This window comes from Furipterus horrens, unplaced genomic scaffold (assembly GCF_987537825.1).
Source record: "Furipterus horrens unplaced genomic scaffold, mFurHor1.1.pri manual_scaffold_6, whole genome shotgun sequence".
Taxonomy (NCBI): Eukaryota; Metazoa; Chordata; class Mammalia; order Chiroptera; family Furipteridae; genus Furipterus; species Furipterus horrens.
In genome coordinates this window covers 125,170,727-125,239,423 of record NW_028327176.1, presented here as the reverse complement: position 1 = coordinate 125,239,423, position 68,697 = coordinate 125,170,727, and the positions used below count along the sequence as shown (strand labels likewise).

The 68,697-nt window shown below is 37.5% G+C and overlaps 3 pseudogenes; 2 read left to right on the top strand and 1 right to left on the bottom strand.

The window, feature by feature from the left end:
• Positions 1 to 33,581: 33,581 nt before the first annotated feature.
• Positions 33,582 to 57,575, top strand: LOC150007367 (lebercilin-like; annotated as a pseudogene).
• A 1,662-nt stretch (positions 57,576 to 59,237) lies between these two features.
• Positions 59,238 to 60,210, bottom strand: LOC150007366 (serine/threonine-protein kinase pim-2 pseudogene; annotated as a pseudogene).
• Positions 60,211 to 66,190: 5,980 nt separating this feature from the next.
• LOC150007365 (large ribosomal subunit protein eL39-like) lies at positions 66,191 to 66,339 on the top strand (annotated as a pseudogene).
• The last annotated feature ends 2,358 nt before the right edge of the window (positions 66,340 to 68,697 follow it).

The window sequence follows — 68,697 nt, the reverse complement described above, 5'->3', positions numbered from 1 at the left end:
AATGGATTAAAGTTCAAATCACTGCAAAGCTGCTTATTTTTCATCCATCACCATGGATACAAAAGGACAGCTGAAGTGCAAGCATCTGACCTCACAAGCATGCCCACGCAGGCCTGGGAGAGAGCACAGCAGCACCACAGAGGACAAGAAGAAAAGCGGTGAAGGGAGGGGAGGGAGAGGCAGAGGAAAAGGGTCATTGTTAAGATGATGAATCAGAAGTTCAGTTGGGAGGATTAAATAGGAGGAGGCACGAGGCCAACCTAGAAGCTTAGAGACCGGCAGTTGTTTACACCGACCTTTTAATACCTTCTTAAACAGAAATAGAACCAGAGGGAGACTGAGAGAGAAGATATATCATCAGATCATTCGCTACTCTTAAAGCACTTTCGATAGTTTCTTTTATGTTCTCCTTATTTTATGTTTAGGTTTTTTTATAGGTTTTTAATTTTTTTTATTTTTAGAGAGAGGGGAAGGGAGAGAGGAAGAGAGGGAGATAAACATCAATTGGTTACCTCACATGCCCCCCAACCGAGGACCTGGCTCGTACCCAGGCATGGGCAGGAATTGAACCAGCGACCTTTTGATTTGCAAGCTGGCACTCAATCCACTGGGCCACACCCGCCAGGGCTAGGTTTTAATTTTAACTAACATCCAAAGCTTTGACCTAACACTAAAAGTCAATCACCAAAGTAGCTAACACCTCCAAGTGACAGCTTGAAAGAGTCAAAGGAACCCAGTGCCCACAAGACAATAGAAAGTGATAAATATTGAGAAGAATTACTATTTTATACATTAAGTTCTTGAACACACACAGTTTTTACTTCATCTTACATTTTCTATTAACTTAATATTGTGCTTCCTATCAAAGGGCGTGCATGTATTCTCCGGCTGCCATGTAGTGCATAAAGACGCAGACTCAGTAGCCCTGGGTTCAGAGGTGGCCTTGTAAAGGATTAACAACCAGCTCTCAAGGGAAAGCCCTGATTTGTATGTAGCGTTTGCTCATTTCTGTGGTGTAAAGTTTCACCACGCTGATTTCCAGCTACCAACATGATGTCAACTGCCTTGCAGAAATTTTCAAAAGGTAACAGTTGGTGCTTGTGAGGCAGTACCAGCGAGCCTTTCAATACCAGTGACTGAGTGACTGGGTTCTACGCCAGTTATGATATCAACTCATGGTGGGACCTTGAGCACATCACTGGGCCTCAGTTCCCTCATCGGAGCAAAGGGATGGAGCTGGACTTAAACTTTGGTCATTAAAATTGTGCTTTGGTTTGTCTTGGTGGTTTGAGAGAGGATTATTGGAGGGCCGCTCTGAAAGGGGATGTTTGGGAGATTCTCAGCTCTACTTCCTCACATCCATTTCAACTTTGCAGTGCCTCATGACTCCTTCAAGGAGTATTTTAAGATTTCTGTGTAGGAGTATTTTAGATTTCTGTGTAAGGTACTGTTTGGAGAGAAGCTTCTGTGATGAAGGGAAAAAAGTCAGAAAACCACTTGAATAATTGATCTTAGAGTTCCCCTTTCATTTATAAAAATTGATGATTTATGAAACTAAAAATATGAGTTGAACACCTATATTCTGATCTCAGTGGACAGTACTGGACTTACAATGGTATCTTATCTGTCTTCGTTAAAGTTTAAACTAAATGCTAGTTGAGAGAGTGGAATTGTATCCAAAGAATCAAAGACGTTTTTAAAGTAAGAAGGGTCTCAAGTACAGACATTTTCCTTTAGGGTTTTCAGCTCTGTCCAAAGTGTTCATCAGAGCCCCTCAGAATATGCCTCTGTAAGAGTGTATGTGTATGTGCATCAACATGTGTGTACACCGAACAGATTGTGATCCACTCGTGCCCCCTCCCTTCCCACTACCATGCCCTCTTCAGCAGAGAAGCAGCTTTTGTTTTAAATATGCTTCCTATGTTTTAAACACAGAGCTTCCGTATATGATTTCTTTTTTTTATTGTATTTTTCCATTACCATTTATATCCCTTTTACCTCCCCCGACCCCGGTAATCACCACATTGTCCATGTACGTGAGTCCTTTTCCTTTCTCCTCAAATGCTCCACCCTGTCACCGCCCCACCCCCCCATAGCTGTCATCCTGCTTTCTATCTATGAGTCTGTTTCTGTTTTGCTCAGTTAGTCCAGTTTTTTTCATTAGATTCCACATATGAGTGAAATCATATGCTATTTTTCTTTCTCTGACTGGCTTATTTCACTTAGCATAATGTTCTCCAGGTCCATCCATGCTGTTGCAAAGGGTAAAATTTTCTTCTTTTTTAGAGTCAGGTAGTATTCTGTTGTATTAATGTCCCACAGTTGTTTTATCCACTCATCTACTAATGGGCACTTGGGTTGCTTCCATATGTTGGCAATTGTAAATAACACTGCAATGAACATAGGAGTGCTTATGTTCTTTCGAATTAGTGTTTCAGGTTTCCTTAGACATATTCCCAGAAATGGGATCACTGGGTCAAAAGGCATTTCCATTTTTAATTTTTTGAGGTATCTCCACACTGCTTTCCACAGTGGCTGCACCTGTCTGCATTCCCACCAACAGTGCAAAACAAGTCAGCAAAGTAGCAGGATACAAAATTAATTTATAGAAATCAGTTGTATTTTTATATGCCAGTGATGAACTATCAGAAAGGGAAATTGAGAAAACAATCCCATTCAAAATTGCATCAAAAAGAATAAAATACCTAGGAATAAATCTAACCAAGGATGTAAAAGAAACTGAAGAAGATACAACTAAGTGGAGGCACATATTGTGTTCATGGATAGGAAGAATTAACACCTATAAGATTCCATTTGTGGAAAGGCTTCACTGGGGTGGGGTACGGTGGAACTGGAAAGCGTACCTTAGCCCAGTGTGGCGATGTCATTGCAGACTCACCAACCCATAAACACAACAGAATGATCTAAACTGAAAGCATTTTCACACCCACCACACTGCTTGAAAGCCACTTGATCCTCAGCATATACTATTATTGCAAAGGAAACACGAGGCCATCTTCCCTTGTTCACTATTTAAGACAAATGAATTCTATCGTGGTTGCCATAAATGGAAGATCTAGGTATTTACAGTAGATGCCTCTTGTCACTATGGCTTTCTTAAAACTATAATCCTAGCAGAGGACATCAAATATTGTGTAGTCGTTAGCAAGATCATCTTAGACAAACATATATCCATTCCAAGGCTAAAAGTGACCTTAACTGTATTTATTCTCAAAAGGAAAGGAAATACCATGTTTATTTGGTTATAGAATGCTTTTTAAAAAACATTTCCTGCTGTGTTGAGTATTTTGCTTCAACAGTATTTCCAGGTTCCTAAAATTGTCTAAAACATGATTTGGCTCCCTCGACAAATCTACAGGCTTCCATTTTTCACAGCAGCCCTGTATCATGCACCTGGTTTCTATATAGTAACAGTGTGCAACTTCTAATGATTGAACTGTGCCCTGTTTTTAGTTTTCAAAGCAGTTGCTAATTCTGGTGATTGTGATGTAGAGGTGCTATGATGGTCATGCAATTAATACTTACTATTGAATCAATACACAGAATGTTATTGGAAGAAAAAAAAAGTAGGCAAAGACATCTGATTAGTGCCACTAGCTTTGTTAACAAACCAGAAACCAAGCTTTAACCAAGTAGAATGTCTTGTCCTACAACCAGTAAGTCATAGCTGGAATCCAGGTCTCTAGGTTTCCAGACTGTTATTTTGCTTTTCAGAAGCTTGGCTACCTGGACCACTACTTCCTATTATATGCCTCTGGGTAAATAACCCTATATTGTCAGAGAGGGTAGCCACAACCCGCATGTGACTATTGAGTACTGGAAATGTGGCTGGTTGGAACTGAGATGTGTTGGAACTATAAAATATACATCGATTTCAAAGTCTTAGTACAAAAAACATGAACTATCTAATTGATTTTGAAATATTGATTACATGTTGAAATGATAATACTTCAGATATATTATGTTAAACAAAATATATTGTAAAAATTTATTTCACATTTTAAACCTTTTTTAATGTGACTACTGGACAATTTAAAATTAAGTATGTGGTTGATATTATATTCCCATTAGACAAATCTGATTTAACTTCAGGGTCAGTTTCCTCTCCCATTAAAAGTGGCAGATATAGATATCTGCCCTTCCTATTTCTCAGGGTTGTGAAAGTGCTCTGGAAAGTGCTACACAAATGTAAGATCATACTCCAGGGAATTTTAATACTTGTTTGGTCACCTATTGTGTTACTTGCTCCCTGAAAGGTGCTAAAACTGTTGAGTTTTTCTTTTGCTGATGTTTATATGGTTTGTGTGTATGTGTGTGGGGGAGAGGGACTCAGGTAATAATATAAGCTACAAACCTAATAATGAGCATATTTATTCAGTGTTCTCATTTATATTTTCTGTGTGCCCTGAGTCCATCAACTCATTAGCCTCAGTACTGAGCCACATAGATTATAGATGCTACTTACATACAGTGAGAATCTCAGCTTGAGTCATAGACCTCAGAATCCTCCGAGGGAAGAACTTTTCGAAGCAGAAAGGAGACAAGCACAGCTATCTCAATGGAAAGCTGTCAGAGAAGATAGCATCTGGTTATAGCACGGTGACCACTACTCAAGTCCATCCCAGGCCAGCTCCTTCAGAGAACTGAAGGCACTGTTTTTACTGAATTAAATAAAACAGTGCCTTTGTCACAGCAAGTATCTTCATCAGTTCAGGCTGCTATATAACAAAAATGCTATAGACTGGGTGATTTAAACAACAGACATTTATTTCTCAGAGCTCTGGAAGTTGGTGGAGTTCAAGATCAAGATGCTGGAAGATCTGCTGTCTTGTAAGAGGACCCACTTCAGGTTTGTAGATGGTCCTCTTCTAATTGTATCCTCACATAGCAGAGAGCAGAGAGCAGAGAACTAGCTTTCTGGTCTCTTCTTTTTGTTTTTGTTTTTATCCTCACCCGAGGGTATGTTCATTGATTTGAGAGAGGTGAGCAGAGGAGGAGAGAGGGAGGGAGGGGGAGAGAGAGAGAGAAAGAGAGAAACATCCATCAGCTGCCTCCTGCATGCACTCCAACCAGAGATTGAACCCTCAACCTAGGTATGTGCCCTGACTGGGGATGGAGCCCACAACCTTTTTTGTGTGTTTATAGGACAATGCTTCAACCAACTGAGTCACCTGGCCAGGGCTCCAGCCTCTTCTTATGAGGACACTAACCCCATGACCTAATTACCCCCCCCCAAAGGCCCACCTCTTAATGCCAACATATTAGGGATTAGATTTCAGCATATGAATTTTGGGAGATACAAACATTTAGTCTGTAACAGCAAGTAACAATTCACTGGGACTCATCTAAGAGTAATATACAGGGTGGGGCCAAATGGGTTTACTGTACAGTTGTATGTGAAACAGTTTATTCTTGTAATATTATTTATTAATTATTGTATTGCTTTCCATATGAATAACTGTAAACCCACTTTTGTCCCACCCTGTATAAGGAAGAGGGCATTTCATCTTCACCTCCAAAATTTGGCTCTAAGATATTAGTTCAGTCAGGATACTGTTGGGAAAGCAAAAACAAAATTAGGTTTGGGCAGAGGGTACTCAATACAGAGAATTGGTACCTACGAGTTGAAAGGCTGAAAAATCACAATGGGAACACTGCGATAACCCAGGTATTTGTAACTGCAGCAAGAGGTTAGTCTGCATGGTTAAGGGAACAAAAGAATACAGGTGGGGTCACAGGAACCTAGGAACTCAGAGAAAAGGCCCCACAGGGCTGGTGTCTACACCCTTAGCTGATAGTGTTAGGAATCTAGTCCTCGGAGCAGCAAAAGACATGTTAGACTAGAGCCAACTGCTGCTGCTGGAGTAATACGGATGGAACAGGGACACAGAAGGAACTTCTTTCTTCCCAACTCCCACCTTCCCCTAATAATGCCTCCTTTGGCAGAACCAAACAGTGAGTTAACCATCAAGGGAGTTTGGAAAATATAATTTGCCAAGTACTAGCTCCAATATCACATAATAGAGACAAGCAGGCTGGGATCTGAGAAGCAATAGGCATATAACTGGCAGTATTCCGGTTCAGTTTTGGCACTGATGTAAGTGGTGGCACTGAGTGAACTGGTGACAGCCACCAATGGGAACTGCTGAAGGAAATGGGACGGACTGTTGTGTGAACAAACAGAGCAGCCTTTCCCAGCAGGGATTATCAGTGAAGGCAGATGTGTTTATAAGTATCACACATTCTCTGGGAAATCCCAGAAATTATTGGTGGGGAAGTCTTTTGATAGTAGAGGTACTATAAAGTAGAGGAAGTCAGATAACAACAAAATTTGGTTGACCTTATCTGTATTTACAGACTGGGAAACTTAGAATTACATGTGTTTTTCTTAAATGAATTTAAAAAATATATTAGACCAGTCTATGAACCTATTTGAAAAAAATTACCATTATCATCTATTGGTTTTGCCCAGCATTTCTTCTTTTAGTGACATGATTCCAGTTTTCTGTTGGAGAACCACCTCGCAGCTCTTCTGGAAGAACATAAAAATTCAGGTGACTTGTTCATATCCTTTCCCCCTCCCTCAGCCCAGGCAACCACTTGGCCACAGTAATTAGTTCATATTCAGGTATGAGCAATCAGAGTTAATTCCAGAATTTCTGCCGGACTAATCAGCAAAGAGGTGTTCCTTTTCTAATGGAGTTGCTAGGTGAAAAGAATGTGAATGGAGCTTTGGTGGTCATACCTGGCAGGAAAAGTTTGCATGATATAAAATCAACACACAGGAAAATACATGCAAGAGAAAAGGAAAAACCAATATTTTAATACCATTGAGCACTTGGATCCAACCATATTTGGAGCCAGACCTACTTCTAGTTTTTCTATTATATTGGACAATGAGTGTGGTTTTTTAAAAAATAAACTAACCCATTTTTAAAAATTGAGGCAAAGTTTACATACAGAGAAAAATGACTATCAATTATAATTTCTTAGTTTTGATAAAAGAAACACTCTTTTTTAACTACCAGCTCAGTGAAGATATAGTATATTTATATCATTCTAAAAATCTCTTTGATTCCCTTCCAGTCAATCCCTTCTCCTATCCTCATAATAGACAGTTCTGATTTTCACCAATAGGTTAAGTTTGCCTGTTTTTAAACTGATTATTAATGGAAATATACAGAATATATTGTCTTGACTTCTTTTTTGCCCAACATGTCTTTGAAATTTATCCATGTTGATCAGCAGTTAACTTTACTGATAACCAGCATTACGATTTAAAGATATACAGCAATCCCTCCTTATTCCTGGGGGATACATTCCAAGACCCCAACCCCAGTGGTGGATAGTATAACACTCTCTATATAGTATGTTTTTTCCTATTCATACTATGATAAAGTTTAATTTATATATTTGACACAGTAGGATATTAACTTACTGTTAATTGTTTTAATAACTAATAATAAAATAGAACAATTTTAATATAATGTAATAAAAATGTGAATGAAGTCTCTCTCAAAATATCTTACTGTACTCACCTTCTTGTGATGTGAGATGATACAATGCTTCCTTGACGAGATGAAGTGAGGTGAATGATGTAAGCATTGTGACGTAGCGTAAGGCTACTACGAGGGTTACTTGAACATAAGCTCTGTGATATGGCCAATAGTTGATTTGATAACCTAGATGGCTACTCAGTGACTTAGTGGGTGGGTAAAGTATGCAGTGCTGATATGCTGGACCAAGGGAGATTCATATCCTGGGTGGAATGGCTTGAAATTTCTTCATGCTGCTCAGAACACAACTTAAAAGTTATGAGTTGTTTATTTCTGGAACTTTTCATTTAATATTTTTTGACTGTGGACAGCAAATCTGCAGATAAAGGGAAACTACTATAGTTTTAAATTTTTATTTTCATGTTTATGGATATTTGGGTTGTTTCCTGCTGTGCCTAATATGAATAAAGCTGCTATAAATACTGTCAATAAAATATTTTTAAATATATATACTTTAATTTCTCCAGTGTAAATACTTTTCTGGGAAAATACTTTTCAGATCACACCCTGACTGGTGTGGCTCATTATATTGGGCATCATCCTGTAGGCAGAAGAGTCACTGGTTTGATTCCCAGTGACCTGGGAATCATGCCTGGGTTGCCAGCCAGGTCCCCAGTTGGGGGCGTGCAAGAGGCAACCAATCAATGTTTCTCTTGCACATTGATATTCCTCCTTACCCCCCTCTAAAAATAAATAAATAAAATCTTTAAAAAAAGAAATTACTAGGTCATGTATGAAATGTATATTTAATTTCCTCAAGAACGCCAACTGCATTTTCACCTGAATGTCCCATAGGTATCTCAAACATAGTCCTCAAACTACTCATTTCTGTCCTTTACTGCACACTTGGCATTTCTGTACTTACTGTCTTGGTGAAGGGTGGCAGGTGTCTTAGCTAGGACTTTGGAGTCAAGCTAGCCTCCTTCTTCCCCCTATTACTCACCAACATACAATCCAATTACAGTCAACCAACCCACTCTTGTAACACAGGTAGGGCATATCTATATTTTTTCTCTCCTCACTGACTGCAGTATAACACAGTAGTGTTTTTACTTTGAGCCAGAGTAAAAAATAAACATATTACATGTATATAAAGATAACACAAATGTTTTATAAAATGATACTTGTACTTTCTGTATACAATGTACTATGATATTTTCTGTTCTACTCTATATCTGTTTTAAAAGTGTCCTCATAAACCATAAATTGATTGGATGATTCGTGAATGAGTTACAACCACAGTTTGAAAAACAGGTGGTTGAAAGCTCAAGTCCTGGGGTTGGACAAGGGTTCAAATCCCTACTCTTCTATTTCCTAACTGTAACCGTGGGCAAAGCCCTTAGCCTCTTTCAGCTGCAGGCTTCGCTTGTGACAAAGAAATTATAATAAAATTAATATTATATCATCGAGTTGTAGTAAGGATGAAAATGGGTTATAGCAAGGATTAAAATGAGCACTGTAAATCTAAAACCTCAGGCCAGGAATACAAGGTGCTCAGTTGATGTTAGTTGATGCAGGCCTTCCTCCTTTCTTGCTTAAGTTACCAGTCCCCTTCCTGAAAAGGTCTTAGCTGACCTTCCCACTTCTAGCCTCACCCTGCATGATGCCACTAGGATAATCTTTCTAAAACGCAGATCAAAGTATATTAGTCCTCAGTTCAATTTATTAGTTACTACCTTCGACTTTGGGGATTAAATATAAGCTTCTTAAAAATGCATTTAAACACCCAGCCTTTAGCCATATCTCTGGCCACTCCCTCTCCTAGTGCACCCCCCAACCGTGCCCCTTCATTTCATCTCTTAAGTTTTACTAAACCTTTGGCCCTGCCTTGCTAATGCCTGGGTATATACTGACTTGTTTCTATCTTTATATCTTCCTACTTCCAGTTACCTTTCATGTAACATGAACTCTAATTCAAGAGTTACTTCTTCTGAGAAGCATGTCTGGGCCACAGAGCTGACTGAGTTGAGTCCCTTCTCCAAGTCCCCTTTGCACTTTTGGCATACCTTTATAATCACCCTTTTTACACAGTACCTGCAATCAGAGAAAGTCATCTTTCTTGTTCATGAGACAATGAGCAGCTGGAAGACACAACTTCATTTTTTAATCTCTGTATTCCCTGAGGGCACCTAATAAGTACTCAATATGTATTTAATGAATGAACAGAGGTTTCTAACTTAGAAATATTCCATTGCAATTCTGCTATGCTTTCTTTCTGTTTTCACTGGAGAAATAGATGGCTATTTCATTATGCTAGAACTCTAGAGTAGTAAAAACACTTTCTTCTTTACCTAGCTTATTTATTGTCAATTAAAAATTAGTCACTAATCTTAACAGAATCTTCTGTGGATTATTTTCAGTTGAGAACAGGCAATTGTCTACTAAGAAAATTGTGTTGCATTCTCCCTTTCAAATCTAACAATGTGAGTACAAATAGCATTTGTACTATTTGAGATAGCATTAACAAAACATGAAAACATGTATTAAAAACTTGCTCAAACCAACTTTTGGTTTGGTTCTTTTTTATGCAAAACTAAAGCAAAAGCCCTGAAAATTCAATAAGCTCCATGAAATTGAGATACTATTAATGACTTACTCCCTAATTATGAAAGAAGAAAAATACTAGTATACATCTCAATAGTTTTCTTTCTCCACTAACAAAACAATTAACTTGTAAATTTCATCAAATGATCAAAACAGAACAATAATCAAAAGATATCAGCTTTCTGTACTGCAAAGCCAAATAATAACAATTGGACTAAATTTCTTTTTATAAGAGTAGAGGACTTTCTGTGTCTCCAATTTTATTGTTCTCTAAATGTAACTCAAGTTTTCCTAAGCTATTCAATTTCTTTTAAACATCTCACATGTTAAAAGTTATTGTATGCTCACAACCTACTGTTTTTCTGGAATTTATTATTAAATTTAAAATTTTCTAGCAATATTGATACCAAGACATTAATTTTAAATTTTTGAATTTTGTATTACCAAATACCTAGGTAAAATACATAAAATTATGACAGTACTGTTCTTTGTTCATTTTTTTATTGTTAAGAGTGGTATTAAATGAACATCTGAAAGTCAGCTAAGGATAATTATACTGGTGTGCTTTTCAAGACATGCTTCTTTATTGTGTGTTTCTTTTAAATTATAATCATTGTAATTTCAGGATTTTCTACAGTTGGAAAGTCTACTTATGACTTTGCCTATTAATTTTATGTAACTTCTAACAAATTGTCCAAACGCTTTAGTTTCCCTCTATGGAAAATAGGAATAATTCTATTGGAAAGCATTTCTAGGAAAATTTTAGCATTATTTGTCTCATTCACACATAGCAGAAAACAAGACAATGAGAGTTCTGTAGAAAGTAAACATTTAGTTAGCAATATAACAAATCTGGTGATATTACTGTATCAATGTAAGCCCAGGAATATTGAAATAAAACTCCAAAGTGTTTAATGATTATTAGTATATTTCATAAATATAATCTTTACAAACAATAAGAAACCTGATTCCTGCTGAATATAATTTTACGTAATAGTAATATAAAAATGTAGGTTTATTGGCTTTCCATTTAAAAAAAAAAACTAAGTCCTATGTAGTACATATAGTAAAATGAAATGGCAAATGCAATAATCTTAGACAATTCTAATTCTGTGAAAATGATTATATTAAAACCACGTAGAACAATATAAAAACTTGAAACATAATTTTATATAACCTTTTACAAGTAGTTCAATAAACTGGTTTTTACTTCTGTAGGTTTATAATTCTTTTTGTCTTTTTTTAATGTCAAATAAGTTGATAGTCACTGTTATTCCAAATATGATAGAGTGAATAAAACTGCACATTGAAAAGATCTTGAAAATGTGTTACATACAATTAGACAATGTTTTGGAGACTTTCTTGCTTTCCAGTAACTCTGTTAACCTATAAGTGAAACTCATTAAAGGCATTAAATTTGAAACCTGGAATTAAGCAGAGGTAGGCTTGAATCTTGGCCTTACCACTTACTACTTTAGTTACCTTGTGGTACATTGTTTAACCTCTAAGTCTGTTTACTCAGGTATAATGATGAATAACAATATCTGTCTACTGTCACGATTGAAGATGGAATGAGATTATACTGCCTAGCACATTGTGAGTGAATAAATTAGTTTCATTCTCAGCTGTTCTTGAGTGTTAACAACGCCCATTTCACTCTGGGAGAGACGTTTGTTTTTTCACCTAAATACAGCGTGTTTCTTGACTCTTTATCGCAATTCTTTAAAAGTAATCCACTGATGCGTTTATTAAACTACTTCTCATGGAGTCAGTAATCAGTGAGCTATTTCAACGAAGAGCATTAGCAGATTTAAACAGACTGATGAAAACTTATTTCAGTGCAGTTTTAGGGATGACTCATTTATTTTTCACGGACAGATAATTATCTTCTACCAAAAATTACATTTAATTGTGGTATTGTTTAGGGGGGTTAGTCTGAAACTTGAAATAAAATATATTGACAGGATAAAATAAAAGCTCTGAAATAGTGCAAAGTTGGGAAAACGAGGTCAAGCAAGAAACAGAATTCCCATAATTCATGGTCAGAAGACTGATTAGAATGCATTTACCTTGATGAATCAGATTCTCTGCAGATGGAGGTAAAACATAGCTCTCAAGAAATTAACAATGGCCAGAAAGGGAAACACTGTTAAGCCATCCTGATCATCATAAGGTTCAGAAAGGCTTAACATAACCTTCACCGAAGAGATGATTTTTTTCACCTTCTCTACTTCCTGCAATCAATTAATGCTGTTTAATGCACTGCCATTTTTAAAAGGGGAAAATATGCCATACAACAGCTCTCAGTAGCTTGCTGACGTCCACCACAGACGTTTCCTTTTAAAAATATGGGCAAGGGTTTCGAATGTCATTCCACCTCATAACCGGACCAAAACCTAAAAATCACTTTGAAGTCAAATTCATGGCGCGTTTGTTATTTACGAAAGTCATTGTCTCAAAGCAGGGACATTAATGCATTAACTCCATATCCTCCTGACAATGAGCGATTTTAGGGCTAAGCCCGAGAAGTAACTAGCTAGCTACAGATTTATTTATTTCTAATTAAAAACCAGCCGTTTTCCAAAAGGAATTCGCGATCATTGTTAATATTTTCAACTGCTCAGTCTCCAGTTTCTACGATTCGGGAATCCCCTGTCCCCTCTGCGCCCATCATCCTGTTCCCACCACCCGAGCCTCAGGACGCCCTGCCGTAGCACCGCCCTCCGCACAATTTAAAGAGCCGCAGGCGCGCTTTGCCGAGCTTTGGTGCTGAAGAAGACTTCCCGGTTCTAGGTAGCCGGTACAGCTCAGCGGTCAACCAATGGCGGCCTTCTTCTGTACTCATAGTCCCGCCTTCCAATTCCACCTAAGCCAATAGACGGGGCCATATGGCGACAGAGCCCAATGGGAGACCGGAGCGGGTACCATTGGCTGCGGCCCTCCTGCAGTGGAGTCTGGGTCTCCGCCTCCGTTACCCTGGAGCCGAAGCGCCACGCTGCTATTACCCGTAGAGCTGCTGTCCCCGCCCCTACTCCAGCCCTGTATTCAAACTTCCGCACCCCGGCAACCTCTGCCCCCACCCCTCAGACTCTGCAGCTTCCGCAGGAGTCAGGAGCCCACGCTTTGGCGGGGAGACGCCGAGGCCCGGCGGAGACTGGTCCACAGAAGGCAAGGAGGTGGGACACCTGGTAGCCTCTGCAGAGGGGAGGGGGAGGGTTGAAGGTGGGGTTTGGGGTGGGTACTATGACGTCGGACTGGAACGTGGGGGAGCTGGCGATGCAGCGTTCCGTAGTGGGAACGTGTGAGTAGAGTTGTTGAAGCGGGAAGGGTGAGAGGATTAGAGACGTCGGAGGATTTGCGGACTCGGGGAGAAGAAAGTCCTAGGAAAGTAAGTGAAGTGGCTGCAGCTGGGAGAGGGCCGGGAGGAGGGGAGGTTGGCGGACAGGTGCGGGATTGGGGAAGGAGCTGGGGGCGGGTTTTATTGGTTAGGATCTAGAAGAGACGGAAGGTAGCGAATTGCTGGAGGATGTAGAGAAGGGCTTGGGCGGTACTTTAAAACCTCAGAGGCCCTTGAAGACAAGACCTAGAAGGGCAAGGAGGGTGTGAGGCTTTTGGTAGCTTTGGGAGAGCAAATAAGAGATTCAGACTACGGTTAATGTAGAAAGATTCTTAAAATTTTACACGTTTTTCAGGGATAGGGTGAGAGGAGGAAAGAGGATTGGCATGAAGTGTGCCTTCTTGGCTTATGGGCGTTGGCATGGGTGCTTAGATAGTTTGTGTTTTACGTTGAGAGGGCCAAGGTGAGTGTTTAAACGTTGTGAAGACAACGGGTCCAATTTACCTGCGTTTAAATCCCTCTCATTCACTTTGTAGCCTTGGGCAAATTGCTAACGTCAACCAGTGACAGATGACTGGGTAGTAACACATTGGTAGCATAATATTTTTTTTTTCCATTTGGGAGTGGAAATAGTAGATATTGTTGTGAAGATTAATTTTTCAAGATGTTCGTACCTGTAATTGGCCTCAAGAAAGAAACGGGTGGTTTTGTTAAAGTGGATTTGTTACTGGAATTTGGTTTGTGTGAGCTATTTGATGGGGCTGCACTGACTGGCTATTTTCATAATCTTTTCATTATGAACCTCTCCTCCCCCCAAAAGCCTGAAGAAAGTTTTGGTTATTATCCCTAGGGAAATACAGTTGGGCACAAACATATTTATTGCTATTGTTTACCTTCAGGAGCAGGTTAAAAACGGGTTACATATCTCTTTGGAATCAAAATTTATAATTTAAATGATTTTTTTCTTTCTTTTTTTCTATTTTTTTTGCAGTACTGGACTTACATATATTTGAAAAGCAGTAAAACTGAAAAAAAGGTATGGTTCAAAGATTTCTCTCAGCGTGATTGTTATTTTAATCTGCATTTTTTTGAGGTCGTAATCTCAAATTTGAATTTTATGTTAGTTTTCTAAATATTTCACTTTGGGATTTTGTGGCACATTGATTTCACTTGCTGTTAGCCAGAATGCCAAGAAGCAATAACATGTTTACTTGTATATTTATCCAAATACGTAATAAGAAATAATAGTTTGTTTTGATTTTCTAAGTTGGGAAAGTATTATTTCAAATATGAAAAAGTGTTGGGTTGGCCAAAAAGTTTCTTTGGTTTTTTCTGTAAGACGGCTCTAGTAGCACTTAGTTGCCTTAACATTATTCAGAACAATTTTGTTAGATTGTATTGTGACAGCTGTCATATCAGTGTGCATTTTTTTAAAAAATTTAATCAAAATTGGTGAATTTTTGTGTAGCCATGTTAATGTTGAAGATGGAAGAAAATAAGCAGTATTTTCAACATATTATGTTTTATAATTTCAAGAAAGGTAAAAATGCAGCTGAAATGAAAAATAAAGATTTGTGCAGTGTAGGGAGAAGGTGCTGTGACTGATCGAATTGTCAAAAGTGGTTTTGTGCTGGAGAGTTCTCCATGGTCAGGTAGACCAGTTGAAGTTGACAGTGATCAAATAGAGACATTAACTGAGACATTAACTGAGAACAATCAACCTTATACCATGTGGGAGATAGCTAACATACTCAAAATATACAAACCAATAAAGTTATTGGTGAAAATTAAAAATATGTCTCTTTATGGGAAAAACTAAATGGACTTTTGGCCAGCCCAACAATTGGTGGCTTTGGAAGACAGATTTTTTTTTTTTTTTTTTTGGCGGAGGTGGGGGGTCAAGAGTTACATCTCTTTTAAACAATCATGGAACTATAATTTTATAAGACACAGTAAAAGTCCAGTATGAGAAAGATGCTTCCTTTTATACTGGTTCTTCTCCTGCCTATCATTTTTCATCTCCTTAATGAGATCCTCCTCCTCTACCCACCTTTTAATTATTCTGTTTCCTTATAATTCAGTCTTCTGCTTTCTCTTCACTCTGTGTTCTTTTCTTAGCTGAGTCACCCAATTTTGGAAGCCCCAAACTTTGGAACTCGTTTAGGTTCTGCTCTTTTCTTATATTCCACATATAAATCCATCACCAATGGTCCAATTTATTTTACTTGATAAACACTTCTGGATCAATTCTGCATTCTGTCTCTAGTTAGCCTAACATTTCAGACCACTATTACTTGGCACTTAATTTCAAGACCAGCTGGTCTTCGTCTTTCAGCCTTTTGCCTTCCAATTCTTGGGTTAGAGATGAAGCAAGACCCTTTGTTTTGAACCAACTTGTTATTATAACATAAAGAACTTCCTTGTAATGATTTCTTCCACTTATTATTACTTTACCACTACCTCTCAGCCGGAGCACTCATTCTAAACCCGCATTGTTCAATAGAAATATAATATGAGCCATAGACATGATTTAACATATTTTCAATTGCCATTAAAGGAAATACAGATAAAATTAATTTCAATATATTTTATTTAACCCAGAATATCCGAAATGCTCTTTCAACATATGACACATGTAAAAAAGATTATTAAAGAGATATTTTGTGTTTATTTTTTATGTAGAGTTTTCAAAATCCCACGTCTATTTCACACAGCATATCTCACTTCTGACAAACTACATTTCAAGTGCTCAGTAGCCACTATAATGGACAGTACAGTTGTAAAATATCCGTACTTGGATTATATGCCCATCGTGTGTGTCGGGGAGCAAACCAGTGCTTGTTCTCAGCAGACTTGGCAAACAGCAAGCCATCTACCATCTGCAGGTACTGGCAAAAGGGCTCCCGCACCTGTGGGACTCACTGCAGATACAATCACACGAGCCCCTCTGCTGCAGGTGGTGGTACTGTGGGCTATGTGCCCAACACTGCCCTCCAGGGCTTCCACAGTCCTCACTCTCCTCCAAACCTCACTGCACGTATTGTGGAAACTAACTTACATGAGCCTGGGAAACATGAAAAGAGAACATTGGTATTTAGAGACCGAAATTCCTCTAGCATGGCTGAAGAAAAGGCTTGCCCAAGTGTAGTGAATAATCCAGGAGGCAACGACTCCCAGAGCAGCCTGGAGATGAAGCTGCATTCCTACCTGGATGCAGTCAGGAGTGGCATTGATTACTTAGAAGCCAACAGTTTCATGCCTTTTACTTTTGTACATTTTGCTTCCTCTTACTGAAATAGGGTCTTCCCTCACCACCTGCCTTCTTTTACTAACCTCATCTGTCCCACCCCCCTAAAACACAAACATACAACTCAAATCATACTTGTGCTTAATCTGCTAGTATATAAAGATTCATATTAGGCATTACTTCCTCTGGAAACCTTTCCAAATTCCCTTCTGTCCTCTAATCTTAGTTTTGAATTTACTTAGCCTCCTTCACTTTGTCATTAGTACCTATACTCTTGTGTTACCTTTTCCTCTTGGCTGGGAGTTTCTTAATAGTAGGGGATCACTGTGTCTTACTCATTTTTGTATCTCCAGCTCTCCAGTTCAGTAGGTGTTCAGTAAATACTTTACGAATGAACGCTCTCTAATGTTTTTATTTGACTGCCTAAAGTTGAGGAATATGTACTGTAATTAAGATGCCTTAATGTGGAAATAGGCGGTGGCAGCAAACTGGGCTTATTAAGAAATACATTGGGGATGTATTGGAGGTGTAGGTAGACATGCTTTGCCTCCTTGCATAACCATAAGAAGGATTACAACTGACCTCAAAACAAAAACCAGAACTGCCAGAAAATTGAACTGCATAAAAGTCTGATACCACGTATTTAGAGAAGAAGTATCTAGACAGGTAGGAGAGGCAGAGACGGGGAGCTGGGGTAGAGAGGACACACAGTGATGGTGGTGAGGTTATGGCAAGGCAGTAGCGGCAGGTGGCAGAATGGGCAGTCCCACATTCACGTGTGGCAGACAGCCTGGAGGAACACATGGGGAGAGATCCGAGCCCCAGGTCAGATTGTACAGTCCAGGGTTCCAGCACAGAGAAAATAAAGCCTCATAGGTTCTGGCTGTGAAACCCAGTGGAGTTTTGGGTAGCAGAAGAAACTGCCCATCTCTCAGGAGAGTTCATTTAGAGGGCCTGCAAGTCATAGAGTGTGCACAAAACCCACCGCTTCAGGAACCACTGCCACAGCAACAGCTAGAGGAACAAGTGTCACATACAAGAAGTGGGTGAAGTGACCTGGAAGCGGGGTGAGTGCTGAGCAAGTGGCATTGTTCTCTCTGACCTCTCCCGAAATACAGAGCCACAAAGCAATGAAACAGGTTGCCCCACCCTAGCGAATACCTAAGGCTCCGCCTCTTACAACGTAAGAGTTGCGCCAAGATTGGGAGGCAAAGCAGCTTTACCTAATACACAGAAACAAACACATGGAGGCTGCCAAATTGAGACAAAGAAATATGATGTAAATGAAAGAACAGATCAAAACTCCAGAAAAAGAACTAAGTGAAATGGAGGTAGCCAACCTATCAGATGCGGAGCTCAAAACACTGGTGATAAAGATACTCAGAGAACTCATTGAGTATTTAACACATAAGGGAAGAGGTGAAGGCTACCTAAGTGAAATAAAGAAAAACCCACAGGGAACCAATAGTGAAGGGAAGGAAGCCAGGGTTCAAATCATTATTTGGAACATAAGGAAGAAATAAATAGTCAATGAGTACAGAATGAAGAAACAAGAATTTTTTTTTTAAATGAGAGAATAAGAAGACTCTGGGATATCTCCAAAAGTGCCAACGTCCAAATCATAGGGATGCCAGAAGGAGAAGAGGAAGAACAAGAAATTGAAAATTCATTTGGAAAAATTATGAAAGAAGACTTCCCTAATTTGGTGACAAAAATAGACATACAAGTCCAGGAAGCACGTAGTCCCAAACAAATTCGACCCAGAGAGCACCACATCAAGACAAAGAGATAAAGAGAGAATCTTAAAAGCAGCAGGAGAAAAGTTACCTCCAAAGGAGTTCCCATAAGACTATCAGCTGATTTTTCAAAAGAAATTTTGCAAGCATGGAGGGGCTGGCAAGAAGTATTCAAAGTGGTGAAAAGCAAGGACCTACAGCCAAGACTACTGTATCCAACAAAACTATCATTTAGAACATTTAGAATAGAATAGCAGATAAAGTGCTTCCCAGACAAGGTAAAGCTAAAGGAGTTCATCATCACCAAGCCCGTATTATATGAAATGTTAAAAGGACTTAAGAAAAAGAAGATCAAAGCTATGAACATTAAAATGACAACAAACTCACAACTATCAACTGAATCTAAGAAACAAAAACTAAGCAAACAGGAACAGAATCATAGATACGGAAATCATATGGTGAGTTATCAGCAGGGAGGGGGAAGGGAGAGAATGTGAGGAGAGATGCAGGAATTAAATAGCATAATTGATAGGTACAAATAGACAGGGGGATGTTTAGAATAGTATAGGAAATAGGGAAGCCAAAGAACTCATATGCACGACCCATGGACTGAACTGGAGGGAAGGGGGATACCAGGCAGTGGGGGGCAAGGCGGGAAAAATCAAGACAACTAATAGCATAATCAATAAAATATACTTAAAAAAAAAAAGATGCCTTAATTTGACCCATTGATTCAAAATGCTGTTTAAGAGAAGCTTGATTATGCCTTAAATTTTAAGTCTAGCATTTACTGTGATCTGACCAAGAGTCTATGAAACCACACTTAAAATCTAAGCATAGTTTGATTTTTTTTTTTTTTTAAGCAAGAGTAGGTGTCATAAATAAATGTACGATGAGGAAATGTTTTAGGAATATCCTGGAACAAATAAGTACAGGAATGGAAAATGTTATTTCTAACCATTATCTCCTCTGTAGGAGAAAAGCAGTTGCAGTTTTATGACAGCAATATTGTTTTTACCTTTATCTATCTTCAGTTATTTTTCTTTTGAGGAGAGAGAACTCCTTATTTATATTTTTCTTTCTTAGTTTACTTTTATAATACTCACCTAGTTGCCCATTGTGTGAGTTCTTTTGTTGGCAGCAGAGGTAGCCAGGCAGCAATGTTTTATATGAAGAAGCTGAACATAGGGAAATAACAGGAACAGTTATTTGGTTTTATACAGTTATTTTTTTAAAACTAACAACCTTTTAAAGTCACATAAACCAGAAGATCATTATGATATTCCGTATACACGGACTCTATATTTTAGCTTTACATTCTGAGTTATTTGAAATTGTATAAAGGAGGCATTCTGGTTCTAAAGGAGCTTAATCTTTTTTTCTTTTTGAGCTGTTTTGTGTGACCCATACTGTTTGGGACTTTTTTTAGGAAGAATGTTTTTTGTTTTTTTTGTTTTTTATGAAAACGTCAGCTGTTAGACTTGATGTTTTCTAGCATTGCCATAATAAAACTCTTGGCCATTTTTAGAAAATAAACAATTCTTAGGAATTAAAATTGGGCAAGACTTACAGTTTTTCTTTTTCACTTTTATCTAGTTACTCCTGTACAAGTAGGGGAAACAGAGGAACGACTCTTAACTGCTTCTTTCGTGGTCACAAAGAATTAGTTTAAATTAGCTGGAGAACTATACATGAAATATAAAGTTTTATTAATCCAGGTAACTTTTTTCTTTTTAAGAAAAAATAATTCTACTTAGTTACTATATTGTGACTAGTTTATATTAATCAAATTATTGTTGTAAATTCAGGTGAAATTTATTTGTCTGAAGTCCTGTTAGGGCATCTAAGTTATTTAAAATTAACCCAGTAATAATATTACATCTTTACTATGATAATAGTTGTGAGCAAAACTTTTTGATTTGTCAGCTTTTCTCTTAGGAATTTTAGAGATTTAGGTAAGCCTTATGCAATTTTTTGAAAGAGGGAAGATTTAACATTAAAACGGAAAGGCAAATTTATATAATGAAATATTAATATTCCATTTGAAATAGCATTACAGAATAATCACTTATTCTTCAAAAAATTAATAAGTGGTGGTATGGTTACCATGGTGAATTAGAAAAGATTTCTATTCTCATGGGTCTTATATTTAGTGGGAGAGGCAATACATATAAGATTATTTCCTATAGTAACAAGGTCTATGAAGAAAATAAAACAGTAATAAGATAGAGTGACTGGGCTCACTTTAATGGAATTGTTATGGGAGCCATCTTTGGGAGGGTGCTGGTTGTGCTATGACCAGGATAAAGAGAAGGACTTCTCTTTGTGATGTTCTAAGGCAAAAGCATTTTAGGTAAACAGTGCAGCAAGTACAAAGTCTCTGAGTTGGTGACAAGATCCGCATGCTTGAGGCACAAAAGAAAGCCACTTTGCCTGAAAAAGCAGATGATGGGAAGAGTTGCGTGAGATAAGGATGAAGAAGTAGGCAAGAAGGGCTAGTACTTGTAGGAGTTTTCAGGTTCAGTTAAGGAGTATGATGGCTGTAGGAAGCCATTGAAGGGTATTAATTAGGAGAGCTGTGCTAATTGAACTTTGTGCCAAGTAGTTTTTTCTGACTGGGGAAGCATGGGTGAAAGCAGAGTATCGATTAGGAGCCTGTTGCAGAAGTTCAAGCGAGAAAATGATCAAATTTGGAATATATTTGGTGATTAAACCACCTGGTTTTACAAATGGTTTGGATGTAGAATGTGAGCTTAAGAAGGAATCCGGAATGATCCTTAGAATGCAACATGAGTCATTTAGTAGATCAAGGTGTCGTTTAATGAGATCAGAAAAATAGGAAATAGTGGGGGTAGAAGGGGGACAGATCATGATTTTGGTTTTGGACATACAAGTGTGAAATGATCTTTAGATAAAGTTGTCAGATAGGAAAGTGGATCTGAAAATCTGGAAGTCAGGGTAAAAGAAGTCTAGACGACATCACCTAAGGAGGATAGGTATAGCGTACCAATATATGATGCCTGTGTGTTCCAACATTAAGAGATCAAGAGTAGGAGGCATATTTAACAAAGGAGACTGAGAGGAGACAACCGTAGGTAGTAAGCAAACAAGGAAAACAGATGGGTATGGAAGCTAAATAAGAGAGTGTTTTAGGAAGGGAGAAATGATTCGTTGTGTCAAATGCTGTTGTGAGGTCAAGCTCAAATAGGACAGTAAATTGGCTATTGCATTTAGTCAAGATGAACATCATTGTCTATTTTGATAAAAGCTATTTCAGTGGGGACGGCAGCCTGACTAGTGTGGATTCAGAAGAAAATAGGTGCAAAAGAAGTAGAGATATTCTAGATTAGAGATTATTCTTAAAATTTTTTACTTGAAAATTGGAGAAAAATTGGGCTGTAAATGCAGTAACACGTGCAATCAAGCGATTTAGAGCCTCTGTGTTGATAGGAATGATCCTATAGAGAGGACACAATTGCAGGAGCAAAATTTTTGAGATGAGGAGAAGGTGTGGGGAAGACCGGTGAAAGATTTAGCTCTAAAGAAAAAAAGTAGAAATGCTTCTTCAGTTTTATCAAGGAGAGAGCAGGTAGCTTCAAAGATGAGGTAATTCTCATTGTTGACAGTGAAATATTGAATAGGTTACTGAATTAAGATTTGGAGAATTTGTAGTCTATTTAAAGTTTTAGTAACTTAGTTCTGAGATCTTAGATAAATTGTGATCTTGGGTAAGTTGCTTTGCTTTTGTGAGCCTTAGTTTCCTTAATCTGTGTGAAGAAAGGAGTGGTTCCCTAGGGTTCCTTCCAGTGCTAAATTGTTATGTTACCATATTAAGCTCTTATACTTTGTTTTTTTAATACTTCATAAGGAAAATTAATAGTTATCATCCTAATAGGTGTCTTACCTTTTTTTATCTCTTTCTTTTTTGGTCTAACATTTCATGTCTTTTCTTAACTTTTGTTTGACTATTTGCTTGTTTAAACTTTTTCTGACAGCATTGTCAGCCAGACAACCATGTTTTTATAGGGAATAAAGACCAAGTTTTTAAAAGTGATTTTTCATAAGTGTCTTAAGTTTCTATTGTCTAGGAAGGCCTAAATCTTTGGGTTGGTGGGTTTTCTAAGGGACACTTGTTTGTTGTCTTGAAGAGTTGTAACGGAGTACAGGATGATACCAAGTATATGTAGGTTAGAAATATCTGTCTTATTTTAAAATAGATCCTAAGGAAACAGAAGCTTGGCAAAGGTAAAAAAGTATTGTCTACTGTTCCTGGCACTATTCTTGAATTTATCACTATTAAGAGAGTGTTCTCATGTATTTGGTTGGCCCAAAAGTCCATTTAGTTTTTTTCTGTAAAATAAAAGACAGATTTTTCATTTTCACCAATAACTTCATTGATTTGGGTATTTTGAGTATGTCGGCTCTCTCCCACTATTGGCTTCTAACAGTAGAGGCCAGAGATGCTGCTAAACATCTTCCAATGCATAAGGCAGTCCCACAGCAAAGAATTATTTGGCCAAAATATGAATAAGTACCAGGAAAGTTTGCAGACCATTTTTGACAAGTTTGATCAGTCAATACACTGCACAAATCTTTTATTGCATTTTACTTGTGTTTTTACCTTTCTTGAACTACTAAAGCATAATATGCTGAAAACGCATGTTTTCTCCCATCTTCAATATTAAAATGGGTACACAAAATATTCACCAACTTTGATTTTTTTTTTTTTTTAATTCACACTGCTACAACAGCCATCAATACTATCTAACAAAATTGTTCCAAATGAAGTTAAAGACGACTAAGCACTACTGGAGCCATCTTACAGAAAAAAAAGCAAATGAATTTTTTGGCCAACCCAATAATTGGTTTAATTTAGAATAGGAAATCATTGGTTTCCAAATATATATGTATATATTTATGAAGATATATATATCTTAAAGAGGAAGACCAGGTTGTAGATACAATGACTGGTAGAATTAAGTGAGGATAAGAAGGATGTTTTTTTCCTTTCAATCAGGAATAAAGGACAATTAGAAATTCTAAGGGAAAACCCCTGCCTAACCAACATGTACTTGATGACCATTTAAAATGAGGTGCTGAGGGAAGATGACGGAGGAGTGAGGGGAGGCTGCACTCTCAGGCTCCTGAGACCCGTCTGTAGTTTGGACTAATTGCAGACAGAACATCTCAGTGAGCAGCTGGACACTGGCAGGAGTTGAGCCTTGGCATTGCTGGATTAGAGAAAAAACATCTGGGAACAACCTGTTCAGTGAGGATAGCGGAGGAAAAGGGGACGAAACGGGATTCCTGATTGGGGTGGCTGCCTGAGCTGCAGCTGGAAGTACACAAAGGCTTTTTGATGACCACAGGCTACCCCAGAGAGGAGTCGGGAGGAGAGCGGATCTCTGCCCGCTGGCAGAGACGGGACGCGACCAGGCGGCATTGGCGCTGGAAGACGGGAGACAGCGTGCTGCTGAGCAAGTGAAATCGTAATTTTTCCTTTGTATTTTTCTCTTGTGAACTGTGGAGAGGGGGGGAAAGTTTGGGGGTGATAGGACATTCTTGAGGAGCGCAGGCGCAGAAGTGCGCGCGCCCACTCCCCAATCTTCCCCTTGGGTCGCGGGCGTGCATAGGGAAGTGCCCTCATTCACTGGCCCAGGTGCACAGGGCCGCGAATCCAGGTGCCCCTCGGACACACCCCAACAGACATAAGATCAGTGCCCCAACGGGCGCAGGGAGGGCCCACTGGATATGCAGAAGACTGTGCGCAGTCGCCCCTGGCCAGCTCGAGTGGGCGCCAGGCCCGAGTGCCAGGCCGGAGCGCAAAACATTTGCTCAGGCTCTGCTCGTGCCTGCCCAGGCAGGTTCGGGAACGGTGGGCGTCTGCCGGAATGGTGTGCGCCTGCGGCATTCCAAGACAAAGAGAGAATCCTAAAATCAGCAAATAACTTACAAAGGAGCTCCAATAAGGCTATCGACCGATTTCTCAACAGATACACTACAAGCCAGAAGGAAATGGTCAAAAATATTTCAAGCAATGAAAAACAGAGGCCTGCAACCAAGAATACTCTACCCAGCAAGGCTCTCATTCAAAATAGAAGGTGAAATAAGTGTCTCAGACAAAGGAAGACTAAAAGAATACATCTCCACCAAACCAGCATTGCAGGAGATGCTAAAGGAAATATTCTAAGAAAAGGGAAGAGAAAAAACAAAAATAGAGTAGAGGAACAGAGGTACAAAAGGAAATGAATAAATACATGTCAATAACAACCTTAAATGTAAATGGATTAAATGCTCCAATTAAAAGACATAGGGTAATGGAATGGATAAGAAAACAGGACCCACATATTTGCTGTCTACAAGAAACATACCTCAAAACAAAAGATTTACATAGACTGAAAGTAAAGGGATATAAAAAAATATTCCAAGCAAACGGACCTGAAAAAAAAGCTGGGGTACCAGTCCTCATATCAGACAAAACGGATTTCAAAGCAAGGGCAATAAAAAGAGACAAAGAAGGACATTTCATAATACTTAAAGGAACAATCCATCAAGAAGATATAACACTGATAGACATATATGCACCCAACATAGGAGCACCCAAATACATAAAGAAAATACTAGAAGACCACAAGAGAGATATTAACAACAACACACTCATAGTAGGGGACTTCAACACTCCATTATCAACAATAGACAGATCATCCCAGCAAAGAAACACCAAGGATATACAGGCATTGAACAACACACTAAACCACATGGACTTAACTGATATATATAGAACTTTTCACCCTAAAGAAGCAAAATATACATTTTTTTCAAAGGCACATGGGACATTTTCAAAGATAGACCACATAATAGGACACAAAACAAGCCTCAACAAATTCAAGAAAATTGAAATCATATCAAGCGTCTTTTCAGACCACAATGCCTTGAAACTAAAAATCAACCTCAGAGAAAAAAATCAAAGACACCCAAACTCATGGAGAATGAATAACACACTATTAAATAATGAATGGGTTAACAATGACATCAAAGAGGAAATCTAGAAATTTTTAGAAACTAATGACAACACACAACAACCCAAAACCTATGGGACACAGCAATAGCAGTCCTAAGAGGGAAGTTCATAGCAATACAGGCATATCTGAAAAGGATAGAAGAATCTCAAATAAAATATCTAATCCTAAAGCTACAAGAACTAGAACAACAACAACAAACAAAGCTTAGGGCAAGACGAAGAAAGGAAATCATCAATATCAAAGCAGAATTAAACGACATAGAGACTAAACAAACAATCCAAAAAATCAACAAAACTAGGAGCTGGTTCTTTGAAAAAATAAACAAAATCGACAAGCCTCTAGCCAGGCTCATCAAGAAAAAAAAGAGAGAAGACCCAAATAAACAAAATCAGAAATTAAAGAGGAGAAATCATGATTGATTCCTCAGAAATACAAACAATTGTAAGAAATTACTACAAACAACTGTATGGCAAGAAATTTGACAACCTAGAAGAAATGGACAAATTTCTAGAAACATATAACCTTCCAAAATTGAATCAAGAGGAAGTAGAAAGTCTCAACAGACCAATAACAAAGAAGGAAATTGAAACAGTAATCAGAAATCTCCCTGCACACCAAAGCCCTGGACCGGATGGCTTCACAGGTGAATTTTACAAAACATTTAGGGAAGAACTAACTTAGACCCTCCTCAAACTATTCCAAAAAATCCAAGAAGAGGGAGAAATCCCAAACTCTTTCTATGAAGCCAGTATTATCCTAATCCCAAAACCAGGTCAAGACACCACAAAGAAAGAAAACTACAGGCCAATATCACTGATCAACATAGATGTTAAAATCCTCAATAAAATATTGGCAAACAGGATCCAGCAGTACATCAAAAAGATCATACACCACGATCAAGTGGGATTCATCCCAGGGATGCAAGGATGGTTTAATATTCGCAAATCAATAAATATAATACATCACCTAAACAAAATGAAAAACAAAAATCACGTGATCATATCTATAGATGCAGAAAAAGCATTTGATAAAGTACAACACCCATTTATGATGAAAACACTCAGCAAAATGGGAATAGAGGGAGTGTACCTTAACATAATTAAGGCTATATATGAGAAGCCGGAAGCCAACATCATACTCAATGGACAAAAACTGAAAGCATTCCTCCTGAAATCAGGAACTGGACAAGGCTGTCCACTCTCTCCACTTCTGTTCAACATAGTGTTGGAAGTCCTAGCCGCAGCAATCAGACAAGACAAAGAAATAAAAGGCATCCAAATTGAGAAAGAAGAAGTATTTGCAGATGACATGATAGTATACCTAGAAAACCCTATAAACTCCACTAAAAGACTATTTGATATAATAAGTGAATTTGGTAAAATAGCAGGGTACAAAATAAATATACAGAAATCTAAGGCATTTCTGTACACCAACAATAAAATATCGGAGACAGAGGCAAAAAAGAAAATACCATTCACTATAGCAACAAGAAAAAGAAAGTACCTAGGAATAAACTTAACCAAAGAGATAAAAGACCTGTACACTGAAAATTATGCAACAGTGAAGAAAGAAATTAAGAAAGATACAAGTAAATGGAAGCAAATACCATGTTCTTGGATGGGAAGAATCAACATCATCAAAATGGCCATACTACCCAAAGCAATTTACAGATTCAATGCAATCCCTATTAAAATACCAATGACATATTTCACTGACCTCAAACAAATACTCCAAAAATTCATATGGAACCAAAAAAGACCCCGAATAGCAAAAGCAATCTTGAAACAGAAGAACACAGCAGGAGGAATCACGATACCAGACATCAAACAATACTACAAAGCCACTGTGATCAAAACAGTCTGGTACTGGCATGAGAACAGACATATAGATCAGTGGAACAGAATAGAGAGCCCAGAAATAAACCCAGGCCTCTATGGTCAACTAATATTTGATAAAGGAGGAAGGACCATAAAATGGAGTGAGAAGAGCCTCTTTAACCAATGGTGCTGGGAGAACTGGACAGGGACGTGCAAAAAAATGAAACTAGACCACCAACTTACACCACACACAAGAATAAACTCAAGATGGATTAAAGACTTAAATGTAAGCTGTGACACCATAAAAGTCCTAGAGGAAAACATAGGCAGGAAAATTTCAGATATCCCACATAACAATATCTTCACGGATACATCTCCTAAGGTAAGAGAAATAAAGGAAAAAATAAACAAATGGGACTACATCAAACTAAAGAGTTTCTGCTCAGCAAAAGAAAATATCAGCAAGATGAAAAGGAAACCAACCATATGGGAAAACATATTTGCCAGTGATATCTCAGACAGGGGACTGACCTCCAAAATATATAAAGAGCTTATACGACTCAACATCAAGAAAACAACCAAATTTAAAAATGGGCAAAGGACCTGAACAAACACTTATCCGAAGAGGACATACAGAAGGTCCATAGGCACATGAAAAAAATGCTCAACATCATTGGCCATCAGAGAGATGCAAATAAAAACCAAAATGAGATACCACTTCACACCTGTCAGAATGGCCATCATCAACAAGTCAACAAAAAACAAGTGCTGGCGAGGATGTGGAGAAACCGGAACCCTACTGCATTGTTGGTGGGAATGCAGGCTAGTGCAGCCACTATGGAAAACAGTATGGAATTACCTCAAAAAACTAAAAATGGAACTGCCCTTTGAACCAGCGATTCCACTGCTAGGATTATACCTGAAAAATCCTAAAACTCTAATTCAAAAAAACTTATGCACCCCTATGTTCATAGCAGCCCTGTTTACAATAGCTAAGTGCTGGAAACAGCCTAAGTGCCCATCTGTAGATGAGTCGATCAAAAAACTGGTACATCTACACAATGGAATACTATATAGCAGAAAGAAGGAACTCCTGCTATTTGTGACAACATGGATGGAACTAGAGAGAACTATGCTTAGTGAAATAAGCCAGGCAAAGAAAGCAAAATATCATATGATATCACCTAATACAGGAGACTAAAGAACAACATAAACAAACGAACTAAATAGGACAAAGAGCAGAATAGCAGTCAATAGGGGGGAGGGGGAAGGGAGAGAAGGGGGATAAGGAAGGGAAGGGTTTAGTCAAGGAACGTGTATAAAGGACTCATGGACATGGACAATGGGGAGGGATATGATTGTGGGAGAAGGGATGGGCTGGGTGGGGGGAGCAATGGGGGAAAAATGAGACAACTGTAATTGAAAAACCAAAAAATAAAAGAAAATAAATAAAATAAAATGAGGTGCTAATTAAGTCCTTATCTTTCTTAGTCTCATATTGCTAATTCAAGAACTATATAAGCATAAAAATAGAAGCCATTAAAACAGTTGTCTCAGGGATCAGGACTTGGATATTGGGGTAGTGGATTTTTAAAAAATTAGGAATATATACATATCTTTGGGATGGGAAGAGTGCTGATGCATAAGAGATGGGTGGCAGGTAATGTTGTTTTGTGGATTCTTATCCTTTGCAATGAAAATTTAGGTGGCACCTTTGACTTAGATGGTTGAACAGCTTCTGCTTTAAATCTAATAATCCTCATCTCTACCATATAATCAACTTTTAATTATATTATTGGAATTAAAACTGAAAGACTTTGACAAGGAACATGAATCAGAATTTACCGAGTTATCTTGTACGTTTGAATTATAAATATAATTGTTGATATTTCTGAGTACTTATGTGTGACAATGATTGAATTATCCCTTTTAATTATTTCAACAATCCTCTAAAGAAATTATTATTCTTATTTTATACATGACAAAATTGAAATTCAAATTTAGATTGAGAAGTTAGGTGACTTCTCTAGATCACTTAGCTAGTAAGTGGTGGAGTCACTTAATTTCTCTAGTCTATCAGCCTTTTTTTCTAGGCGATTTTTAAATGTGTATTTTCTTTCATGACTGCAGGCCAATTTACATATTTCTTTTATTTTTATTTTTATTTATTTGTTTATTTATTTCTAAAATATTAGTGCTTGTCCTTGGAATTGCTGATTTCAGATCTAATATCTAATTGTAACAAAGAATGAGATTGATTACCAGGCACTAAATACAGCAGGAAATAAAATTAAAGTTTCTTTCCCTGCTTATTTAAAAAAAATTTTTTTCACTATGGAAAATTTCAAACAAATACAGAAGTAGAGATATTACAGTAGTGAAACTGCATGTCTCTGTCATCTACTTACTCAACTATTAACTCATGGCCAATTTTTATTTCATCTGCTTCCCTCTGCGTTATTTTGAGGCAAAATTCAGACATTACTTAATTTTATCTACAACTAAGGAATCTCTTTTAAAAATAAGCACAATATCATTATCTCAAGTAAAGCAATAGTAATTCCTTAATACCATTAAATGTCAATTCAAGGTTTAAATTTTTTCTATTATCTTACAGTTTTCTTTATTTTTAAAGGTTTTATTTATTTTTAGAGGGGAAAGGAGGAGAAATAAGGGGAGAGAAACATCGATGTGTAGTTGCCTTTCGCACGCCCTCACCTGGGGACCTGGCTTGCAACCCAGGCACGTGCCTTGACTGGGCATCGAACTGGCGACCTTTGGTTTGCAGGCTGGCGCTCAGTCCACTGAGTCACACCAGCCAGGGCATCTTTTCCATATTTTGTTTGCATTAGGATTGAAATAAGTTTCATAGGTTGTAATTGCTTGTTTCCCTTAAGACTTTGTTAATATATAGATAACTCCCCATCTTTTCTTTTTCTGCTTGCGTTAAAGGAAACCAGTTTTTCCTAATAGAATTTGCCACAGTCAGAATTTTGCTTCCTTGGACATCTGTCTCTTGTATTTTCTGTAAATTATCATTTACATTTATATATTTGATCAGAATCAGATTTAGGTTTTCTTGTAGGGGGAGCAGATTACTTCAGAGGTATCATTGTGTCCTATCTGGATGCACACAGTGTCTGCTTATTTCTGTTTTGTAGTGTTATCAGTCATTAGTGATGACTATCTAGCTTCATTATTTCATTAGTAGCTACAAAATGGCAATATTCTAATTCTGTCATTCTAAATTTTCTTTTTCATTTATTAGAATAATTCTGTAAAGAACTCCTTTGCATTAAGCTACTTCTGTTTTGTTATTTTGTGATACAGCTTATAACAATATAGGCAAGATACATGTTTGATTTTTTTCTCTTTATTATACCAATTGTCAGGTGAATAAGTTGGTTCCCTTCCAAAGATAACTACTTAGTTTTTTAAAGTATTATGTGACCTCATGGATGTAAACATATCTGCTATGTCTTAATCGTTTTCTGACATAATCCTTACTGATGGTGGAGCTTCATCTTTTGCTAGTATGAGTTCCTTCAGTTGGCTTCTGAGCCCTTTTGACACCCCATCTAGTGTCTGACAGCTTCCTCACTCTCTAGTATAAACACACTTACAGATTCGTAGACTCATCTTGTATGTGTCCTCCCCTAGATGTGGAATAAGATATTTCACTTGGAGCATTAGTTTCTTTTAAAGGGAAATAGTATTTAGATACTACATCTGGGTGCTCAGAATGTTGTTTGCAATTTATTTGTTCCTTGTTTTAGGATTTTTCAACAGACAGAGCTAGCAAATATTCTTGATATAAAATCCATCATAAATTCATACTTAACACTCCTAATTCAAAGTTTAGATTACTGAGTTTTAAAAACCCGTATTAGCTTATATTTGTTTCCTCCTATGTTGAAAAAATTGCACGTTTTTTGTTGGTAGGATGTATCTCACTAAGTATAGAAAGTCAGATCATCGAGTTTTAAAGTCATTTGAGCTGGTTCATCTGTGGTTTTGCCACAAACTGTATATCTATTTGTATATTGATTTGTTCGCTTTTATCTTATAGGAATTTCTTTTTTAAAATCTGATTTCTAAAAATTATAACTTCCATATTCAGTTCTACAGAAGTTACAGACAAAGAAATCTAGCTCCTATCCCTACCCCTAAACTCTGCTTCCTCTCTTCCTCTACAGCTGTTTGTTCAATCAGGTAACCAGCAGTACATGTGGCTTTTAAATTTTAAATTAATTAAAATTCAAATAAATTAAAAATGAGTTCCTTGGTCTCCCTTGCCACATTTTAAGTTCTCAACAGCTAAAAGTGGCCAGCTGCTATATTGGACCACACAGGTTATAGACCATTTCCATTCTTGCTGAAAGTTCTGTTGGTTAGCCCTGCGCTACAGAACCCTAGCTTTTTAAAATTAGGTATTTAACTTATTGTTTTACTTGTTAAAAATGTAAAGAAATAGTTGTGTATATTTATAACCCTTTTTCTTTGATAAATGGTAGTATATTATACATGCTTTCTCTGTCTTCTTTTTTTGTAATATATCCTGAAGATCACTCCAGACTACAGACAATATACACAGATAGCCCTTCATAATACTGTACTTCATTGTGTGGATATTTAGGTATATGTAGCCAGTTCTTTATTGACGGTCATTTTGATTGTTTTAGTCCTTAACTGCTACAGTAGTGCTGCAGTGAATAGTAGTAGTGCTGCCTTGTGTTGTGTCTTTTTTCATGTTACTAGAACCACTACAGTTTTAACACTAATTTCATCAATAGGATTTTCATTTCTTCTAATTATTAAAAAATATTCTAATTATAAAAATTAATTTTATTGTTTTAAAAATAAAAATAAATTAAGAGAGAAATAAAATCATCTAAAATTCATGTTGCCCGACAGACAGTATTTTGGTGTATATATACCGTTTACTTCGAAAATTTTTTTCAGTTCCTGAATTGAGATTAAACACTCAGTATTTTTTTAATGAATATATATAGTCGAGATCATATTGTGTATACCCATTTGAATTTTTTCTTTACTGTAATAGTATAAAGACTTTTCTTGTTAAGACTGACTTTTTGTAAACATTTCTAACAGCTGCATGATACTATGCTTGTATTGATTTTTACAATGTTGTTCTTAATTATTACACAATGATTAGACATTCAGGTTACTTTTTTGTTTTATTTTAATATTCTGCATTAAACACATGCGTATAACTTCTCTCCCATTTTTAGGGCTATTATTTTGGTATCCAGTAATAGAATTATTAGATCAAAGATTAAAAGCATAATTAAAATTTTAATTTATCTTGCCAGTGATTTTTCAAAAAATGCTGTGGCTCTTCTTGAGAGTTATTATGGCAGCATGGAGTGTTGTTTCGAAAAGTCTTTAATAATTTGATAGGTTTAAAAATGGTATTAAAGTTGAATTTTGTTTCTTAAGATTTTATTTATTTTTAGAGAGAGCTTAAGGGAGTAAGAAAGAGAGGGGTGGAAACATCAATGTGTGGTTGCCTCTTGAGTTCCCCCCACCAGGGACCTGGCCAACAACCCAGGCATGTTCCCTGACTGGGAATCGAACCAGTAACCCTTTGATTCCCTGGCCGGTGTTCAGTCCACTGAGCCACACTAGCCAGGGCTGAGGTTGAATGTTTTTATGTGCCTATTATTTGTATTGCCTGCTACAGGTCTTAACATATAAATATTTCACCATTTAATTTTTGGCCTCCTATTTTTCTTATGGGGTGGAATGGGTTATTTATGTGTTAAGGATGGTAACCATTTTCCTGTTGTGTTGCAAGTGTTTTTCATCAAGTGTTTTAATTTGATTAACATTTACATACTTTAGTTTTACATTTTTATGTAGTCAATCTTAGATCTATTTTTCCTTGTTCTTATTAGCAGGCTGGTTCTTTACCAGCCCACCACACTGACCCCCCCCACCCCCACAAAAAAAACACTGGTTATTTGATCATTATTCACCTGTTAAAAATCAGCTTTTGTGTTTATTATAAATCTTAATATTCAAGGGGGTCAAATACAGTTAACATTTATTCAGAAGCAGTTATATGTCAGGTACTGTACATGTTCTCTTTCTTAACTATGAGAGACTTTTTCCAAATATTGTAAATAACTTAAAATATAGACAAATTAAATTATAGCCTCTTTTTAAAATTGTAAGTAGTATATTATTTAGCTTTTAGTATCTTTCATTGTAATTAACTGTAGAAATCTATTTCATGAAATATGATGAGTTTCCTTCTCCCTTCCCTAACTGTAGAGGAAGAAAGTATTTCTTCTGCTTGTTAATGTGAATTGTGGACTACAGAGATATAGAGAAAACAAATTGAACAGATATAAATATTTTCACGAGGATCTAAAGACTCTAGAAAGTGTTCCTCAGACTTCTCATGGATTTTTCTGGAAGAAAGAATCTGTGAAATTATGTGAATAGATTTATTTTCAAAACCATGGGGGAAAGAGAAAGAAGTCCAGATACTGACCAAGAACGTAAGACAGGCGAACACCATTACTGTTACTATTCATCTGATTTTGGAACTACACCACAGTCTTCTGGCCAGTCATCACTGGTCAGTCTTTCCACACCTATGAGTATCAAGGGAAAACATCCTAAAAGACAAATTTCAAATAGCCAAGTGCATCACCAAGGTAAGCATTCTTTAAGAGAGTCCAGTAGACCTAGAAGACTCCTTTTGAGTACTTAGGATAGCTTGTATGAAGCAAACTCTGCTATTCTTATGTATATTAATATAAGCATGGAACAGCTTAATTTACATTTTAAATAGAATATATATTTTTTAATTTAAGTGTTGCTCATGGTATTGTGCATTAGCCTTTGTTATATTCAAAGTCATTCTGTATACAAAAGAAAGAACCGTAATTAAGGCTCAGCATTTTGTTTTCTTCCTACATAAATGCTTGTTTTGGAGTTTTATCAGTACTGTAAAGGTAAAAACATATCAAAATGTTTGTACCTTAATTTGTCTTCATTTTTAAGAAGTAGTGAAAAGTATTGCTATAAAATGGTTAAGGGGCAATTCTTTTTCACTGAGTAAAATTAATTCCCCTAGTAATGCAGTGTTTACTGCAAAAGTTCAAATTAACCCTAGAAATAGAATTTGGGACTTGAGATCACCAGTCTGTTTTCTATTTAACTGTATTATAATGGATGCAAGATTAGTAATTAGAAATAATTTTTCTGGTTAAAGTGTTACTAGGGTGGAACTGGTACTAATACACATTTGACTACGTAATATTCTAGAAATCTCTGCATCTTAAATCCCCGGTGAAGAAAACCCCAGTGTGTACTTAGTAATAAAATGTGTGAGGACCACAAGTACACCATAGAAAATGAGCTAAGTTAAATGAAGTGGTTATAGTGTGCATTAATAAATGCGGCACAGCTGTAACAGCAGTAGCTTGGAATGGTGGGAGTGGACATTGCAAGGCATGCAGTGGTGAAATTGAAATCTGGAAAGGAAAACAGGGGCCAGATCATGAAACAGCTTGAATCCTATGCTAATACATTGATCGTTACTGTGGGGGAATAGTTAAGTCATTGATAAGATTTAAGTAGGGGTATAATTAAAATTGCCTATATAGATTTTTACTTTGCAAAGTAATATTTGCTTTCTAAAAAACCTACAAGAATATGTTTCTTTTGAAAACAGCCCTTTCATGGATCCCTGATCTCACTTCTCAGAGATGTTCATATTTTTATCAATTGGGTGCTAGTCTGCCAGTCTGCCAGTCCTTCCTTCACTCTCTTCCTCCCCTTTCTTTTCCTTTTTTTTTTTTTTTGGACAGTGCAGTGCTGCAGGATTTTGGCCTCTTCCTCCAAGTCTGTCTCAGTGTGAGCCTCTTGTTTTGATTTTGTGGTTAAGAGCATAATCTGATATTAAACTTTTGCTCTATATAGTTAAAAACAAACAGACTTTAGGATTAAATATTAGAAAATGCTTATTTATTCCCAATAAGTAACTTAAATACTTAGGGATTTATTGGTAGGAATTCTTTGATTTTTTTCATTCCTTCCCCAGGGCAGTTTCAGAGTCCACACAATTAAGGAGTCAGAACTTTTTAAGCCTTATCTTATTTGAAAAGATCACTGAGAAAAAGCTGTGAAAAAATGCTAACATCACCTATAAGAATTTCAATTATGGTCTTCAATCTGACGTACAGTTTTCTGCTTTGCATTGTCTTCCGAATTAGAATCTATGGTAACTTGTCTATCCTAGATCAAGCAACAGGACCAAATTAACACCTTTCCTTAAACACTAAGTTAAAGTCCCTTGGTTTATGCTTCAATCACCAGTGTAGACTAAACTAAGGAAAGAACAAACGTGATTAAAACAGTATCTTGAACACTTGAATTCACAGATTTGCGTGGTTGGTAGCAATTCTTTCTCCTTTTTATTTCAGCACATTTTATTATTTTAAAAAATAAAATTGTGTTCCATCGTCGTCGTCGGCAGCCGTCCGTCTCGAGAGACGATGGTGTAGCTTCTTAAGAGTCTATCTGCACCGCCGAGAATGGCTGTGCAGTCCGACTCGGGAGTGACATGGTATCTGTCTCCTCCCGTGTTGAATCGATATCTTGTGATGACGCTGAAGCTACAGAGCCTGGGCAGGGTGATATGGAGGGTCTGCTGTTGCCCATGCAGCAGACCCCCCCTCTCTTCGCAGCTGAAGGGTCCAAGGGAAAGACGGAGTCGATACAGCTTGGGTTCAGGTGCGCCGCAGGAGTTGCCGGTGTTGACTACAACGTCAAACCGCCTTAGGGACTCCGGCTCCGGATTTTCTGTCGGGGTTTACTCCCTTAGCCTTTCCCCTGAAGAGGTATGCCGCAAGGCAGCGGAGGTTTTTTGGAGTCAGAGTTTTCCTTCTCTGATGTACCCTGACTGGAAGATCGAACCAGCGACACTTAGCTCGCAGGCCGACGCTCAATCCACTGAGCTAAACCAGCCAGGGCAATGTGTTCCATCACAAGTTATGTATATGACAAAATTTAACAGTAGTTTAATAATTATGCATGTTTGTATATTACACATTTATTCTACTTGTTTTATCAGTAAAATAAACATCTTAAGTTTTTGATAGCTACATAATTTATCTTTACAACATATTTTTTAAATGTCATTTTATTTTTAATTCTTAAAGTAAGAAAAAGAGGCATTATTTTCTCATTCTTGTTTTTGGTGGTGACTTAAGGAGCAGATGAAGAATAATATCCATGGCAGTCAGTCATATTTCTTCTCACCCTATTAGCATTACATTTCATCTTGATAGTTTTAAAATTAAAGTGAAAAAAGGTTGATGAAAACTGGTAAAAATTTTTGAGTTCAAATTAAGCATACTTTTATTAGTTTGTAGTCATACAAACAGAATATGCTGAAAGTAAATGTTCAGATTTTTAGGATGTCAAGAAGTTGGTTGTGATAGCCTTTTCTGTCTGACTGAAAATTTTTATCCTGATTCTTACATAGGCTTCAACTTTTAAATAAACAAATTTCTATTTAGAGAAAATTTTGTTTGTAGAGCGATGTAACTTTTTACATAAAATTCAGAGATTTGGAATGATTAACATTTATCTCTCTGTATAGTCATTTTATGTATAAAGTTTCTGTCATTCCAAGAGCTGAGTATATACTCCATAATATCATACAAATACCCAAACTCTGTTAATTCAGTTTGTTGGAAAAGAAAGAAAATTGAAATGATGAACTGTCCGATTTAAAAATACAATGCAAGTCACAGTGGAAATACAATGCAAATCACAAATGCAAGCCACACATACAATTTTATATTATTTAGTAACCACATTTTAAAAACAGGTGAACTAAATTTTAATATACTTTATTTAACCTAACTTACCCAAAATTCACTAAATATAGTTTATATAAAACCTTGTGTTTGAAATACTCTGCATTCATCTTGAAGACAGAAGTGTTTGAATTCCAATGTGCATTTCACAGCTGTGGCGTATCTGTTTGTACTTAGACCTATACTTCAGATCTCTCAGTAGCTGTGTGGAGCTAACATTGGATAGTATAATTTTGAAGTTGCAAGTAGCTTTTTTCTCATTTATTTTTATTACCATTTCCTTTGATGTATTCAAGCATTATTAGAGCTGAAATCCGAAATCAGTATACATTCAAAACACTTTCTTTACAATCTGTCTTTTTAAATGAAGCTTTATGTTCAATTGCAAATGATACCTGCTAATCTTTGCTTGTTTACATAATGGATTAGGGTATTCATCGCAGGTGAGGTAAGTAGGGAAAGGCTGGATTTTCTAGTTTTTCTTTTCTTTTTTTTCTTTTATTACTTTGGAATGCAGTTCCTTCTTGGGGAAAAAAAAATGCAGTTACCTTGGAACTTAAAGTTCATTATTCTGAAGTGTGGCCGGTGTCCAGAAGTCTTTTTTTAAAAGGCAGGTGTTCTGTATATGGAGGCCTAAGTTTAATGAGCTTTTAGTAAAAATAATAACATTCCAGAATTTTGTGAAATGTTGAAATGTAATAAGTACACTTTAAGGATTTCATATGCTTATATTTTTAGGATGTAGTGTTTAGTTTTTATCTTGTCCTCAAATTATGTCAGATATTTTTGAAATGAACATCACACTAAAGAAAGCCCCCGAGAAAGCATTTAGAATTACATTGGTACTGCTGAAGTTCTTATTACTGACACAGAATATTTATGGAGAATTTTGTTTTACAAGTATACTTGATTTAATCTTCAGAACAGTATAATTATGTAGGTGGTGGTATCCTCATTCCATGGGTCGGAAAAATAGACCTGGAAAGGTTTAGTTGAATTGCCCAAGGAGTTATTTAGTGGTAAATCTGAATCCCAAACCCAAATTTTCTGACTATACATGTTGTCATCCTATTTCACCAAATAAAGAAAAAGAGTTCTAATTAACTTAGAGAAAACTTACACTTCCACATTTCAAATGATGATCTTGGCCAAATATCTTGGCACAAATTACTTGAATATCACAGTGTTTTGTCTATTGTTCATTAGGCACTATGCTAATTTTGATGAAGCCCAGGTTTGAATTCTGACTTGTCATCTTACTGTAAAGTTAAATATGGTAAATCCTAATACTACCATCTTTAAAGTAATATAAAATAATTCCCTATAAACTATTGTGGTATAATTTTGATGGATCAGAATATTCTTGAACTTTCAGAAAAGATTCCAAACCTTTCTTAATAAAAACATTATATTAAGAGCTCTAAGTAAAATCTGATATTTAACTAAATATTGTAAAATCATATTTTAAGGAACAAAATAACTAAAGAATGATACGTATCCACCTGCTAGGATGAAAAGTAGTGCTACATTTGGTACAGCTTTCACTTCACATTATTATTGTTTCTTTTTTAGCCCCTAGGAAACCAAGTCCTAAGGGCCCACCAAACAGAAAAGGAGTGGGATTTTGCTCTCAGAGCCTCAGTAGGGAACCACCTCGGAAAGGTACTGATCTTGGTACAGAACAGGTTCTTTCTGCAAGACTGCTAAAAATCAATAAATTGCGGAATGAAATAATTGAAGTCCGGGTCAAATTAACTGAGGCGCTAAAAGAAAATAAAACTTTGAAAAGGCTTCAATACAGACTTGAGAAAACCCTGAATAAATTTGAATATACAGGAGATGAAGTCTCACAACTTATTGCTCGTCATAATAATGAGATTACAGCACTCAAAGAACTCTTAAGAAGAGCTCAAGTGAAAGAACAGGCGACTGAGAAAAGGTTGAAAGAAACAGAAGATGAACTGTGTAGGACAAAATGTTCCCTACAGAAATTCAAAAAGACCTCTGAGGCTAGACACCTACCTGAACGAGATGATTTGGCAAAGAAAGTAGTTGCAGCAGAGTTAAAATTAGCCAACAGTGAAAAAAGAATCAAGGTAAAATTTCTACAGCTTCTAATTGTGCTGTCTTGTATTTTTCATTGGGCGTTTAATGTGCTCTAGTAAGGTAGCTTATTGAAGTTCATGATTTGCTTGGAAACGAAGACTTTTTTTTTAGAATTATTTTCCTCAGAGATTAGGAAAAATTAAACATTGTATTTTTAAGAGAAAGATGCAAAAGACTGTATACATTAAGGGCCAGAAGTTAATGGATGAATGTTTAATTCTGTGGATCATCGTTATTTGGGGGAAATACACTGTTTATGTGATTGTTTCTCTAAATTGAAAATACTGTATAACAGCTACAGTGTTTGAAACTGCCATTTTGGGACTATTGTATAGGAAATGCCACATGAGCAATACTTTGTTTTTATTTTTTTGAACATTTCTGGAAAACATCTTTTGGAGCAGGTGTGCCCTTACTCCCCCAAATGAAAACTGATATGAGAGGTGGGTGGAAGAATGTTGAGTTACTAGTCTGAAAATACTGCAGATGTTTTTTAAACGTTTGTTTTTTTTTTTCTTGAAAGAGGAAAAGGTACTACTACCCCATAACTGTTACACAGGGAACTTATATTAGAAATTACCTGCTATATATGTGTATCAAACGGAAGACCTGGGTTAAGGCTAGAATTGCTAATAATTGGCATGTAGTTTGGAAAGCAAAGGTAAGGAAAAACCATGGGAATAAAGTTTGCTGAGAGCTCTCTGAGCAAAGGGAAGTCATAACTATAAATAAATTAGCTTTTTGTAATATATTAGGTGTTTTTAATACAGTCATACCTCGGTTCTTGTTGGCTTCAGAATTTGTCAAACACTGTACTTGTCACATTTTGATGAGAAAAAAATGTTCCGGCACTCTGCTCTTGGCTCAGGATGTTGCACTTGCTAGAACTTGTATGAGTCACAGCGCCGCCCCACAAGAGAAAATGCTTCACCATTGGTTACTCCTCGTTTTTGGCACTCATCATGAGTTCTGGAACGAATTAACAACGAGTACCGAGGTACCTACTGTACATGGCTGAGAGCTTTTCTCATAAATGGAAGTGAGATTTTGTCAGATGCCTTTTCTGCATCTACTGATATGATTATGTGATTTTTAAACTTCATTTTGTTTATGTGGTGTATCATGTTAATTGATTTGAGGATATAGAACCAACCTTGCATCCCAGAAATAAATCTCACTTAATCTAGGTGTATGATATTTTTAATGTATTGCTGAAATTGGTTTGCTAATATACTTTTGAGGATATTTGCCCCATCTATGTTTATCAGGGATATTGGCCTCCAATTTTTTTTTTTTTAGTAGAGTCTTTGTCCGGTTTTGGAACAGGTTAATGCTGGCCCTGTGAAATAAGTTTGAGAGCCTTCCATCCTCTTCAGTGTTTTGGAATAGTTTGAGAAGGATAGGTACTAATTTTTTTTCTTTGAATCTTTGGTAGAATTCTCTTGGGAAGCCAGCTGACCCAGGGCTTTTGTTTGTTGGGAGTTTTTTGATTACTGATTTGATTTTGGTAGTAGTTATCTGTCTGTTCACATTGTCTGTTTCTTCCTGATTCAGCCGTGGAACATTGTGTGTTTCTAGGAATTTATCCATTTCATCCCGGTGGTAAAATTTACTGGTACGTAATTGTTCCCTATTATTTCATTACAGTCCTTTGTATTTCTTTGATGTCAGTTGTCACTTCTGTTTCATTTCTGATTTTATTTATTTGGACCCTTTCTCATTTTTTCTTGATGAGTCTGGCTAAAGATGTGTGACTTTTGTTTATCTTTCGAAAGAGCCAGTACTTGGTTTTTATTGATATTTTCTTCTTCTTTTCCATCTTCTTCTCCTTCTTTCTTCTTTTTCTTTTTTCTATTCTGTTATTCCCAATCTGATCTTTATTATTTTTTCTTCTATTCACTTTGGGCTGTGTTTGTTCTTTTTCTAATTCCTTTAAGTTTAAGGTTAGATTGTCTATTTGAGATTTTTCTTGTTACTTGAGGTAGGCATGTATTACTGTATATTGCCTTTTAAGAACTATTTTTTTACTGTGTCCTCTACATTTTGGGCCATTATGTTTATATTTTCATTTGTGTCAGGTATATTTTGATTTCTTCCTTGATCTCATTATTAACCCATTCGTTGTTTAGTAACATGTTATTCAGTCTCCAAGTGTTTGTGTGTTTTCAGTTTTCTCCTTGTACTTGATTTCTAGTTTTCTGCCATTTTGATTGGAGAAGACTTCTGATATGATTTAAATCTTCTTAAATATTGACACTTGTTTGTGGCCTATCATGTGGTCTATCCTGGAAAATGTTTCATTTACACTAGAAAAAAATGTATTGTTCTGCTGCTTTGGGCTGAAATCCTCCCAAAATATTATTAAGTGTCTGTGTCACTTAAAATATCAATTAAATGTGTGTGTCATTTAAGACTACATTTTTCTTTTTTTTAAAGTATATTTTAAAGTATATTTTACAATAGTTCCAATTTTTTCCCCTTTGCTCCCCTCCGCCCAGCACCCCCCTCCCCCAGCAATCCCTCCCCCAAGTCCATGCCCAAGGGTCGTACATACAAGCTCTCCCGCTTCACCCTTTCATATATTCTTCTTCTTCTTCTTTTTTTAAAAAACAGTTAATTATTTTAGCAATAAAAAATAACAATCCCTCCCTCTCAGACTTAAAACCCTTTTTAATCTTATAAAGGACAATGGGCGAAGGTCTCAAGCTCCTCTAGCTGCTTCAAGCTAGACATGGTCATTGTCCAACCTACCCTTGGGTCCAGAAATCCCTAATAAGAGTGGGGGTGTGGAGTGTAGGGTGGCCTTCCCACATGGGGAAGGATCATGCAGATTCCAGGTCAGTTGGCTATCCCCAGACAACGGTGTGCTTGGTTTAACAGGCTGGCATTCTTGTTGTATTCTGGGGGCAACAGATTTGGCAACAGGGTTAAAAGACATCATTCAGTCCGTAACCACTAGATGACAAAAGGCAGGAAATAATTTTTCAACGTCCCACATTAGGGTAAAAAAGGACTTCCTTGGAGGAAGGTGTGCCAGACACATCTCACCTGTCCAAAACTTTTTTGCCCACTAAGTTTGGGCTGAGGGAAATATTTTAGGTTTCCCCACTCTCAGACATCTGGGCTCTTTCGTCCAAGCCATTAAAATAGAAAAGAGAAACCAGTTTTAAAGTGAAGCCCACAGACCACCCCATATTTCGCCAACCGAGCCACTTAGTTCAAGACAACTTTTTATCTTGTTGATTTTCTGTTCAAATGATCTCCATATTGATCTCCATGGGGTGTTGAAGTCCCCTACTATGACTGCATTACTGTTGATCTCTCCTATTATATCTGTCAATATTTGCTTTATGCATTTAGATGTTCCTATGTTGGGTGTGTAGATGTTTACAAGAGTTACATCCTCTTGTTGGATGGATCCCTTTATGAAATGCCCTTTTATCTGTTTTAACAGCCCTTGTTTTAAAGTCTATTTTGTCTGAAAGAAGTATTGCTACACCAGCTTTTTTAAAGATGTCTATTTGCATGACATGTCTATTTCCATCCTTTTATTTTCAGTCTCTGTGTGTCTTTCAATCTGAAGTGGGACCCTTGTAGGAAGTATAAGTACAGGTCTTGTTTTTTGATCCATTCAGCCACTCTATATGTTTGGATTGGAGCATTTAATCCATTGACATTTAAAGTAATTTGTGCCAGGTACCATTTTGTTAATTGTTTCCTGGTTATTTTTGTAATTCTTCTCTGTTCCTTTCTTATCTCTTGTTCTCTTCTCTTGTATGTTGATGACTTTCTGTCGTGTTGGTCTGGATTCCTTCTATTTATTTCTTGTATATCTCCTGTAGACTTTGGTTTGTGGTTACCATGTGCTTCACAGATTCCAAGCTATGTTTATATCTGTGCATTTTAAGGTGATTATTGCTTAAATTCCAGCACATTCTGAAATCACTACATTATTTTACTCACCTCCTCCATGTTTGTGTTTTCATTATTTTTTACTTTTGTGTGTTTCTTAATTTATTGTTATAATTACACATGATCTTCCTACTTTGCCTCTTAACCTTTGTACTATATAATGGGTTAATCTACTGCTTATTAAGTGTTTGTCCTTGCCAGTGAAAAATTTTTTCTTTCCTCTATTTTCTTATATGTTTCATCATTTCTACTTAAAGAAGTTCCTTTAACTTTTCTTGTAATACTGGTTTAGTGGTAATGAAAACCTTAACCTTTTTCTTGTCTGGGAAACTCTTTATCTACTTTTGGATTCTAATTCATAGCCTTGCTAGGTAGAGTAATCTTGGTTGTGTCAGTACCTTCTGATCTGCAAAGTTTGGGTTGAGAATTTGCTGATAGTCTAATGGGAAGCTCCATTGTAACTAACTGCTTTTCTCTAGCTACTTTTAATAGTCTCACTTTGGCATTTTATTTATGATATGTTGAATGTAGGCCTCTTTGGGTTCATCTTGTTTGGGACTCTCTGAGCTCCTTGGACTTGTATGTCTATTTTCTTATCCAGGTTTAGGGATGTTTTCGGTCATTATGTCTTCTGATAGGTTTTGAATTCCTATTCTCTCTTCTTCTGGTCCTCCTATAATTCAAATTTTCGTGCACTTGATGTTATCCCAGAGGTACCTTAAACTGTCTTTATTTTTTCAGTTGTTTTTCTTTTTGCTGTTCCAATTGGGTGTCTCCCTCCACCTTGTTACAGATTCCTGGTTCAGTCCTCCTCTTCATTTAATTTGCTGTTGATTCCCTCCCGTATATCCCATTTCATTTATTGTATTCTATATTTCTTTTTTAAGATTTCATTTATTTATTTTAGAGAGAGGGTAAAGGGAGGAAGAAAGAGAGGGAGAGAAACATTGATGTGAGAGAGACACATCAGTTGGTTGCCTCTCATATGTACCCCAACTGGGGACCGAATCCACATCCAGGCATGTACCCTAATTGGGAATCAAACCAATGACCTTTTGCTTTTTGGACAGTGCCCAACCAACTGAGCTGCACTGGTCAGGGTGTATTCTTCATTTCTGTTATTTTTCCCCTATGGTTTCTATCTCTTTGTTGAAGTTCTCACTGAGTACATCTATCCTTTCTCTAAGTTAATGGAGCATCCTTATAATCAGTGTTTTAAAGTCTGTATCTGGTAGATTGTTTTTCTCTTTCTAGAGCTTTGTCCTGCTCTTTCATTTCTTCATCTCCCCATTTTGGCTGCTTCCCTTTGTTTCTGCTACATATCACAGATATTTACTTTTTCCTTCCTTGTTCTAACTTTGGGATTAACTTGTCTTTGGTTCATTGGAGTGTAAAGCTAAGTTGTTTATTTGAAGTTTTTCTGGTTTCTTTGTTCGTTTACTGCTATAAATTTTTCTTTCAGAAGTGCTTTGGTTGCATGCCACAAGATTTGCGTGTTGTATATCCGTTTTTATTTGCTTAGAAGTTTTTTTTTTGTTGTTTGTTTAACTCGGGCACCCCTATGATTTGGATGTTGGTATGTTTAAAGCTTAGTCTCAGAGGTTCCTAATCCTGTCCTCCTTTTTTTCAGTTCTTTCTGTTCTGGGTGAGTGTTTATTTCTTCCTTTTGTTCCAGTTGTGGATTTGAATCCTGGCTTCCTTCCCATCGCTGTTGGTTCCCTGTATATTTGTCTTTATTCCATTTTCTATAACCTTTACTTCTTCCTTTATTTGATGACAATACTCAATCATTTCTGAGCATACTATCACCATCATTTTGAACTCTGCATGTGTTAGTTTTCTATCTTCATTTTGTTTAGTTCTTTTTCTGGAGTTTTGTTCTGTTCTTTCATTGGGCCATATTTCTTTGCCTCCTCAATTTGGCCGCCTCCCTGTGCTTGTTTCTGTGCATTGGGTAAGGCTGCTTTGACACCATGTCTTGGTAGTATGACCTAACGTAATAGGTGTCCTGTAGGGTCCAGTGGCACAGCCTCCCCTGGTTGAGCCCTGGCTGCTGTTGCAGATCAATGGGAGGGATTTACCCAGACCAGTCAGCTGCAGGGACTGGCTGTGACCACCGACCACCAACCTCCGCCTTCTGTGGAGGATCAGCTGTGCAGGGACAGGGTACTGATGCTCTGGCATGCTCTGTAGCTGTCCACTGGGTGCGCTGGCCCTGGGGTTTTCCGGGTGATTCAGGTCAAGGTTATCCGCTACCTGCATTTGGCCAGGGGCACCCTTCCTGAGCTATAAAGCAATCTGAGATGGCTGTTGCTTGTGCTGGGCTTGGAGATTTCCAGGTGAAGCCAAGCTGTGTATCTAAACTGGCAGCTGGTATTGCCCTGCCTTGAGCTCAGAGAGGCCAACTGTTGCTTGTTGGATGGGATTTAGGAAGTTGTGAAGCCAAGACCAGCCATTTATATGAACAAGCAGCTTGGGCGGGCCTGTAAATTGGGTGGGGTGGAGTCTCTGGGGAGCTCCAAGGCGGGTCAAACAGTGGTAGCCAGGTTGATGGAGTCTCAGATATGCCAGCAGTTTGCCAGCTCCATCTTAATGGATGTGGTTTCTTTAATTCCATAGTTGTCAAACTTCCACCTAGCTTGTTTTTTTTACAGTTCTGGGTGATGGTTCTGTATTTTAGTTGTAATTTTGATGTCTGCCTACACTGCCATCTTGACCAGATTCACCAATTATTTTTATTCACCATCAAATGTTCCATCTTTTTATCCTCCCCCTTATATTTCTGATGTCACAAATTATCTTTCATGCTGTGATTTTGTTACCAAGTTGTAGTTATAGTTATTTTTAATGTTCTTTCCCTTTAAACTTCATGCTATAATTGTTTAACATACTGTTCTTAAAAAATGTTATAGTTTTTCAATTTTGACTATCGCCTTACAGTTTTGTGTACTTTTTGTTTGTTTGTTTGTCATGTCAAGTTGAAGAGCTTCTTTCAACAGTTCTTGTAAGGCAGGTCTAGTTATGGTGAACCCCTCAGCTTTTGTTTGCAAAAACCTTATTTCCTTTTCATATCTGAAGGGTAGCTTTGCTGCTGGAGTATTCTTGGCTGGCAATTTTAGTCTTTCAATACTTTGAATATGTTCTTCCCCTCTCTCCTGGCTTATAGAGTTTCTGCTGAGTATTCTACGATAGCCTAATGTTGTTCCTTTGTGGGTTCCCAAGGTGTTCTTTCCCACTCCGTTGCCTTTGAAATATGTTCTTTGCCATTGACTTTTACTTGGTCTTTTTTTTGTGTTGAGATAATGTAGTGTTTTTATTAGCTTCATGGACTTGAATGTACAGTTTCTCTCTCAGGTTTGAGAATTTCTCAACTCTCATGTATTTAAGTCTCTGCTCCCTTTTTCCTCTCCTCCTTTTGCTTTACCCATTAATCTAATTTTGGCTCTCTGAATGCAGTCTGACAGTTCTTGTAGGTTTCTTCACTTGTAAAAGATCTTAGTTCTCCTGTTCCACATGAATCATTCCTAAATTCCTATCCTTATGCTAGCATATTTTTTCATCTGATCTCTTCTCTTCCCAGTTTTTTGTAAAGCATTCTTCATAATTGCACAATCTTTATAAAGTACTCCTTTTACCATTAATTTTGTTCTGAAGCCATTGTATTGCCTTTGAGTTTTCTTTATCTTGTTAGATTTCTTTTTAACAACTATTTTGAATTCTTTATCAGTGAGATCACTATGTTCCATATTTTGGGGTGTGATTGTTAGGAAATTGTCATTTTCTTTTTGTGGTATTATGTTACCATATTTTTTTTTATTGTTTCTGATGAAAAGTCCCTCTGCTGCTGCATTTGAAGTAGTGAATACCTTTGTTCACTTTGATTCTAACGGTTTAGCAGGTTCATAATTAGGAGGTTTTCTTTTGTTTTTCTAGAAGGTGGCTCTATAGCACACATTTTGCTTTCTCTTACCTCACCAGTCAAGTTGGGAGCTCATGCATTAAAAAAAACAACAACAACAACAAAAAACACTGGAGGAGAAAAAGATATGGTGGTAGTATAGTGAGGGGAGGTGTGTGCAGCTTTGGGTGTTGCCCATGTTGGGGGATCCTCCAGTGGATCTTTTGTCAATATCCTGGGGTGCACAGAAGGAAACATATCCCTTCATCTCTCTTTGTCTGCCTTCTTCCATTTCTTTTCCTCCACCTGTGACTGTGGTCTCTTTCAGAGAGAGCAACAGGTTCCTCCAGCCTCAGCATGCATAGCAGGGCCGACCTTCCACTCACTGCCTTCACCCTCCACATCCTCTGCCAGAAAGGTCATGCCGACCTACCTGTGGTGCCACTGTCGCTCTCCTGGTTCTGCAGCCTTCTCTGAGATGCAGTCCACCTACTTTTGGGTGTACAGATGGATGGATCTCTTGAGTATCTTGTGCTGTGCAGAAGGGCACTTTTGTTCATTATGGATGTCCAATTAGTTGTAAATCAGAGGAGAGGAAAAAAGAATGACTCACGCCACTGTGATGTTTTCACCTAAAAGAAAATATTTTAACATAAATTATTTCTTAAACTTCATGGAACATGTTGAAGACCATGGAGATGCCTATTCTTTTTATTTAGAAATATTTTACAAGGTAATCTCTGCACTTTGAATAGTGCTGTGTAATTTTACACAGCTATCTTCGTATCTGTTTGCCCAAACAATGATTCTCAAAAGCCCGTGTTTTTTATCACGGCCTTTAGTTGTCTTTTGCTCCCAACTTAAATGACTATCCATATATGGCATGCCTCAGACAAATGCTTAAGAAATTATAAGTCATCGAGAAAAACAAAGAAAGAAATATAGCCTAGTACTAAATTGTCAGTCTGTTTCACAGTTTATTTTATTTAGAAACCTAATCCCAGCCTGGTTTGTATGTCTTGTACAGTGCTTCTAAAAAATCATTTTGATGCTAAGTGAAATATTTTGCTGTTTGATTATTTTTAAGTACAATTTTTATGTGTTTGCACACATATCATAGAAAGTAATGAAAAACCTTGAACTGAGTGAAAACAGTTTCCAACGGCAATTACTTGCTGAAAGGAAAAGGGCGTCTGATGCTCATGATGAAAATAAAGTTCTTCAAAACAAGCTGGACCAACTACGTCATAAACTACAGGTGAGCACTCTACTTTAAATTTCATTATTTCTCTCTATAATATATATTAGATGAAAACTCAATATTTTTACAACACTGTTACCTTTCATATTTATAAGTGGGACAGTATCATTTACAAAATTCTAACACCATATTTAGCACTTATCAGGAAAAGGTTTGTTGATATAATCACTATAACGCATATCAAAAATAAAACATTGAATACACTAAGAGGAATTATATAACTGAAATAATTTTTTAAATTCTGAAAATAAATTATATGGGAACTGGAGTTTTTCTCTTACATGGTTGAATAATCCAAATAATCCAGTCTTCTTCCTCAGATAACTCCATAATTAATTAATTTTAAAGTTATTGTAAATAATGCCTTTAATTTTCAAAGTATTTAGAGGAAGCATTCAAATTAGTTAGTTTTGTTAAAACAGCTGTTCTTAATTCTCTTCTGAGATCATTTATGGTTTGAAATTTTGTGCGAAATTTAGTGTTTATGCATTATCGTGCATAGAATTTTTACTTTTTAAATCAAATTCTCAGAGAAAGTTGTAGCCCCAAAATGGTCAAGAACATTTGTGTTTGTTTTTAAAGGTTTAATTTTTAACTCATTAATAATTTATAACTAACATTTGAGAGATGCTAACTAATTTTTTGTCTTTTTGCTAAAACTGTAAGACAATACTAGCTATCAGGAAGGAGTGAGTAGAAAATGACTATTGCCTTATTTCCTCTCACTTTTTTGACTGCGAGTGTATATTGGACTTGGTCGGGAGAGTCATTGCTCTACCCAGTCCTAAATATCCTAGAGATATTCCTTTCTATAGTTAGATAAATACAAAGGGAAGCTGAAGTAGGCATATTCCAATGTGGTAAGTAAAATACCAATTGACAAGGGAAGGATTTCTGTTCGTTTTTAAACTGAGTGTCTGTGTTCTTAATTGTACTGGGTTTGTTTTCAGGAAAAGGAGAGAGAACTGGACACAAAAAACATATATTCTAATCGTCTACCAAAGTGTTCTCCAAAGAAAGAAAAAGAACATGTTTCAAGAAAAAATGGTATAGTAGCTATTATTGTTGAAAAACATGTGGTAGCTATTACTAGCAACAAAATACATTCTGAAATAAAAGGAAGGCAAAGGGGAAAGAACTACATTGAAATAAATTTAATTTTCCTTTAAACTATTGACTAATTTAATATTAAATAGTTTTCAGAAATTCTTCCAACATTCTCAAGTTTTTACCCTGAGTTCATAGAAGTTATATTTTACGTAATTTCTAAAAAGTTTTCTTTATAAGCCCACACCAAACTAGAGATTATAGTATAATGAACCTTTATTTACATATCGGCTAGCTTTAACAGTTAATACATTTTGCTAATCTTATTTTAGCTATTTTAAAAAATATTTTCCCGAGTATTGTAAAGCAAAATCCAGATCTTTTATTTCACTCATAAATACTTTGGTATTGCTATGCATATCTTTATCTTTTTTTAAACAAAAGTATAACTTCACTCTTCTGTAAATTACAAAAGTTTAAAAACATAAACTTTGTAAAAGCTTAATAGGATTTACCAGTCAGAATTGTCATCAAATTACATAATTGCCAGTAAATCCTAGAAACGAAAACTAATGTGAGTAGTCATGGAGCTGAGCAAAACGTGCATTACCTCATTTATATGGTGAATATTTATACCAGCTGAATTCCATATATTTTAGCAATATTAACTACAATTAGAAAAATTATTTTATAATTTCCATGGTAGCTGCATGCCAATGTGATTTTACATACCAGTGTACAAAAGGAGTACAAACCAGTGAAGACTCCAAGCTGGAAGAGCTTCCTAGTACACCCGAAAGAGTTACGTATTATGAAAAGAAATGGGAACCCAAACATCTTTCTTTGGTGAGTTTAGCAATATGATTAGGTACCAAAGTCTAGGTTTGACGTTTTTTCCAAAATACAATAGCAAAGATTTTAAAATTTCAGCAGTGACACTAATGCTATATCTATAAATATGCAACTAGCCTTTCAAAGAGACAGATAACAATTTGTATGTTTTTATTAAATTCCTTTGGATTGACCTTAGTTCACATTGCATCTTTCAAATGCTTTATTAAGCGTGTTTGTACCTTCTGGGTTGAAGGTAGAAGGGAAGAAAATTTTATTTTCTAAGTTTCTCACCTTGTATGTACCTAGATAGTCTCTAAAAACCCTCCTTGCTTTTAAGTTTAAAAGCAAATTAGAGTAGTTTTCAAATGATTTGTTAGAATTTGACTACATTTAACTGGGGGGAGAATTTTACAAGTTAGCTGAATGCTGAGCAAAGTAATTGCAGTGGAATCTGACTTCATACCATTCGAATTAAAGTGCATACAGTGGGTCTGTGTTGGACCTTCACTTAAGAAGACTTGTATTCTCACTACTGGAACGCCCTTTTCTCTACGAGATTTTCTCTTTAGTGTTTAAAATCCAAAAGAAACACGTACTAGAGAGCCATCATACTTACTTCATCATAATTCTGTATTTTCGTGCCTTGTAAGTTTCCCCATGACTCTGAGGTCTCCTGTTGTGTAAAAGAAAGGATGAACTGATTTGGTTCCTGTGCGTACTCTAGTTTTTTGTTTATTAATTTTGTTTTAATTTAAACAACTTAGTTGTATATGATGTATTTCTTCCTATATTTACACTCTCATGGAGACTAGATATAATGTTAATTAGTCTTTTTGAAAGGATAAAATGTGAACTAATAAAATAATTCCTTTTTTTAAAGTTTATTTTATTGATTATGTTATTACAGTAGTCCCAATTTTATTCCCTTTGCTCCCCTCTGCGCAGTACCCCCCTTCCCTCTAGCAATCCCACCCTCTTTAGTTCATGTCCATGGGTTGTGCATATAAGTTCTTTGGCTTCATCCTTTCCTATATTATTCTTAACTTGCACCTGTCTGTTTTGTACCAACAAATTATGCTTCTTAATCCCTGCACCATTTCCACATTTCTCCCCTTCCCCTCTCCCAGCTGATAACCCTCCAAATGATCCCCATACCTGTGATTCTGTTCCTATTCTGGTTTGCTTAGTTGGATTTTGTTTTTATTTTTTAGATTCAGTAGTTGATGCTGTAACTTGTCATTTTAACGTTCATAGTTTTGACCTTCTTTTTCGTACGTAAGTCCCTTTAACATTAAATATAATAATGACTTGGTGATGATGAACTCCTTTAGCTTTACCTTGTCTGGGAAGCACTTCATCTGTCCTTCCATTCTAAACGATAGCTTTGCTGGATAGAGTAATCTTGGTTGTAGGTCCTTGCTTTTCATCACCTTGAATACTTCTTGCTAGTCCCTTCTTGCCTGCAAAGTTTCTTTTGAGAAATCAGCTGACAGTCTTATAGGCACCCCTTTGTAGGTAACTCTCTGCTTTTCTCTTGCTACTTTTAAGACTCTCCCTTTATCTTGAACCTTTGGCTTTTTAATTATGATGTGTCTTGGTGTGGGCTTTCTTGAGTCTAGCCTGTTTGGGACTCTCTGTGCTTCCTGGACTTATATATCTATTTCCTTTGCCAAATTTGGTAAGTTTTCCTTCATTATTTTTTCACTTAAGCTTTCACTTTCTTGCTGTTCCTCTTCTCCTTCTGGCACCCCTATGATTTTGATGTTGGTGTGTTTAAAGTTGTCCCAGAGGTTCCTAAGCCTCTCGTTTTTTTCAATTCTTGTTTCCTCATTCTGCACTGGTTGACTGTTTTTTTTCTTCCTCCTCCTTATGTTCCAAATCATTGATTTGAACCCTGGTTTCCTTCCCTTCGCCATTGGTTTTGTGTGGATTTTCCTTTGTTTCATTTAGCATAGCCTTCACTTCTTCCTTTATGGGTCTGCCATAATTAAGCATATCTGTAAAGCCTATGACCATCTTTCTCACCAGTGTTTTGAACTCCAAGTCTGTTAGGTTGGCTATCTCCTTGTTGCTTATTTCTCCCACTGGAACCTTGATCCATTCCCTCTTTGTGGCCATACTTCTCTGTTTCCTCATCTTGACAGGCTCCTGTGTTTGTTTGTTTCTGTCTCTTAGGTAGAACTGTCACTCCTGTTACATTGTAAGGGGCGGAGCCTTAGGGATTCGTCAGTACAGGGCGACCCATTTCACCACGTTGTGGCGCTGTATGTGGGGGAGGGTTCCGAGAGGGAACAATGCCACTTGCTCAGCACTCGTCCCTTTTCCAGGAACTTCTCCCACTTCTGTATGGGACTGGCACCTCTCTAGTTGTTTCCCTGGCTGTTGTTCCCACGGTCGGTGGGTCTGCGGACGTTTTAGGACCGTGGGGCCCTTTAAACAAGCGGACTCTGCTGAGAGACCAGCTGTTTCTTCCTCTGCCCCAACCTTCACTGGTTTGCACAGTCAAAAGCAATGAGGCTTTATTTTTCCCCGGCGCTAAAATTGTGAGCTGTGCAGTCTGTCTAAGCCTCCATCTTGGCTGGAATTCCCCAAAGTAATTCTTTTAAGGTGATAAAAATATTTGGTATTTATAAGTTTCAATAGGAGGCAGCTTGATATCGAGAAAAGAGTATAGCCTTAGGATTAGCATTGCTTTTTAAATTCTGGTTCTGACATTTTCGTTGTGTGACTTCTTGGAGCTTCAATTTCCCCAGTTTATTAAATGGGGGTGTGTTACCTTTTAGGTTTGTGGGAATAAGTAATCATTAAGTTTATGAAGTTCTTAGGACTGATCATGACATTTTATAGAGCCTCAAGAATGTGTTAAAGTGCAGGCTAAGTTGCTATTGGAAAGAGACTCAGAATACAATGGCTCAAGAAAAATACAAGTTTCTTTCTCTTATAATAGACTGAAGGTCAAAGGGTAGTCCAGAAGAGGCAGAAAGTGTTGTTTCATGGTACTCATCCTCTGTCTTATTGCTCTTCCCTCCTAATCTCTGTGCTTGGAACTGGCTCACTACCCTTATGAGAAGGAGAAATGAGGAGGTGAAGGGCAAGCAGTCTTTGCTTTTACAAATGTGATCAGAAATTATATACATACTTCCATTCATACCCTATTAGTCTTGTCTAGCTGCAAGGGAGGCAGTCAATATAGTCTCCAGTTGAGCAGCCCTACGCTCTGCTAAAATTCAAGGTATTTGTAACTAAAAGGAAGAAGGGGAAGATGGATACTAGGGAACAGTGCTCTACTACACAAGTCTACTAATAATAGATATTTTACTTTCATTAGGAAAAATTATACACATGAAAGAAACCATATGAAACAAGGAATTTCAGGTTATATTTTTTACTTGATTTAAATATTACAGAATTAATTAATTGAAGGCTTTTGGCCTAAAGGTGTAGGTGAGACTCATATCCTAGTATAAATGAAAAGATTCCATGTAATTTTCTCTGCCTGTGTTTTAGTTTAATGCCATCTCATTTGGCCCTTATAGTTGGTTAATAGCGTTTCCAGTTAACCGAATTAATCAGATTTTGTTGTGAAATGTACAAAGCAAGAATACTTCTGAAACTTCTCTCTAATTTTATGTAGGGTAGTGACTTTATTTCTATTATATTGGTTTTAATATAGCTTAGAAATGCTTCTTTAAAAGTTTAAATAAAGTAAATAAACGTGTGCTTTTGAAGCATCTTTCAAAGGGTGGTAACTTCTGATTTATTAATTTATTAGCTGAAAATATGCTTTAATTTCTAACTTAGTTGGTATCATGCTTAATGGGAGATAAATCTGTAATATTTAAGTAGCTTCTTTTCCTTTTCTTCATGTGAACTTGCATTTTTTAAAAAACCATGTAATAGGACCTGAAATCCGAAGAGAGAAATGAACATGAAGAGACAGGGATTCTAAACCCAGTTGTGCAAAGAGAAGAAAAATTTGTTAAAGGTCAAGGAATCCATGTTTTAAAACAAGAGGCTGAGAAGCTGGAGTATGGTAAGAGTTTGTTTAAGCATGTGATGAGTCAGCATCCCTTGGGAAAGAAAGGGTTAACGTCCCCTAATGCCTTCCAGGTGAAGAATGACTTGGATATACAGAACAAGAAAAGGTTGATACAGTGTTAAGGGAAGGTTCTATCAGGAATCACAAGCATTTGAATGAAGTTACTAAAGAAAGCAAAAAAAATGAAGAGTGTATTTCAGTTGCAGTTTGGGTTAGGGAATAACGACAAAGCTACCTTCAGAAAATTCAGACAAAGGGAAAAGAAATTCTTTGTGTATTAACTAAAGCATGATGAAGATATAGCTGAAGTATAGCTGTTTTTATTGGCTTGACTTTGAAACTCTCTAGTGTGTAGAGTAGCCCAAGAGTTAAAATCAGTGAATTATGAGGTCCCGAATATATTCCTATAATTTTTCTTTGGTTTTAATTTGTAAAGTAAATCTTTAATGTGTTCAACCATTAGTGTGGAAGTTCAGTGAACAAACTCACATGATTTCAGATACTGGAAATGAAGTTCAGGAATAAATTTATTTCCATCTGGATAAAATGTCTTAAAGGTATAGGTGAGACCAAGCCTTTGAATGTATTCTGTTAATTATATAGTAGATGCTTACAGAGAAAATTTTTTCCCTTTAAAGTTAATGGAACATAAAATCATGACTTAATTGTTACGTAAATTAATGTATGTATATTTGTGTGTATTTAAAACAATGTAACAGTTGAATGGAAGCTATATTTACATCACTGTTGGCTAATGCACAAAGGGAGATGCTTTCTCATGTTAAACTACAGAGTAGAAAATCGGGTGTTACGTTCAATTCTGTCTAGGTTCCAGGAAAAGGAATAAAGTATAGACTGTCACTTTCCTTGTCCTTTTTGACTGACTTTTTTCCCCCTGGAGTCTATATGGAATGATCTGACATCAGTGAGAATGTATGCCATTTACTACAATTACATAGTGTTCTTCTATTTTTTAATATTTTAAATGTTTTTATTTGGAAATAATATCAAAATTAGAGCAAAGCAGCAATAATAGCCAAAGAACTGTTTAAGATTAAGTTGTATACCTCATGCCCATACCCTAAAATATTTCCATGTCTATTTCTCCAAAATAAGGACATTCTCTTACATTGTGTCGTTGCGGTATGGTAGTCTACCTCAGGAAATTTGACTTTGCTACAACCCATTTCTCTAATTGGCTGCCTATACTAGTTTTGTCAGCTGACACAGTATTGTCCATTATAGCATTTTCTTATCTGGAATAGCTTCTTCGCCTTAAAAAAAATATTGTGAGATCTACATTACTGATGAATACAGACCCTTTTTGTTTATTAATAGAGTGTTCCTCGCTTGAGATTTATCTGAAGTGTTCTCTTAGATTCAGGTTAATGCATCTGTTGGCATACTGCATAAGTGATGTGTCTTTCTAAGGGTATGACATCAGTGTTACAGAGCGAAAGGGGCTTCTTTCATGTGGCGCCTTGGTGTAAAACCCAACAAGTAGTATTGAGGAAAACAGGTTTTTATTTACAATATTCCAACCTGGGGAGGAGTGTGAGCACTTCAGCTCAGAGCCCTGTTCTCCCACAGGACCCAGCATTTCCCTTGCTCCCTAAAAGGCTAGAAGCCAAAAACATGCCCAGAAGTTCCCCATCCCTTATCTGTCAGCTGTCTCCTTTAGGAACTGGGGTACGATGTCACCAGCCTCCATATAACAGTCCAGGAAAACATGTGCCATGTTGCATTGGATCACGCATGGTTCTCCCTTTGCCCTTTCAAAGCCCCATGGACATCCTAGCTAAAACGTCTGCCGCCTAATTTTAAATCCCTGACTGCAGTGGGCACGGTAACCAGTTCTAACCATTCACAGTTCCTTGTACAGGCTCTGTGTGCTCTCTGTACCATTCCCTGGTCCAAAAACCCCTCCCATCTTCTTGGGGCCTTGGAAGTATCAAAGCCATTTATGTAAGAAAGACACTAGCTACTAGTCACTAGCTACAGGCATGTGGAGGCATCTTAAAAGCTGTTTCCTTTTCCCCATCCCCCAACCCTCAGGCTCTGGAGATTTTTGGACACCCCCACTCTAACGTCAGGAGTTTCAATTTACTTTTAAGTTTTTTAAAAAAGTATTTTCTCCATCCATCCCACCTCCCTTTATTCAGTGTGCAGCACTATAATATAAAGTATAAGAAATGGGCAGAGAACCTTCTTCCCCACCCCTTTATTTGAAGAACAGAATTTTTCTTTAAATGTGAATTGTGAAGCTTAAACACAATACACATTGATTAAGCAAATTCTTTTTGAATCCAGAATATCAAGTATAGAAATGAAATTCATGGTGTCCCTTTTCACTATACTATTAATACCCAAATTAAATAAAGACTGTTGTTTTGAGAGTTGAGGTTTCCTGTTTAAAAATATTGACTGCTGTAAAATTTCATTTTATACAGACTGGGAAAGAGAAGAACTTGCTAAAAATCAAAAAGACAAGACAGTTTCCAAGCCAGCATTGGGAACTGGAAGATACCAAGCGAAACTGTACCAAATTCAAGAAGAGGAAGAAGAAAGACTGAAGAGAGAATTGCTACTTGCTAAACTGAATGGAATCAACAGAGAACTCCAAGATTCTCAGAATCTAAAATTTCCTTCTCTACCATTGCTACCAGATTTGCAATCTGAACTGTCCTCCCTGCAGAAAAGCCCCAAAACATACATGTTCTCTGAATCCTCAGAGAGATTATTCAATAGCCATCATTTGCAAGACATCAGGCTTTTAACCTCAGATGGAGACGGCCAGAGTCCAGGAAATAGCAGAAGCCCAGTCTCTCCAGATCAGCTTGTATTTGGCAGCTATGTGCCTTCATTTGCAAAAACATCAGGGAAGTCAAATAGTATAGAAAAACTCAGTAAGGACAGTGTAGATGTAACTACAAGAAAAGAGAAAAAAGCTAATCTGATGGAACAGCTCTTTGGTGCCAGTCACAGCAGCACCGTTTCCTCTAAAAGAAGTGACCAGAGCTCTCTGGCTGCGGGCAAAGGAGACTTTGACCCTTTAAGTTTCCCCCCTGGGGACAAAAGCAGCAGGAGTAGAGAACATAATGAAGATGACGTTTTTCCTCAGCGAAGGAAGTTTTAATCCAAGCATACAAAGATTAAAAACCGCAAAGCATAAACCAAGACAAATTATTAAGTTTAAACCTAAAATTAAGTTATAGACTTAGAAGCACCATGATGTAAACTATTAAATTGGAGATTAAAATGTACAGAACAGGTTTCTCTTTATGAACAAACCTTAGAGTAATTTTTTTCTAAATGTCAAGTTAAATTTTTTATTTGTACTCAGAACTCTTTTAATAAAAGTTAGAAACACACTGTGACTCTTTGCTTGAATGATGCCTTAGGTCATGGGAATGTCGTGGGAAAAAGACCTGCAGAGTTAATTTTTATTTCATTATTCACCTTCTTTTTCTGTCCAGTATTTTTAGCTGAAGTAGATGAATTTGCCTAAGATCTCATTAGACAGTATGCTAGTCTTATCAGATAATTATAGTTTTAATTAATCCTCTCACCCCTAATAGCTATCATAGTGGCATATATTGCTCATAATATTTAAAAAGGTGGGGGTGAAGAGAATTACATTGAATCATAAACTTATTTTATGGCTGACTTGCTGGGGTTTTTTTTTAACCTTCTTCATCTCATATTCAGGCGTACTAAACTGCTGGTATCCCTTGCTGGGTGTTAATTGGGTACCTGCCTGATAAAAAAGGAAAGGGAAATGCGTATTAGGGAAACTATATGGACTTTTAGGATTAAAAAAGGTACCATATATTGTCAAGAAAGAACCTGCCTTTAAAGCTTTTTCCTTCCTACACAATAAACACCCTTTTCACAGTAAAGTCTCCATTATATCCTTTGGAAGTGCTCTCCTTTTAGTAAAGAGTATGCATTCATTCATTATCCTGGGGGACACGATTTTCATTGAGTTAGATATGCGCTTGTTTTTGACTTAACTTTTGGCATCTGAATCCAAAAATGACCCCAGTTTTTATCTATCACATCAACTTTTTTTTTTTTTAATTCTATTACATTTATTAAATAGTGGGTTTCCACCACACATGGCTTTTTAAAAAATCCAGGCAGGTGGAAAACCAGAGAGGATGACACATTTGGAGCTCCCTTCTTCCCAATACACAAGTATTTACATTTCAGCAATTGGACAATCCTGGCTCAGAAGAAGGCAGCAAGAATCCAAAAAAGGTGGAGGAGGAGACCCCAGGATAACAAACAGCAAGACTTATCCCCCACCCCACCCCCGCAAAAAAACCCATCCACCCCATCCTAGTGTACTCTGGTGGTGTCCATCTCCCATTCCTTCCCAAATCTTGGAAGTAGGGTTTCTCTTCACCAGAATAAGAGCACTTGGAATAACAGAGTAGGGTCCCTTCACCAAAAACAAACAAACAAAAATTAAAAAAATAAAAAGCCCTGAGATAACAAGAGGGCGTCACCTTCCCCAGAATAAGCATCCCTGGGCTGAGTGAGGTAGGCAAGCAGTTTGACCTAATGTGGAACCCTAGGCTAGAGTAGAGTCCCTTTACTAAAGCAAGAACTGCTGGGGTATTGAAAGGAAAGCACCCTTGCCCAAGTTAGAGCATTTGAAGTTAGTGTGATGGTAGCAGGCAGAAGGTGCCAGTGTAAGGGTTGTAACACATCAGAATAAGACTCTGGGGCTCAGAATGAAATTAACTTCAACCAAATAAACATCCTTAGCCAAACGAGAAGCAAGGAAGTCTTCCCTCCAGAATAAAAACCGTAAATTCTGTCAGGAAGGCTCCTTATCAGGACTGGGATGGGGACTGGGCAAACTTGGCTTATGTTTTCTGAGCCCAGGTCCCCAATCTCTGACCCTAGTAACACTGGATTTTTAACAACCTGTAAAACCAGGTCAACAGAGGTCCTTCTATCCCTGTGACATGGCCATAGGATGGCTAGCCCAACTAGGACAGCAGAGACCAGACCAAAGGGGTAGGACTCCCTTTAGGGTCATTGGGGGGTACATCCTCCGTTGGTGTCTGCATCCGGGGCTCCAGCAGGATCTGCTCCAGTGAAGGTCGGGCAGAAGGTTTGGGGGCCAGGCACCTTCCGTAATCTCCTGGTCCCTCTCGAAGGGAATGTCGCTGCACACCTTGTCATAGTGACCAGACCGTGGCTGGGAGTGCATGGTACTGGTTGTGAGAGATCCGCTCCGCGGGGCGGTACACACTTGTCCCATCAAAGCCAGTGCAGGGTCCGTCATGAAGCAGGGCACCGGAACCAAAACCTTTGAGTTTGACACAGACTCGGCGGAGGTCTATCAGGATGTTTTCATCTTTGATGTCACGATGAACAACTCCATGGGCATGGCAGTGCCAAACGGCTGCCACTGCCTGGGCAAAGGGGCAATGGCTTTGGGCTTCACCCAACGGGCCCTGTTCTGTGATGTAGTCAAAGAGATCCTGGGCTGGCAAAGGCCACTCGAGGACCAGCAAGAAGCCCTCTGGTGTCTCAAACCAGTCAGCAGGCAGATCACACCAGGGTGTCCACCACCTTCACCCACCTTCCATAGCAGTGCCACTCCCAGTGGGCATGTGACCAAGTCTGACAGTAAGCCAGCCCCGCACGCAGTTCCGTGGGATCACTTTGAGGGCCACCTGGAGTCCATCTGTGCTGCGATGTCCTGCGAGGGCAGTGCCAAAGCCCCCCTTACCCATCAGGACGCCAAGTCCGTACTCAGCCTCGACGATCCTTGCCTCCTGGCAGCGGCGTGGGGGTCACGGAGGCCACTGTGAGCCCCTGAAGAGGCTTGCTGAACATGGAGGAGGCGCTGCGCAGGTTAAGCCCACTGAGCCCACAAGGTGTAGATGCACGGGGCAGCGAGGCTGAGGAGCCAGGACTTGGGGGCGCCAGGGTGGAAGGCAGGGAAACTGGCGGCCCAGAAACGGCTACAAACGGCCACAAACTGCTACAAACGGCCACAAACGGCTCAATGCTAGGATTCTCCTCACACTCCAGCCCCAACGCTACTCTATCACGTCAACTTTTAAAGGTACAGGATACCCTCCCTTTGTCCCCAAAATCAGACGAAATGTACATACAAAGGAAAATAAAGGAAAAATTACCTGAATATACTGTTTATTTAGAGTAATTCATATAAAGGCTATATATTGTTACTGTAAGTCTAATTGTGTACAAGTAATAAAGTTCTGCTACCAAAGAAACATACTAAGGTATTTTAATTCTAAAACAGATGAAAAGTCGAACATACCAGGAATTATGTTAAAATTGTTCCCCTGTGTTATGAGTGTTTCCTGGGTGTGCTGTACTGTATTAGATGCCAGGAGAGTAGGACACATGTGTCCCCTGCCCTCACGGACTGGATGCAGGACACGGTGAGCCATCTCTGCCCACTCACCCACCCGCCTTCCCTGAGGATCTTTGGGTTCCTCAGCTGTTACTGGTCTTTTAAAATCATAAGGTGGTTTTAAAGAGTGAATGAAAAACTGAGGTTAATATTGGCTGGTTACGTGGTACATTATAAGCATTCAGTAAACATCAGCTGTTATAGCTAATCACACGTTTCTTTTAGGACACAATTTAAAAAATAGATCAGAGGCTGACTTTGGTCAAGATGGCAGAGTAGCTACATGCTGTGCTTGCCTCTTCCCATGACCACATCAAAATTAGCACTAAAATATACACCAATCGTTGAAAACCACCTGAAGACTAGCTGAATTTAAGTCCTAAAACTAAGGTTATAAAGAAGCCACAAGGAGACTAGTAGGAGGGGCAGAGACACAGAAACAGGAGGGATATCTGGGATGCAGCGCTATGCTTGAGGAGCAAGAGTTTCCATCCTCACAACCTGCCTCCCCTGCTCAGGGCACCAGTGCCAGGAAGAGTCCCCACAACATCTGGCTCTGAATACCTGTGGGGATCACACCCAAGTGAGATGAAGGGCTGCCGGAATCCCAGGCATGTCTCTTGAGGGCTTGCACACAGATTTACTCACAGCCTCATTCGCTCTGGGCTCCAGTATGAGGTGGCAGCTTGAACAGTGCCAGGGATATAGAGGAGCTGAATTGACTGGCTTCAGGGTTGAGAGGGCAGGGATCAGGGTGGTTCTCTTGGAGGACAGAGGCGGTGGCAGGTGCCATTGCTTCTTTCTTGAGGCCTCCCCAAATCTGAGCTCTCCATTAACTTGGCTAACACCACACCACCCTAGTGAGTCTTTGAAACCCAACCCAACTCTCATGCGCTGACAAATCGCTTCCACCAGCTTTTCCACAAAGGTAGCCTTACCTTAGCTCACACTGTAGACCTTGCTAAAATCAAAGATTGACATGTCCTAAACAAGGAGCAGCTGACTGGCGTGCTCTGTACCTCTTGCTAAACAGCCCCAACACTAGCACAAGGGGAGACCAGTCTTAATTTGCATTATAACTCCTATCACTTGATCCCAATCCCAGCATTAGCTGCAGCTAGTGTTGCCCTGGTACATAGCTTCGACTAAGCAGCCACCAACCCAGCACGAGGCAGCTGGCCTTACTCACATTTTGGTACCCACCACAGGTCTCACGTATGGTGCTAGTGGCAGCTGGCTTCAGTTCACAACATATCCTCTGGCAAGTGCCTCCAAACCTAGCAACCAACCACAGATAACACTGTAGCTCCTTCTAGGCATTCTCAAGCCAAGAACAAATGACAGCTGACCTTGGACAGCACCAGAGCCCCTCTCAAGAGTTTCCAGAACCAACACACCCAGTAGACGGCATATGTTCCCAAAGATAATTAGTGTGAGGAGAGTTGTAAAAGGGGGGAGAGGGGATTACTTTTGAAAATGGTATTTTAAAATTGTAGACATACAGACCATTACCACTCAGCACAGAGCAAAATGAAGATCTCCCAGATTATTTATATAGAGTTAATATAAATAATCCCTGCCCTCAATTTTAGCAAACTACCCTGACTTTCTGCATGTTCCCATTGGTAGTCTTACTTGAGAGTTGGGGAGTAAATTTCCTGTGAAGGCATATAGAGTTGTAAAGAACTAATTGTTTTTACATACAGTCATTGAAAACCATACGTACAAAGCAGAAATCGTGCTTAAAGTGACCACTGCAGGTACATATCCAGACAATTTAGACAAACAAACTCACTTTAGAATCAGGTTACAAACCAGGGGGAGAGGTATTTAGCTAAATGTTTAGTACACCTGCTAACAAAAAATTTATTTTTAATTATTTCATATATGTAAAGAATATAATATATATGTACAGTATAAATAAGAAAAATAAAATAAACTTTCTTATCCACACTCAGCTTAAGAATGAAAACTAACATTTTGAAGTCCCTTCTATGTACCTCACCTAGCATCACCACCCTCTCAACTTATCCACTCCTTGCTTCCTAGGCAACTATTACCTTGAATTACAGTTTATCATTTTTGGGGTAGTTTTAAAAAAACTCATGTATCCCTAAATAATGTTTGTTGGATGTATGTTTGAATTTTATATAATTGGAACTGCAAACTGTGTGTTCTCTGTCACTTTCTCTTTCATCAGCATTGTGTTTCCTTTGTATGGATGCATAAAACTACAGTCCATTTGTTCTCACTGCTGTATAGTAAGTACCACATTATAAGTATATACCACCACCTATTTATCTAGTCTCTTGCAATGGTTCTTTGGGTTGGTTCCAGTCTTTTACTATTAAAAACAGTGCTGCGATGAATATTTTAGTACCTGTATTCTGTTGCAAATATGTGAGATTTTCCCTAGTCTAGAATATTTATCTAGAATTTGAATTGCTTACTGTTAGATGGGTGAACTTCAACTTCACTAGATAATGTCAAATTATTCTTACAGCGGGTCTGGACATATTTATCTCTCACTAGCAGTATACGAGAGTTCCTATTGTCAAACACAGTTGATCTGTCAGGCTTCACAATTTTTGCCAATATTTTGATGTAAAATGGTATTTCAGCCTTTTCCTAATTATGAGCGAAGTTGGACATATTTGTATACATTTTATACATTTACTAATAATTCATTTTCTCTCTTCTGTGAAATGGGCATCCGTGCTTTTCGCCCATTTTTTAATTGCTTTGCATAGCTTTTTATCACATATACTCACACTCAAACACACACACTGGAGCATTATATATCATACTGGCATATATATATATAATACTTGGTTCAGATATACGTCAAAGATTGGAACACATAAGCCTCCTACCCTAACCCACCTCCACTAGTGTTTTTTCTTTTCACACTTTTAAAATAGTGTCTTTTAATAAACAAATTCTTATGTTAATAGACTTGTATTTATCTCTTTTATTTTATGGATTCCACTCCTTTTTTGTCTTAAGAAATCCTTTTTGTAACACAAAATTACAAAGGTTACCTCAAATTTTCTCACAAGGGATTCATGGAGTATGATTTTACTATGGATTCCTCTCCCTCCTCCACTAATGAAGAACTTGGAAGGACCTAACAGGTTTGATGGCAAAGAAAATACTTTTGTTCTGGACATACTGAGTTTGGGACAGTAGAAAAATATAAGCAGTTAGACACATGAGATGAAAATATAGTTGAGCTGTCTACTCTGTTTTTAAAAGCTAAAATTATAGTGGGGTCTCTCAGCCTGAGAATTTAAGTAAGGCTGTGTTTGGATGGAACACTGAGTGTATCTACAGGTCTGCTAGAGGCTCCTGGTTAATTCAGGGGGGTTAATGTATGGATTCTATGTAATTCCAACCTCAAATATTTGACACCAGCAAGAAGCCAGATATTTTTCCTCAGAAGTCTCTGTTCCCATGGAATCCAGAATCTGGTAGGCTGAGATGCTCTTGAAAAGTAACTCACCGTAAGGGAGTACAGCGTGGCACAGGTTCTGAGATGGACGGAGAGAGCTCTCAGCTTCTTCATTCCTCTGCTTCCCATCCTCCTCACTCCAAAACTAGCCATGATGTGACACTCATCTCACTTAATACTAACCATAGGAATGTGATGAATACGTTGGTTCAGTGCATACTCAAGAAGAGATGTAGGAAAAAGCAGCAGCAATGATGAACTGGATATCACTGTAGAAAGTTGAAGCAGGAAGAAGGAAATTTGTTTCTGCCTTACGGGAGAGGAGAGGACTAGTCCATTAGCACATGTGAGATGCTCCGCAGGGACTCCCACAATTGTTGGGAGAAATTTAGAGGGGAGAATGAGAGTTGTGGACTTCTCAAATTTGCATTATACCAATGAATCTCATTCAGTTGGAGACAATACCCAAAAAGGGTAACTCTAAATGTATATAGGCATTTTTACTTAACACAATGACTCTTGGGTCCTATAGACATTTAGGGTGTTGGGATCAGTGATGATAAGCTTATGCAATGCTCTGGACAGTCTCACACAAGAAATTATTTTTCTGCCAGAATGCTAATAAATAGTGCTTCTATTGAGAAACCGTGCATTATTATGATGCCAAATAATATGACAAACTATGAAATGTGCTCTATTTCTCTTTCTTCTGTAATACTGAAGATATTTGATAAATGACAAAACAACTATATTTGGAGCATTAATTTTTAAATCAGATATCATGGCAAAACTAGTAAAATCCTTAATCTTTAAACTCAACAAAAGTACAAACTAAGGCTGAATTTTAAAAAAATGAAAAATTGAAAAAATACAATGCAATTTTATTCTTAAAGTCTCTACTGCCACACAGAAAGTTCATTGTAGGAAGCCTAATTATTATATTCGTGTTTTAAAGAGGTAGAGAATGTTCTCTTTTCCAAATCCCAAAAGAATGGGGATTGAGGCAATTCAGAGAATAAAGAACTTAAAGAAATTTATTATCTATGTTCTATGATTCCAGGAAAAATAACATATAAATCATTTTTTAAGAATAGAGTTTTCTTTCCTTTGTAGAGGCAAAAAAGAGCAATTATCATAGCTGAATGTATTCCTCTCTTCCTAAGCAAGTTTAAATATTATATCCTCCTGTTGTTGAAAATCCATTTCTTCCTTGTTCTGCCAGGGAAAATTTCGTTTCATTAATCTAAATGGGAATTATCTGAATAAAAAGAGAGAGAAAGCTTACCCAGAGTAAATGGAAGATACTAAGTCAGAAGCAGCAGGAGATATACCAGGAGAGCATTCCGGGTCAGATATCAAAGAGAGTTCACCTTCAACAGCTGAAACTGCTGGGGCACAATAATTTCCTCCCTATTATAATTACAAAGTGGGAAAGCATATTTTAGCCCTTCATACATAATGTATCATTCTGTCACCCATCTTGAATATTAAAAGGATTCAAGTCTGTGAAACTCTTGTGTAGTTCTCAAGAATCAGTTATAAATGAAAATATAGTATACATTTAGTTTAAGTAAAGTAACTCGTAAATTGTTGAAATAATTTTGGAAACAAGGAAGAAGGAATGAGTACTAATTTTGAATTTTGATAGTTCAAGATCAAATCATGGCTTTACTACTAACTGTGTAATTGGGCAAATAGCTTTGCTTGCCTCATCCGTAGCCCCAGAGATTAGCATTTTCTAAGAAAATTTCATGGCAGAATTAGTGATGGATACAAAATTTACAAATTCAGGGAAAGTACAAACTAATACTGAATTAAAAAAACTAAAAATATGATAAAATATAGTACTTTATATTCTCAAAGTTTCTCCTGCCAGGCATAAAGGCCATTGTCTTCTAAATCCTATCTACAAACCCAACAGTCCCTTCTTTAGTTCATCTGTCTTTTACAATGTTTTCTAATACACAGCAGAAACCAGTTGGCACTGGATATCTCTTTAGTCGGTTCCACAAATTTATTAGGCATGTTTTCTATCTTTCAAAGTACCACAGGTTCTCTTTTTCCACCATCGTGGTGCATGAGGTTGGTTCTTCTTCACCATGGCTTCTCACAAGATTTTCAGGATCAGGTGGTTCCTGGCTAAGAAGCAGAATCAGCCCATTCCCCAATGGATTCAATGAAAACTGGTAATAAAATCAGGTGCAACTCCAAGAGGAGAAGTTAGAGAAGAACCAAACGGGGTCTATAAGGAGTCCACACATGCGAGAATGGCTCACATACAAGGGTTGGCAAAAGTAGGATTTTTACAGTTCTGCATAAAAAGACATGCAGGTTGTGATTACTTCAGTAGCTTTATTAACTCAAAAAGAATGTCACTCACAACTGTAAACCTGCTTTTGCCAACCTCTCATTGGTAGTAGATATGTGGAGATTCATTATACTAGTCGCTCTATTTTTGCCTATATTTGAACATTTTCGTAATGAAAAGTTAAGAAAACATCCAAAGGGCCAAAAATGCATCTTATAGATTCATGTCAGTTTGTGATCAGAAACTTTTGCCAAGCAATAGCTGTTTCACCATTTGGTGAGAAGGTCTTTTTTACGGAGAGCTTTTTTAGAGTTTTCATTTTTTGAAGTAAATGACTCTATTTAATGAATGAATTCTTTGCTTTATCCTTAAATAAAATTCTTTCAAAAACAACTCTGAAACTTACATTTATGTTATGTAGTTATGCAACCATGGAATGCTAGTTTTGAGGCCAGGATCTAGTGCTATCCTAATGTATGCAACACCCTAAGCCATTGCCTATTTATATACATTGTTGTCGGGACATGTAAAATTACATTTTTCTCCAACTGCCTAGAGTGCCTTTATCTTTTATAATAACGATGAAGAATACATTCTAAGGTAAGAAAATCAAACTTTCATTTAAAAAAAGTGCAAAGTAGTTTTCAATTTATAGTGATTTTACTTAACAACAAAATTCGTGCACATATTTTTAAAAATCACCCACTCCTGCCATAATGCATCGGCACGAAACACCCGAATACAATGTGTTTATTTGATAGTGGTTGGCCCTCCTGTGTAAGGATGACCTGTGCTCAAATGGTGCTGACTCTGCAGGCCATCATCTGCTGAGCCGAACTGTCTAAGCAATTACAGCAGCAAACTGCACACATCCTCCCCCCTGCCATTTGTTTCTCTGGCTGTGTCACCTCCTTCCTTGCATGTATTGCTCATGCAAGTGAAACTCATTTGACCCTCCTAACAAAACAAGGTGCTGATGTGTTTAAATCAGTTTTCTCTTTAGGAGATTCTCATTTAAGATATTAATCTGTGCCCTGACTGGTGTGGCATCATCCTGCAAAGTGAAAGGTTGCCGATTCAATCCCTGGTTAGGGCACATGCTTTCGGTCCGGGTTGGGGCGCATATGAGAGGTAAAGGATCATCTCTTTCACATCAATGTTTTTTCCCTCTCTTTCTCCCTCCCTTCCCCTCTCTGATAGGTAGGTAGGTAGATAGATAGATAGATAGATAGATAGATAGATAGATAGATAGATAGATAGATAGATAGATAGATAAATAAATTTAAAAAGATATTAATTTGCATTGTAAACATTTTCTTCCTGATGATTCCAAGGAAAATAAGAGCCCAGTCAGATTTGAATAATCATAAGTCAAAAACCAGTGAGGTTGAAAATAATAAACTGTCATGTACATAATAGTCTGTACATTCCAGCCTGATTAATCCCAAACTCCCTCCAATCAGGGTAACTTTTCTCTTGGAACCACTCTGGAAAAATTTATGCATGCCAAATGAGAAATAAAAGTGAATAACTGTCTCACAAAATATTAAAGTTTACTTAGAAACAGGACATTCTCTGGACACCTAATGTTTGCTGGCTGAAGCAAAGTTGTATCTTAGCAAACTTATTCACTACTAATTACAAAGCACTTGCCTCCAGTGCACATTTAGCCTAAGTGTAAATATTCCAAACATAATTACCCTTGGAAGGTTACTCTCTGGGAACATTCCCAGTGGAATGCTCCAGTTCTCTCATTTCTCTGTTAATAGTCCCTCCCATTTTTTTTTTCATCTTGCAAATGTTCTAAAGCATATGCTCAATGCTTTTCATTACTCAATAGAAATTTAAATCATATTTGAATAATTTTGAAAAATCAATATCTCCTTTCTAGTCATAAATTTTAATTTTTGTCATGAATCACTAAAATGATCATAACTTAAAAAAGGCAAAAATTGCAAATAAGTCGTCGTCGTCGGCAGCCGTCCGTCTCGAGAGACGATGGTGTAGCTTCTTAAGAGTCTATCTGCACCGCCGAGAATGGTTGTGCAGTCCGACTCGGGAGTGACACGGTATCTGTCTCCTCCCGTGTTGAATCGACCTCTTACGATGACGCTGGAGTGTCCTCTCCAGCGAAGCTGAAGCTACAGAGCCCGGGCAGGGTGATATGGAGGGTCTGCTGTTGCCCATGCAGCAGACCCCACCTCTCTTCGCAGCTGAAGGGTCCAAGGGAAAGACGGAGTCGATACAGCTTGGTTTCAGGTGCGCCGCAGGAGTTGCCGGTGTTGACTACAACGTCAA